General features: G+C 48.7%; 1 protein-coding gene across 1 annotated transcript; it reads left to right on the top strand.

Annotated features, from left to right (window-relative positions):
• Positions 1-24,673: 24,673 nt before the first annotated feature.
• Positions 24,674-47,349, top strand: LOC142302080 (lymphotoxin-alpha-like). Its single transcript, XM_075343159.1, has 4 exons — positions 24,674-24,895; positions 36,797-36,836; positions 44,345-44,386; positions 46,313-47,349. The coding sequence occupies exons 1-4, from the start codon at positions 24,674-24,676 to the stop codon at positions 46,741-46,743; spliced, it is 735 nt and encodes a 244-aa protein (XP_075199274.1). The 3' UTR covers positions 46,744-47,349.
• The last annotated feature ends 13,599 nt before the right edge of the window (positions 47,350-60,948 follow it).

The following is a 60,948-nucleotide window of genomic DNA, read 5'->3' as shown; positions in this document are numbered from 1 at the left end:
CAGAATTGCAAAATTTGGTCTGGTCATTAAGGTGAAAATTAGCTCCGTCACTAAAGGGTTAATCAAAGAGTTGTATTTAGTCCCAAATTGTACTGTTAGAAACAATTCCCGCCTAAAAAAATAATCAAAAACAACAAACACGGATATGGTCTAGTTTCAGTAAAATCTAAAAAGGTTGTGGGTTTCGGGAGAACATAAAAAAGTATGTAAATGTGTCGTCATCATAATTGTGTCCCTTTTACGTAATGGTGAAGGATGTGTAAAAAAATATATCCAGAATTGCAATTTTTTGATCCTTCTGTCTCCCAAAAAGTGTAATGAAGGATGAATAAAAAACACAAAAACAGCAGATTGCCTCCGTAAAGCTCGGTTATCGAGGATGGCGAAACACGGAAACAAGAGCCTTTTTTTTTGAGCTGTGTACACAGGCCTGTGCATCTTGTCTTGTTTTTCGTCTCTGGGTATCAGCGCCTCTCACTGACCGGAGGAACGTGCGGTTACCGTCTCTGCATGTCACGACACCGCATCATATTGTTTCCGCACTGTAAAGCAATGCAGGCAAACGCTCATAATGGAAGGGAAAGCAAAATTCGGGGCTGGAGAATCTCAGGGGAAAAGAGAGAGGTGTGGGAGGATGAAAAGAAAGACTCATATGGGAACTTATGAAGAAACCCGAGGTTCTAGAAGAAACGATGGCCTGACCTGTTTGTTTCTGGTTGTTTACGGAAAGTGAGGGGGTGTAAAAACCAAAAACACTCATCAAAAAAGCCTTTATTTAGAGTCTTGTATTTCCTGTCCTCTAACTCTCAGCCCGTCTGTTGTAACACGCTGAAAATGAGCAACCAGATCAATGTATGATGTGAGAAATGTGGAGCAGTGTCTAATCGATGGGGATCTGGCCACATGGACCACCATTCTGGAAACCGATGGCCTTTGGTTCCTTGATCCAAGCACAGTGGTAGATACACATGAAAGGTTACCGGAACGCTTTTTGCTGGGAGGAATGGGCCTCTTTTGCTTTGTTAGAGGTGTCCTACATATCCACATCTTTGGGAATAAAACAGCAGCCATGTTGAAAAGTTACTATTTCTCATAATATTATATCCAGTGAAACGAGTGGCATCCGAGGTACAGCAGATGATTCGGAAGGAAGTGGATGAAATCTATGGGAAGAAAACAGCAGCCATTTTTAAAAGTTACTTTTTCTCACAATGCTATATCCAGGGGAACGAGTGGCATCCAAGGTCAAGCGTATGATTCGGAAGAAAGTGGATGAAATATTAAAGTTGGGAGTGGTGGTCCCGTCATACAGTTCTTGGCCGGCCAGCGCACTTCTTGTTCCGAAAAAGGAAAATTCTGAGTGGACTACTGGATAGATAAATATGTCCATCAAGAGGAGATGGGTCTAGAACTATACCCCCTTTAAGAGCAAGATTGAAGCCATTGGGCATCAAGGGATCAAGCGCTACTAAGCAGCCAAGGATTTTGGGCTACTCTGCCAATTAGGATCATTAGTGAGTTGATACACACGGCACTTCTGGGGTGGTGCTTAAGTAAGGTCCAAAACCATCTCAAGTACTTGATTACGCCAGGTGCTACCCTTTCTGAATACCCCATGCACGCACACTGATGAAGATCTTTGACCGAAACGTCTGTACTTGTGCAGGTCCTATAAGTTCCTCTCAATAAAAGACCACTATTCACAGTTATCTTGAGTGCCAAGTTTCTACCTCTAATTAGGATCATTAGACGTTAAGCCACCGGGGATCATCAGACACAACACTATTAAAGTATGGACACAATACACTGCATGATGGCTCTGAGCGCCAGGGTCCTGGGTTCAAATCCCACCAAGGACAACATCTGCAAGGAGATTCTATGTTCTTCCCATGTTTATATGGGTTTCCTCTGGTTTTCTTCCACACTCCAGTGATGGGGAATTTAGAATTTGAACAGTATTTGTGGAATTGATGGTGCTATGTAAACAAACAAAAAAAAATGTAACATAATAATAACAATTTTATTCATTTATATAGCGCTATTAATTCCTCAGCGCTTTACATACATACACACAATACTTCATGAGCACAGTGCACACACTACTAATACCAAAAGGATATCTGTGCTGCCCCCACGTCAGCAGTCGGGCTGCTCAGATCCGGATCCGCAGTGGCTCGAGGGGTTTCCGGACCCCGGGGTCACGCGGACACTCGAATAAAAGGGAACGTATATGTACGGGGATTGCTGAGGATACTTCGTGATGCCACCCACGGTGTGTGGTAAGATGGAGTACCACCGCTGCTGTTGGGGAGCACCCGGGGGCGATGGAGTGGCAGCTAGATGTTAACCCCTCCATGGGTAGGGGTGGATGCCCCGGGGCTCAGTGTCCTGGATTGGGAGTGACGGGTGCAGTCCATGGCATGGACCAGGTGGTACAGGAGTACTCCCGATAATAACTGACACGAGTCCAGGAATTAACCAAATTGGTAACTGGTGCCCTCGGATGCTGTGAGGACGGGCCCCTCACCCAGGGGTGTAATACAGGTGCTCTTCTCCTGCATGATGTCTGTGTCTGTGTCTGCTCCATGCATGGGTCTGGACCGGGTCCCAACACCGGCGGGCCACTACCCTGTCCACTTCGGGTTCCCCGCAAGCGGCTGGCCTATTTCTAAGGCCCTTACTGCCCCTCTCCCCATGCTCCACACCGGAGCTCCTTCCAGACTCCACACCTTCTGCAGACTGACTGCTGCCTGCAAACTGGAAACTCCCAATATAGTTCCCTCCCAGACACTTCAGACCTCTCTGCTCCGCCCACTGTGTGTAACCTTGTTGGAAACTCCCCAAGGGAGAGTGAGATCTGCACCAAAAAGATGGATGCAGACCTCTGTGACACCCTGGTTTTGCCAGGGCGTCACATATCTGTGGCGCCCTGGCCTAGCCAGGTCGTCACAGATAACACACAAACACCCCGCCCCCATTAGACAGGGACACCAGCCAAACACAAAACCCTTGTTGCCTCCCTCCAGGGTCTGATGTCCACACCAGGTGGGGCGGAGCCAAGCGGTTGGCCCCACCCACCGAGGAGTTCACAGGCCTGGAGGCGGGAAAAGTGACAGTTGAGTGTTGAGCAGTGAAGTGAGAGGAGTAAACACTTGGGTGTCTGGGTTTGTGGCCCAGGCACTGACAGCAAGGTTGGCAGACGGTGGTGGCCGTCTGCAGGAGCGGTGAAGCAACGCGGAACCATAGGACCGGGGTCAGGCGTTGGCCCGCCGGTACCGACCGGGGAGTGAAGTGAAGCCAGCACACACAGGCAGGGCCATCGGACCCTGACCAGGTTTGGAGCCGCTGACAATAGTCAAATCCGAATGTGACCGGAACCCCAGGGGTTTCCTAACAGCAAAAGTCCTGATTGAAGGCAACCGCCCACACCGTGAGGGTATACAGCTACCACCTAAGGCTAGAGACCCAAGGGTCAGCGCCTGCGGGCAAACGGGCTCCTCTGGTACCCATACACCGGGGAGCGGACTACCGTTGGGGATCCATAGTAGTCAAACAAGAACATCAAGGTGCAGGGAAAGACAGCCGCCATCACCTGTCCGGGGAGAGACACAGCAGCCGGCTGCGGGACCCGTCCATCCAGCCGTTTGGTTTACCGAGGACTTTGTACATTTCTTACTGAGTGAGTACACCCGTGCCATCCGGCACCGCGCCGCGCTGTCCCTGCAACCCTGCACCTCACCAACCCTGCCTACCCATCACATCACCGGGCCCCGGGACCACCGACCCCTACCCACGGAGGGGGAAAACAACATCCCAGCTGCTCCCTACCATCGCTCCCGGGATCCCTGTCACCAGCAGCGGTGGTGCCCATCTTCACCACGACCCGTGAGTGGCAAACCAACCACCCCTTTCACTCACGGGCAAGGAGCGCCGCTCGAGTCCCCGGATCCGGCCCACCGCTCGAGCCACCGAGCAGCAGCGCCGGACCCGAGCGTTAGCGCGAGCGCAGCAGCGGCGGCGTCCTCCCCGCCCGCGACATATCCATACATACATACATGGCATCTATGGGGACACTATAGTCATACCACCATTCACATAATCGTCCTAACTGTCCCAGGTCCAGATGTCCTGGGAGGTCGGGGTCACGTCCTGACCTCAGTGGAGTTTGTGTCCTAAAGTCACAGATGCAGCAGAATATAACAGCTGGAACCAAAAGGTCCTTCCTCCACCATCCAAGGTCCTTCATCCACCGTCCAGGTCACACCAGCAGCCATACATGAACTAGGCGGTAATAATAATAATAATAATTTGTATATAGCGCTAACATATTCCACAGCGCTTTACAATTCAGAGGGAACATGTACAGACAATAAAGACATTACAGAATAATACAGTCATCAGATTCCAAGAGGAGTGAGGTTCTTGGTAAATGAAATGTGTAAAACTGTGGGTGTAGATACTGTACAGCACATAAGCAGCACCCATGTAACCAATGCAGTTCTCACACGGCCCTCTTAGAGCACCCACACATTACACGGTTTTATTTTGTGGTGCTAAATGAGAGTGAAATACAAGACTTGTCAGCTCCAATCTCAGTGATGGGAACATCTGTAATAACTAAAGACATGTTATTGTACCATGATCTCTCGCCAGTCCAAGTAGGACCCATGGACTGGCGAGAGGAGGAACAGTGAGGATTTCAGATTTCATTAAGAAGGGAGGGTTTCCAAAGTCCCCAAGTATGGCTCCCGTTGGGGTGACGGGGTTAAATTCCCATAACTGTAGACAAATGCAACACTTTACCAGGGAATGCCAGAAACATTCTAGCCCATATCATCCATGTCCCTAACCAGTGAACCAGTGACCACTGTGCTACAATGGGGCTGGAATGCTGAGGAAGAGATGATCCCACTACCCCGAACGGAAGAGGAAGAGGCATATATGTTACAATGACAAGTGTCCCAGACTAGGTGGGTCACCTCAGCGGCCATGAAGCAGCATCTGCAGCCGGTCTGTGTAGAAAGCATGGAGGCTGTGAGGCTCCCTGACTCCTGAGCCTCAGTCACATAGATCAAAGACCATCTATTACTGGACCAACATAGCATTTTTGCCAGAAATGTTAGTCAACGTCCCTGGAGGCGAATCTCTGAACATTCGGGAAGCCAAACTACATTTAGACTGGAGTCACAGTTATGGAATGGTGGATATAGCAATAGTGAGGCACCTACTTGTAGTCGTGTTGCTGGGAAACAACCTAACAGCAGGGTTGGTGTGCCACTGGGCCAATGTCGTGCCACTGGGCCAACTGCCCCAGCAGTTCACAGCAGTCCTCCCCAGTGAGACCTGATTTCTTCATCGGGTTCAGACAGACACACCAGGTGGGCGAAGTCAGGCAGATGGGTACGCCCACCGAGGAGTTTAGCTGGCCTGAGGCAGGAAACAAGTCCAGACAAGTCCAGGCAGAGGAAGAGAGAGGAGGTCTGCAAAGAGGCAGACGCAGACTGGGGCCTAGGTTGGAGCCTAGGTCCCTCGTGTAGCCAGTGAGGCAGACGGTAGTGGCCATCTGCAGGAGCCGGGAAGACAGTCATGGTGGAACCGTAGGTAGCCGGGACAGGGTAGTGGCCCGTCCGTTACCGAACCGGAGAGCCAGCTGGAAACCGGAGCACAGGAGGAGCATACACGAAGGTGAAAGAAAGGACTTACACTACCAACCAGGGGTCAGGGGAAAAACACCGCAGCCGCCTGTGGGACCCATCCATCCAGCCGTTTGTTTGACCAGAGACTCCGTGTAAATTACTGGCTAAGTGAGTACCACCGTGCCGTGCGGCACAGCGCTGCCCCCGCGACCCTGCACCTCACCAGGCCCCGTAACCCGCCTGCCATCCCTACCCCTCACCGGGCCCCGGTACAACCAAACCCCCTACCCACGGAGGGGAAAAACAACAACTAAGCTGCTCCCTGTCATCGCTCCCGGGATCCCTGTCCAGAGCAGCGGTGGTGTCACAGCCTCACCACAACCGTGGGTGGCGTCACAGACAATATCCCTAGACCAAACCACCCCCCTTTCACTCACGGGCGAGGAACGCCGCTCGAGTCCCCGGGATCCGGCCCATCGCTCAAGCCACTGAGCAGCAGCAGCCGGACCCGAGCAGCGGGTGAGCGCAGCGTCCCCTCCTCCGCCCCTGACAACTTGGCGTCAAGAACAGGATCTTACTGCTCTGCCGTCTGGTAGAGGTGCGCCTTGTGACCACCGGAGGTGTCCGGCCGAAAATTTGGAGAAGCCGCCATTTTGGGCACGAAAAATCCCCGCTCGAGCGTCTCCTCGAGCAGTGGAGGCGCGAAAGCCAAAACCGCGCCCCGGTAGAGGAGGAGCCGGAAAAAGACTAAGGGGGACGGATGGCGTCTAGCCGCATGTGAACCGCGGCTGTGGAAGCAGGGACGCCAGGACTCTGCCAGTATTTGGTTCCTGGAGCACCGCTGCACGAGATGTCCCGTCCGTCCGGCACCGCTGAAACCTCAGTGCCCGTGCCCACGGCCAACGTCCCGACCGACCCGTTACCCCTGTCACCGGTAGCGAAGCTCGCAGCGTCTGTGAGGGAGGGCCCAGACCTGGGGTCCCCAGGCCTTACCTTCGTCACCGCCCTGCCACCGGTCCCGGCTTCCATCCGGGCCGCACTGCTGATGACGACGGCCCCGGCAGTCTGCTCGGCCGCGACGGAGATGACGATGGCTCCGGCAGTCCGCCCGGCCGCAACGGCAGCGAAGTACCCATCCCGTTAACGAATCTGGGCAGCCTGGTTCTGGACTGGGGTCAAGGGGTGCTGCCCATTTCTTAGGGGCAGCATAAGGGCCAGGTTGTTTGGGTGGGTGACTGAAGGACCCGTTCCGTTGCCGTTATTAAAAGTGTTTTATTGCTGTTGCAATGGTTGAAGTGTTATGCCTCCCGTAAGGGAAGTTGTATGAAAAAAAAATAAAAATGCATGTGTGAGAATGTTTAAAAAATGTTTTATTCTTTTTCAGTTTGTGAAAAATAAAACCGGTGATGGACGGGCAGCCCGCGGACGGTCTGCATCTTACTAAGGGGGAATGTGGCGCCCTGGACAAGCCAGGGGCCACAGGTAACAACACACACCCCCCCCCACCCCCAGCAGTTCACAGCAGTCCTCCCCAGTGAGACCTGATTTCTTCCTCGGGTTCAGACAGACACACCAGGTGGGCGGAGTCAGGCAGATGGGCACGCCCACCGAGGAGTTTAGCTGGCCTGAGGCAGGAAACAAGTCCAGACAAGTCCAGGCAGAGGAAGAGAGAGGAGGTCTGCAGAGAGGCAGACGCAGACTGGGGCCTAGGTTGGAGCCTAGGTCCCTCGTGTAGCCAGTGAGGCAGACGGTAGTGGCCGTCTGCAGGAGCCGGGAAGACAGTCTTGGTGGAACCGTAGGTAGCCGGGACAGGGTAGTGGCCCGTCCGGTACCGAACCGGGGAGCCAGCTGGAAACCGGAGCACAGGAGGAGCATACACGAAGGTGAAGGAAAGGACTTACACTACCAACCAGGGGTCAGGGGAAAAACACTGCAGCCACCTGTGGGACCCGTCCATCCAGCCGTTTGTTTGACCAGAGACTCCGTGTGAATTACTGGCTGAGTGAGTACCACCATGCTGTGCGGCACAGCGCTGCCCCCGCGACCCTGCACCTCACCAGGCCCCGTAACCCGCATGCCATCCCTACCCCTCACCGGGCCCCGGGACAACCAACCCCCCTACCCACGGAGGGGAGAAAACAACATTCAAGCTGCTCCCTGTCATCGCTCCCGGGATCCCCGTCCAGAGCAGCGGTGGTGTCACAGCCTCACCACAACCGTGGGTGGCGTCACGGACAATATCCCTAGATCAAACCACCCCCCTTTCACTCACGGGCGAGGAACGCCGCTCGAGTCCCCGGGATTCGGCCCATCGCTCGAGCCACGGAGCAGCAGCAGCAGCAGCCGGACCCGAGCAGCGGGTGAGCGCAGCATCCCCTCCTCCGCCCGCGACATTACCAAGATGCAACATGACCTAGGGGAGGTAAATTACATCAGGGAGGGGCTACAGTAAAATACCTCCAGCAGTGCACAGTTAGCAATGGGGAGTGTTTCCTGGGGGCTGGGCTTGATTCAGAGTAGTGGCTTGGGGTATTTAACACACTAATGAGAAGATGGTGGGGTGTTGCCGGCTGGAGCTAGATACATGTGCTATGGTTGTGGTATCCGTCATCTGGAGTAGCATAGGGTGTGACCACAGACTATTCTGGATACAAAATCTGTGGGCCAACCAAGAGTTGGGAGACAATGAATATCGCCAGGTACGGGCGCAGTTGAAGTACCGATCCTGATTTGGATCTTGTGGACTGGGGACATCTCATTTTGGCCATCTCCTTGGAGCTGCTGGAAGATTATGGACGGAAAAAATAAAAATAATTTAATTTTTAACCTGCCTATGTGATTAATACAACTCACAACCTCAGATCTTCACAGCCCCCTCTCTTTCTGGAGTGGGTGAAGAATAGAGATGAGTGAACCTTTCAAAGTTTGGTTCGCCGATCTTCAGCAAACTTCCCAATGTTCACCGAACAATTTCGAACCCCATTGGATCCAATGGGAGGCTAAACCTAAGGCAGAGAAAATACGGAGGATTGAAGAGATTTCAAAACAGCTAAAAATACATTGTAGCCCCACTGTTTTGCATAGCCATTATCTTCGTAGACTATTGACATATGAAATACTCAGGTGGATGAGAGACAGGTGTAGGGTTTGTGCTCCCATACCATTGCCAGTACAGACAAGACACAACTTGGAGACCTATCTTGGAGTCTTGATAGTTAAAAACATTTCAGGCAGACAGCAGGACCGTGTCATCAATTCTTTGGTTGTTCTCCATAGTTGAGCCCAGACTAGAAACAAACATGGAAGATCATTTACACTAAAGGTCCCTAACCAGTATCGAATTTGGACATCTGGTGGACAGGAAACTGAGGCCAAGAAGGCCAAATACAAGATCGAGAATGACGCAGAGAAAAAGGAAACAGGAAGAAAGCTGAGTGATACAAGAGGCAGCCGAAAAAATCAGGTCAAGAGTATAATACAAGCAGTGACTGCTTAGACCACCAGATGTCTGGGGATGATGAAAGATATGGTGGAAGGAGACTTTATCAAACTCACACAATATCCATTTTTTGTTGGCAAGTTTTATAGCATTAAATCATATGGTGTTCAATAATCCAGACAAGATGAACATATTCTGGTTATCAAAAAGCAATGGAATTCCTGACATATGTAGGTGTAGGGTGGCCTAGGTGGTCGTGTTCCTGCTCCTGAAGACACCAATCTTGACAATGTCTTGTATTATAATATAATGTGTATGCATAGTAATAAGGTAATGTTGATAGGAATAATTTAAGATGTAAAGTGCTGATATAATTATAAGGTACATAATTGACAACAGGGCAAGTAATAGTTAAGTGTTGGGACTAGCCCAGAGGGGGAGGAGTTAGCTATTAGGTTAAAAGACTGGTTTCAGTTTAGAAAAAGATAGGGAAGAGCTTGTGACGGGTGCTGACGTGCAAGTCAGTTAGGTGCTAAAGGCCACATCTACAGGGTGACTAATGGCGACTGTAACAGCTGAGTCTGAGACAGCAAGATCAGAGGAAACGGATGGACTTATGAAAAGTGAACCCGATCCAGAGGGAGAGACAGCATCAAAACCTAGTTTTGGCCAAGAGGTCTGACGAAGAACATGTCGCGGGCGGGGAGGAGGGTGTCAGCACACCGCGCTCACCCCTTCTACTTGGGTCCGGCGGCTGCTCAGTGGTGGCTCGATCCGTGGGCCGGATCCCGGGGGTTTCTCTAGCGGCGCTCCTCGCCCGTGAGTGAAAGGGGGGTTTGGGGTGTTGGGATAATGTCCGTGACGCCACCCACGGTTGTGGTGATTGAGTGTACACCACCGCTGCTCTATGTGGAGGTCCCGGGGATGGTGAGGCGGAGCAGCCAGTTGTTGTGTTGTCCCTCCGTGGGTAGGGGTTGGTGATCCCGGGGCCCAGTGGGGTGCAGGGGCGCAGGGGCAGCGCTGTGCCTTGCGGCACGAAGGTACTCACTCAGCCAGTAAACACGACACAGTTCTCGGTAAACAAACGGCTGGTTGGACGGGTCCCTCGGACGGTTCACGGTGCTGCGGTTCCCTGCAGTTAGCGGTGATGGTCTCTTCCCTGCACCTTTGAAATGTTTGTTTGGTAGCGATGGATTCCCACCGGTTACCCGCTCCCCGACTGCAATCTGGGCCGGAGGAGCTCCACACTTTGCCCGCAGGCGCCGGCCCTGGGAAACTGGTGCCTTGGCGGTGGCGGTGTTTCCCCGTTGTGGTTGGACCTTTGCCGTCAATCAGGACTTGCTTGTTGGGAGATCTACGTCCCCTTCACTAACGGATTTAGCAATTTACAGCGACTCCAAGCCTTGCTGGGATCCGAAAAGCCCCTGCTCTGGTGCTGACTGCCCTTTGTATCTGCTCCAGACCACCGGGCACACAGCCAACGGGGTCCTTCCAGTAACCTCCAGACAGTCCCACTGCAGACCTTCACCGCCGTCTGCTGACCTTGCTGGCTCCGTCTGGGCACACAGCCACAGACCAACTTCAGGCTTTCTGTCACTTCACTGCTGTTTCACTTCACTCTAGCTCCCTCCTGAGCTACACTCTGTTGTTTTCTCCTTTCACTTGCCCTGCCTGGGCTAACCTCCTTTACACAAGCTCGCCCTGGGCTCATCTGCCTGACACTTCCTGCCTCCAGAGCTGTGACCTCTTAGGTGGGCGAACACCAACCGCCTGGCTCCACCCCCTGGTGTGGACACCAGCCCCTGGAGGAAGGCAACAAGGATTTGTAGGTTAGCTGGTGTACCTGCAGGGAATGTGGGGTGTGTGTGTGCTGTTGTGACCTGTGACCCCTGGCTTGCCCAGGGCGTCACATTCCCCCTTAGCAAAACGCAGACCGTCCTCGGGCTGCCCGTCCAACACCGGTTTTATTTTCCTTTTTTTTTTTTTTCTGTAAGGTAAAAGGTATAACATAATACGGTAGAATACATTTTTAATAATAACTCTTCCCAAAACGGGAGGCACATCACTTTAACGTTGCAACGGTGTACGGTTACGGTTTCTGCTCTCTCCCACCCAAGTAACCTGGCCCTGATGCTGCCCCTAAAACCCAGGCAGCACCCCTTGACCCACAGTCCAGCACACGGTTCCCGAGCGGGATCTGTCCTTCCCTCCAGAGGGTAGCCACCGGTCCTTTTGGTGGCTGGGCCCCAGCCTGCTCTGCTCAGGGCCCTCCCTCCAACCTGCCTCTCCGGAGGCGGCCTGCGGAAACGGTAACGGTACCCAACATATTTACAAGCCACTAACGTTTGTGGTTGCCCTGCAAGTTCACGGGCTTGTCCATAGATAGTTCCCATGCATTTTTAAACGGTCCCCACGGGGACAACGGTGCCGGCTCCAGCCGGTTGCTAATCACAATAAATCAGGTAACTTCTTCGGTAATTTCACTTATCATCTTTTCCAAACAAACAAACAACCATACGGTACTGGTCCCAACGGGGACGGTGCTGCGGGCATCCACTGCCCTACTCGATGTCCTCGTCCTCCTCACCTGGTTCGGGGTGGAAGGACACGGGCACCAGCCCCTCCAGTGCGTAGCAAGCACGGCGTGGAAGTGCCGCTCGATACCCATTGCCCCCGGCTCGGGGAACATAAGTGGCCTCCATGCCAGACAGGGCAACGACCCCCTCCTCTTCTTCTGACACAGGCTCGGTGTCAGGCCCGGAGTCGCTATCTTCTGCCCCCGCTGCAGTCACAGAGGGAGGCACACCCGACGGGCCAGGTGCGGTGCAGCGCGCGAGCGAGCAGGACGGAGGTAACACAGGAGCCAGGGGTAGACCGGGTCCCTCAGCCGCAGCGACCGGTCCCTCGGGGACACAGGGGCGTGGGTCATTCTCCAGCTCCTCCATCACGGCCTCCACTCCATACACTCGCGCCACAGCAACTAGGGCCTCTACCTCCGCGGCCCACTGCTCCAACAGCCCGCCGATCTGGCTCTGGTAGCGACGGCAGATCCCCGCCGCCCGGGCTCTCAACCATGCTGCGGTTCCAGACACCGGCTCGGTAGTCTCTGCTGAACTAGGTGGGGCGGACATCTCGGCAGTCGTGCTTTCCAGGAACCCAGTCGGTCTGCAGAGTCCTGGCGTCCCTGCTTCCATAGCCGCAGCTACATGCGGCCAGCCGCCATCGCGTCCCCCTTAGCTCTCTCCGGCCCCTCCTCTTTCGGGGCGGGGTCTTGGCCTTCGCGCCTCTACTGCTCGAGAAGACGCTCGAGCGGGAACTTTTCGCGCCAAAGATGGCGGCTTCTGCAATTTTTCTGCCGGATACCTCCGGCGGTAACAAGGCGCACCTCTACCAAACGGCAGAGCGGTAGGATCCTGTTCGTGACGCCAAGTTGTCGCGGGCGGGGAGGAGGGTGTCAGCACACCGCGCTCACCCCTTCTGCTCGGGTCCAGCGGCTGCTCAGTGGTGGCTCGAGCCGTGGGCCGGATCCCGGGGGTTTCTCTAGCGGCGCTCCTCGCCCGTGAGTGAAAGGGGGGTTTGGGGTGTTGGGATAATGTCCGTGACGCCACCCACGGTTGTGGTGATTGAGTGTACACCACCGCTGCTCTATGTGGAGGTCCCGGGGATGGTGAGGCGGAGCAGCCAGTTGTTGTGTTGTCCCTCTGTGGGTAGGGGTTGGTGATCCCGGGGCCCAGTGGGGTGCAGGGGCGCAGGGGCAGCGCTGTGCCTTGCGGCACGAAGGTACTCACTCAGCCAGTAAACACGACACAGTTCTCGGTAAACAAACGGCTGGTTGGACGGGTCCCTCGGACGGTTCACGGTGCTGCGGTTCCCTGCAGTTAGCGGTGACGGTCTCTTCCCTGCACCTTTGAAATGTTTGTTTGGTAGCGATGGATTCCCACCGGTTACCCGCTCCCCGACTGCAATCTGGGCCGGAGGAGCTCCACACTTTGCCCGCAGGCGCCGGCCCTGGGAAACTGGTGCCTTGGCGGTGGCGGTGTTTCCCCGTTGTGGTTGGACCTTTGCCGTCAATCAGGACTTGCTTGTTGGGAGATCTACGTCCCCTTCACTAACGGATTTAGCAATTTACAGCGACTCCAAGCCTTGCTGGGATCCGAAAAGCCCCTGCTCTGGTGCTGACTGCCCTTTGTATCTGCTCCAGACCACCGGGCACACAGCCAACGGGGTCCTTCCAGTAACCTCCAGACAGTCCCACTGCAGACCTTCACCGCCGTCTGCTGACCTTGCTGGCTCCGTCTGGGCACACAGCCACAGACCAACTTCAGGCTTTCTGTCACTTCACTGCTGTTTCACTTCACTCTAGCTCCCTCCTGAGCTACACTCTGTTGTTTTCTCCTTTCACTTGCCCTGCCTGGGCTAACCTCCTTTACACAAGCTCGCCCTGGGCTCATCTGCCTGACACTTCCTGCCTCCAGAGCTGTGACCTCTTAGGTGGGCGAACACCAACCGCCTGGCTCCACCCCCTGGTGTGGACACCAGCCCCTGGAGGAAGGCAACAAGGATTTGTAGGTTAGCTGGTGTACCTGCAGGGAATGTGGGGTGTGTGTGTGCTGTTGTGACCTGTGACCCCTGGCGTGCCCATGGCGTCACAAACACTTAACAGAAGGCCCAGTTTAGCTCATACCTCAATGGGAATGGACCTAACCGGAATCAAAAAGGAGTCCTGGGTGGAAAATGCAAAAGTGCAGTTTTGTCAGTGAGGAAAATCCCTGTTGTTGGGAAGAAGCAGAACCTCAGGTGGGCTGGAATGAATTTCACATATGGTGCGGTGATGCTCACCTGGGAGGGGATAGAAGGACTGCTACCTTCAGAGAAAATAATGATTGAGGAGATGGGTAAGGAAGTATGTCTGAATTCACTGTCTAGTTTGGAAACTGTGCTTAAATTATGTGCCCGATGTTTCTCATACAAGGTTGTGTTGGAAGAGCGGTGGAAGCTGTTCAATAAAGAAATGTTTAGGAAGAACTGTGAGCCTCTGTTTCTGTTTTCACTGAGGATTGATCTTGACTTGCCCGAAGCAACAGCAATTAGCGGTCTCCAAACAGGTATGAACTGTACCACGCAAGTCCACGCACCCAGCCAGGACCACAAATACCCTGTAGAATGCCTGGGTGAACGAGAAGTATGCCTTGCCTGCTACTGCCGCCCTCTGCTCCCTTACACGTAATGAATCATTCCCTTCTAACCATCCCAGAACCAGAAGCTCATTCCCTGATTTAGAAGGTCCCGCTGACTTGGAGTTATTGGGGATACTGTATGTCCTGATTTCAACTCTATCTGTGCATGTGTATGACAAGACATGTGTAATTTAAATAATTTTCTGGGAGAAATATTTCATTTTCTGGATCAGTTTCAAGGGTGCCAACACTTTCAGCCATGGCTGTATGAACTTAAATACAGAGGGTGAAATAAGTATTGAATACGTCACTAAAATATATTTCGAAATGGTGCTATGGACATGAATTTCTCACTAGATGTTGGTAACAACCTATCCAATCCACACAGGCAAAGAAATCAAACCATAAATGTCGATAAAATAAGTTATGTGTGTTACAACTCAGCGTCTGGCCACTTGTGTGGGAGTGAACTGCTCTTAATTAGGCCAGATGTATGGTTACCGTGTTTGTTAAACCAAGAGAAGTTAGCCATTGTCTCATGTGAGACTGATCGGAGCCCTATTGATTGTAAATGTGGATTGTTTTTCAAATGTGTATTGCCTCAGCCTTTTTGACTACACAGTTGAGAGACAAAGTATGCAGTCAAATTGAACTAGAGACAAATGAGAGAGTAGCCATCTCCACCAATCCTGTAAGAGAACTGAGTGGTATAAAAGGGCCTTGCTTCTATCACCTGGAAAAATATTCTACATGACCTCGGCTAAAAAGCTACAGTTCCAGCTGGATTATCACAAAACTGCTTCACTTCAGATATATTCAACATGACCTCAGCTTAGGAGCTACAGCTCCAGCTGGAGGACAGAACTGAGTCAAGTTTCATTCTACAGGATTTCAGCTTAGGATCCACAAAACTTCTTCACCGCTCAATGCTATCTCCTCTCGTGGGTGCCCAAACAAAAGCAGGGTGCTGCTGGCTGGGATAGTTGGCCCTGGAAGCCATGAAGTCAGGAAGATTCTAATCCCTGGCGGGCCAGCAGTAGGGTGAGACTCTGTACCATCTTGTGTTCTTGCTGGGAATGTACAATATGTTTCTGCTTACTGGTGAACCAATAAAGTCTTACCAATGTGTGGTTCCCTCACCCTGTGTGTCTGAGTACTGTTTTTCCCACAGGGAAGGAGTGCGAGTATTCAGTGGGATGAGTCCTGGTCCAGGCAGTCTTTCTGAAGACAGTCAGGCTAGCGGCCGAGAGCACCCACTGACCATTGTGTCTCCACAATGTGTATTAATGAGAAATGACACGGAAAAGTATTGAACACATGAAAAAGTTAAGAAACCAGCTGAGATCTTTCAGAAATTAGAAAGCAATCTGCAACTTAATGAAAAATAATATTAGCTGGTTCATCTGATGGGCTATAAAAAGGTGTCTCATTACCAAGGTGCCAAACAAGAAACATCTCATGATAGGTAAAACAAGTGAGCTTCGTCAAGGCGTTTGCAGTCATATTGTTGCAAACCATACTGATGGCATTGGTTTCAGAGAACTTTCTAAACTACTAAAGGTTCCAGTGAGCACTGTTGTGGCCATAGTCTGGAAGTGGAAATAAATAATTTCACCATAAACTTCACAACCAGGTGCTTTAAACAAGATTTCAAACAGATGAGTGAAATTAATTAGAAGAGTTGTCCAAGAGCCATGGACTACCCATGGAGAGTTACAGAAAGACTTGGAATCAGCAGGTGCAATTGTTTCAAAGAAACCAATAAGTAATGCACTCCTCCTCCATGGCCTGTGTGCACGCTCCCCAAGAGAGACTCCATTGCTGAACAAAAAGCATGTTAAAAGAGCGTTTTAAGTTTGCTCACAACATTTAGACAAGTCTGTGAAATACTGTCAGAATAGTTTGGTCAGAGAAGACCAAAAATAAACTCTTTGGATGCCATAATACACACCATGTTTGGAGGTCAAAAGGCAAATCACCCCAAAAAACACCAACAGTGGAGGTGGGAACATCATGGTCTGGGCCTGTTTTTCAGCATATGGCACTGGCAAGCTTCATATGATTAAAGGAAGGATGAATGGACAAATGTACCAAGATATTCTTGATTAAAGTCTGCTGCCATCAATCAGGATGATGAAGATGAAACGAGGGAGGACATTTCAGCGACACAATGACCCCAAACACACGGCCAAGGGCCAAGGAAACTCTCAACTTATTTCAGAGGAAGAAAATAAATCTGCTACAATGACTGAGCCGATCACCGGAGCTGACTCCAATAGAAAATGTATGGAAGGAACTAAGGGGTACTTTGCACGCTGCGACATCGCTAGCCGATGCTAGCGATGCCGAGCGCGATAGTACCTGCCCCCATCGCACATGCGATATCTTGTGATAGCTGCCGTAGCGAACATTATCGCTACGGCAGCTTCACACGCACTTACCTGCCCTGCGTCGTTGCTCTGGCCGGCGACCCGCCTCCTTCCTAAGGGGGCGGGTCGTGTGGTGTCACAGTGATGTCACACAACAGGCGGCCAATAGAAGCGGAGGGGCGGAGATGAGCGGGACGTAAACATCCGGCTCACCTCCTTCCTTCCGCATTGCCGGTGGAGGCAGGTAAGGAGATGTTCCTCACTCCTTCGGCTTCACACACAGCGATGTGTGCTGCTGCAGGAACGAGGAACAACATTGTATCACCTATCGGTCCGGCATTAAGGAAATGACCGATCGCCGATTTACAACGCTTTTGCGATCGCTTATCGGCGCATCTAGGCTTTACACGTTGCAACGTCGTTACCGGCGCCGGATGTGCGTCACTTTCAATTTGACCCCGACGATATCGCAGTAGCGATGTCGCAACGTGCAATGTACTCCTTAAGCTCAGAGATCATAGAAGGAGCCGGGACCTGCAGAAGGTGAGGAGTGTTTGTGTGGAAGTATTGACCAAAATGCAATGCACGCAACTACTTTCTCCGTAGAGGAGGCGTCTTGAAGCTTTATCGCAAGGTGTTAAATACATTTCATTAAGCGTGTTCAATACTCTTTCCCTGTGTAATTTCTCATTATTATCACAAAATGTATGGACATCTATGGTTGATTTCTCTACTTTCACCCACTGTATATGCATCGATCTGTGTAATTAGTTGTGTACTCGTATGTCTGTGTACTTCTGAAAGCCCTTCCGTTGATTTACTCTTGTTGCATTATATAGACTTGCTCGTTAGTGATCCCTCTGCCCCTGTGCTTTGCTACTTGTATTGCCCTCATTACATGTTGTAGCCCTTCATGCACTGATCCCCATTGTGTGGTATAAAGGTCACCGCAGTGTCTTATTTTCTAAAATAATAGTAGATATGTGGTGAGATGAAGCACATATAGATCGGAATATATAGAGTACATGTAGCTAGGCAGGAACCTCAAACACTCTCCTCCGTGCACCACTTCCTGATCCGATAATTCGTTATTACCTGCAATCTAGTCACAAATATTTGTCTTATTATATCTTATACTTGAATCGTATAGAAACATCCGAAGTTATACATATAGGGGCATAGCTAGTGGAACTAAAGTACTATGGCAATTTCTGGACTTGCGCCCCCACCACCACCTTGTTGTTTGAATGCCTACGGTCCAGTAATATTGCTATGGGCAATCAATAATTCAATGTACAAATAATACCGCCACTCATTAATCCTTATAACAGTGTCCATATTCAAAAACCCATGTCAAAGGTTCGACTAGTTGGCCGAGTGAAAAACAAACATGAGCTCCCTTTTCTTAAGGGGGCTTTACACGCAACGACATTGCTAATGAGATGTCGTTGGGGTCACGGAATTCGTGACTCACATCCGGCCTCGTTAGCGACGTCGTTGCGTGTGAAACGCACGAACGACCACTAACGATCAAAAATACTCACCTCATCGTTGATCTTTGACACGTCGTTCTAATCCCAAATATTGTTGCTCTTGCAGGACGCAGGTTGTTCGTCGTTCCTGTGACAGCACACATCGCTATGTGTGACACCGCAGGAACGAGAAAAAACATCGGACCTGCGGCCGCCGGCAATGAGGAAGGAAGGAGGTGGGCGGGATGTTCTGGCCGCTCATCTCCGCCCCTCCGCTTCAATTGGGCGGCCGCTTAGTGACTCCGCTGTGACGCCGAATGAACCTACCCCTTAAAGGAGAGATTGTTCAGCGGCCACAGCGACGTCGGTGAAGAGGTAATTGCGTGTGACGCTGCCGTAGCGATATTGTTCACTACGGCAGAGATCACCCCGTGACGCGCCATCGACTTGGGCGGATGCTATCGCTAGCGATGTCGCAGCGTGTAAAGCCCGCTTTAGACCCATCGCTAAGGCCTTTCGCCCATCCAAGTCTCTGACAATTAAGGGGGCTTTACACGCTACGATATCGTTAATGTTTGGTCGCCGGGGTCAAGTTGTTAGTGACGCACATCCGGCGTCATTAACGATATCGCAGCGTGTAATACTTACCAGCGACCTTAGGCGACCTCAAAAATGGTGAAAATCGTTCACCATGGAGAGGTCGTCCCAAAGTCAAAAATCGGTAAGGGTTGTTTAGCGTTGTGGTTCATCGCTCATGCGGCAGCACACATCGCTGTGTGTGACACCGCAGGAGCGAGGAACGTCTCCTTACCTGCCGCCGGCCACAATGCGGAAGGAAGGAGGTGGGCGGGATGTTACGTCCTGCTCATCTCCGCCCCTCTGCTTTGATTGGCCGGCCGCTGTGTGACGTTGCGGTGACGTCGCTGTTATGCCGAACGTCCCTCCCCCTTGAAGGAGGGATTGTTCGGCAGTCACAGCAACGCCGCCGACCAGGTAAGTATGTGTGACGCTGCGTAGCGATAATGTTCGCTACAGCAGCGATCACAAACAATTGCATGCGCGACGGGGGCGGGTACTTACACGCTCGCTATCGCTAGAAATTGCTAGCGATATCGCTAACGTGTAAAGCCCCCTTAAGTCAAGCATGGTGGAGTCTTCAAGAGTCATTGATGGGCTTTGTGGTGAACATACTGCCCGAGAGTCAAGGATCTTAGACAGTGGTGCAACTAGAGTCTGATGGGCCCCTGTGCAAGATTTGGGCTAGCCCCCCCTCATGTTAGTCAGATGTATGTGACTTTATAGATCCTGCAAAGACATATACAGTGGGTACGGGAAGTATTCAGACCCCTTTAAATTTTTAACTCTTTGTTTCATTGCAGCCATTTGCTAAATTCAAAAAAGTTATTTTTCTCATTAATGTGCACTTTGCCCCATCCCCCATCTTGACAGAAAAAAACAGAAATGTAGTACAAATTTATTAAACGAAAACTGAAATATCACATGGTCATAAGTATTCACACCCTTTGCTCAGTATTAAGTAGAAGCACCCTCCCTTTTGCATTTGTACAGCCATGAGTCTTTTCCCACCTGGATTTGGGAATCCTCTGCCATTCTTCCTTGCAGATCCTCTCCAGTTCCATCAGGTTGGATGGTGAACGTTGGTGGACGCCATTTTCAGGTCTCTCCAGATATGCTCAATTGGGTTTAGGTCAGGGCTCTGGCTGGGCTGGTCAAGAATGGTCACTGAGTTGTCCTGAAGCCACTCCTTTGTTATTTTAGCTGTGTGCTTAGGGCCATTGTCTTGTTGGAAGACCAAGTCTTCGACCAAGTCTGAGGTCCAGAGCATTCTGGAAGAGGTTTTCTTCCAGGATATCTCTGTAGTTGGTCGCATTCATCTTTCCTTCTATTACAACCAGTCGTCCTGTCCCTGCAGGTGAAAAACACCCCCATAGCTTGATGCTGCCACCACCATGTTTCACTGTTGGGATTGTATTGGGCAGGTGATGAGCAGTGCCTGGTTTTCTCCACAAATACCGCTTAGAATTATCACCAAAAAGTTCTATCTTCGTCTCATCAGACCAGAGAATCTCTTTTCTCATAGTCTCGGAGTCCTTCATGTGTTTTTTTTTTCAAACTCTATGTGGTCTTTCATATGTCTTGCACTGAGGAGAGGCTTCCGTTGGGCAACTCTGCCATAAAGGCCCGACTGGTGGAGGGCTGCAGTGATAGTTGACTTTGTGGACCTTTTCCCATTTCCCTACTGCATCTCTGGAGCTCAGCCACAGTGATCTTAGGGTTCTTCTTAACCTCTCTCAAAGGGTCTGAATACTTATGACCGTGTGATATTTCAGATTTTCTTGTTTAATGAATTTGCAAAAAATTCTACATTTCTGTTTTTTTCTGACAAGATGGGGGATGGGGGCAGAGTGTACATTAATGAGAAAAAAATAACTCTTTTGAATTTACCAAATGGCTGTAATGAAACAAAGAGTAAAAAATGTAAAGGGGTCTGAATACTTTCCGTATGCACTGTATTTTGTCCCCCTTCCCAGTATGTAGTAATACCCCATCTTGTACTAATGCACCCCCTCCTGGGTCTATCCTGGTATATATGCCCCCTATCCTTTTATATATATATATATATATATATATATATATATATATATATATATGACCCCCATTCTGGGCCCATCCTGATATATCCTCATGTGTAGCACTACAGATTTAACGGTGCTCTTAATATAATAATAATAATAATATGTCCCCATCCTGGTATATATGTCCCAAATCCTGGTATATATGGCCTCACCCTAGGCCCATCCTGGTATATATGGCCTCCATCTTGGTATATATGTCTCCATCCTGGTATATATGGCCCCCATCCTGGTATGTATGTCCCAATTCCCAGTATATAAGTCCTTCATCCTGGTACAGTTAGGTCCAGAAATATTTGGATATTGACACAATTTTGGCGAGTTGGGCTCTGCATGCCACCACATTGGATTTGAAATGAAACCTCTACAACAGAATTCAAGTGCAGATTGTAACATTTAATTTGAAGGTTTGAACAAAAATATCTGATAGAAATTGTAGGAATTGTACACATTTCTTTACAAACACTCCACATTTTAGGAGGTCAAAAGTAATTGGACAAATAAACCAAACCCAAACAAAATATTTTTATTTTCAATATTTTGTTGCGAATCCTTTAGAGGCAATCACTGCCTTAAGTCTGGAACCCATGGACATCACCAAACGCTGGGTTTCCTCCTTCTTAATGCTTTTCCAGGCGTTTACAGCCGCAGCCTTCAGGTCTTGCTTGTTTGTGGGTCTTTCCGTCTTAAGTCTGGATTTGAGCAAGTGAAATGCATGCTCAATTGGGTTAAGATCTGGTGATTGACTTGGCCATTGCAGAATGTTCCACTTTTTTGCACTCATGAACTCCTGGGTAGCTTTGGCTGTATGCTTGGGGTCATTGTCCATCTGTACTATGAAGCGCCGTCCGATCAACTTTGCGGCATTTGGCTGAATCTGGGCTGAAAGTATATCCCGGTACACTTCAGAATTCATCCGGCTACTCTTGTCTGCTGTTATGTCATCAATAAACACAAGTGACCCAGTGCCATTGAAAGCCATGCATGCCCATGCCATCACGTTGCCTCCACCATGTTTTACAGAGGATGTGGTGTGCCTTGGATCATGTGCCGTTCCCTTTCTTCTCCAAACTTTTTTCTTCCCATCATTCTGGTACAGGTTGATCTTGGTCTCATCTGTCCATAGAATACTTTTCCAGAACTGAGCTGGCTTCATGAGGTGTTTTTCAGCAAATTTAACTCTGGCCTGTCTATTTTTGGAATTGATGAATGGTTTGCATCTAGATGTGAACCCTTTGTATTTACTTTCATGGAGTCTTCTCTTTACTGTTGACTTAGAGACAGATACACCTACTTCACTGAGAGTGTTCTGGACTTTAGTTGATGTTGTGAACGGGTTCTTCTTCACCAAAGAAAGTATGCGGCGATCATCCACCACTGTTGTCATCCGTGGACGCCCAGGCCTTTTTGAGTTCCCAAGCTCACCAGTCAATTCCTTTTTTCTCAGAATGTACCCGACTGTTGATTTTGCTACTCCGAGCGTGTCTGCTATCTCTCTGATGGATTTTTTCTTTTTTTCAGCCTCAGGATGTTCTGCTTCACCTCAATTGAGAGTTCCTTAGACCGCATGTTGTCTGGTCACAGCAACAGCTTCCAAATGCAAAACCACACACCTGTAATCAACCCCAGACCTTTTAACTACTTCATTGATTACAGGTTAATGAGGGAGACGCCTTCAGAGTTAATTGCAGCCCTTAGAGTCCCTTGTCCAATTACTTTTGGTCCCTTGAAAAAGAGGAGGCTATGCATTACAGAGCTATGATTCCTAAACCCTTTCTCCGATTTGGATGGGAAAACTCTCATATTGCAGCTGGGAGTGTGCACTTTCAGCCCATATTATATATATAATTGTATTTCTGAACACGTTTTTGTAAACAGCTAAAATAACAAAACTTGTGTCACTGTCCAAATATTTCTGGACCTAACTGTATACATGGGCCATATCCTGGTATATATGTCCTCACCCTAATATATGTGTCCTCATCCTTGGCCCATCCTGGTAAATATGTCTCTTATCCTGGTATATATGTCCCAATCCTGGTATATGTGTCCCCATCCTGGGCCCATCCTGGTATAGCTCCCTGTATGTATCCAGGTAACCCTAAGGACCTCGGGCCCCCAAAACCTCTGGTCCTGGTCGTGATGATGACTTCTGCGACCGTGATTGTTCTACTCCTGACTTGCATGTAGACTTATACATTTGTAGACCGTTCTCCACATTCAATGGCCTTGATTTTAACCTTTTAGCGTCAAATTAATGCTAATTCCTTGTGTATGTGTGGAGCTGTTATGTCTTCTCCGAACAAAAGGATGGATAGAATAAACTGTGCCACCCCCGCGTCAGCAGCCGGGCTGCTCGGATCCGGATCCGCGGTGGCTCGACGGGAATCTGGACCCGGGGGTCGTGGGGCCACTCCAATTAAGGGGATATTTAAAGGGGATGGTATTTTTAAAGTTCGTGATGCCAACCGTGGTGTGTGGTAAGGTGGAGTACCATCGCTGCAGCTGGGAGAACTCGATGGTGATGGAGCGGGCAGCCAGGTGTTTAACCCCTCCACGGGTAGGGGGGATGCCACGGGACTCGGGGATGGTGACAGGGATGTGCCGTTGGGGAGGTAAGGGTCACTTGTGTACTCACTCAGTCTAATAATGCTGACACCGACAACTTAGTACACCAAAGTTCTGGACACCGCTGCCGCTGAGAGGGAGCACGTTTGGGTCCCATTTCTGCTGGTGTTGCCTGTTGATCTGTGACCTTTCCCTTGGCACCTTGTTCTCTTCTTAGTTGGTCCCTATAGCTTGAAACTAGTCGGGTCCCTCTCATCAGTGTGGCTAACTGAGGAAGCTTGCTCTCAGGGTTCACGCTTGGGATTCCCTGGACCATTTTAGTGGAAAGTCCTATCCCCCTCGTTGCGCTAGTACCCCGATTTTGGAGCGAGTATAGAGTAGATCTTGAAGGCTCCGTTCTCGTCGGGTTAATTGTCAGGTTGCCTGAAGCTACTCCCTGACCTAGGGTCCACTTACCCCGTCGTGCCCTGGTCTCAGCCCGGTGATGGTACAAAGCCGCTGGCTGTCCTCCACGACAATGCCGTGCCCCTTGTCACGATCCCCTGCGACCGGGGGTCCAGCTCCTACCAGGCCCAGACCAACATCTGCTACCTAGTAACTCCAAGGAGCCCTGCTCCTGACCTTCTCTCTCCTTCACTTCCAACACTACACTCGCCTACTCCTGGCACTCCTGACCTCCCCTTAACCAACCCCCCAAGTGGGCGACCCTATTCAACTCAGGCCGTCCACTGGTGTGTCTGGTGGGTGTGGTGCAGAGTCTTCCTTTTTTTGGGTAGCTGTTTTTGGCAACACCATAGGTTAAGGACCCGTAACCAAGGAGGAGGTGGATATTGCACAGAAGGGCAGATTGCACAGTACCCTGTGACGACCTGATAGGCCAGGGCGTCACAAAGCTTTACGTTGAAATGTATGAAGTTGGATAATATTTAATTGTTGATATATATTTAGTTCACTAAGTTGTGGCCTGAGCCCCATCGTCTTCTTTTTTTGTTACGGTCTACTCTCTATAGTTGGGTTGTGTCTTATTTTAGTTGTGTATGCTTTCTGTTCCTGTTTTTGGCTTATGCACTGACATTCACGAGATGTAGTATGTAGATATCTATATATGGATAGTCAAAGCATTTTGATAATCAACGTGGGTTCCTCAGATACATCTACAGTAGACATCTGAAGTTTTAGCTTTCTCTTAGGCTTAATATCACGGGTGACTGTGCAGTCCGTGTGTCGGATGTATCTGAATGAGTTTCCCTCTTTGTGGTCGTAGAGCTGAAACTCCCCCGTTATCCCCTCCCCCTCATATCGGAGATCTGTGTCACGTCTGTCTTTTTACTACAAAAGCCCCTGGTGCTCTGCTAGTGATGGACAGGTATGGAAGACTTCCAATGTCCGTCTTCACGGTGGAGGACCATATGCAGCCGCCGATCCCCTGTCCACCACTGGTGAAAAGGAGGACTGGAAGGGGCTTGCTGCTGATTCAGCTGGTCCTGCTCTTCTTCTCCGTGCTGGCGTTGTGTGGAGCCGCGACTATAATCTACTTATTGATGAAGGTGGAGTCCAGCTTTGGTGCAGCTTGGAATATGGTGAGTTCTTCTACTACATGGTGGGGTCCATGCAAGGGAATTGGATGTATTCCTGGCCTAGATGATGACCTGGCATCCTGACACTGTATCACACATGATGGGCTTAGATGCACTGGTGCACTGAGTAGTATCACACATTGATTAGTTAAAATGGCTCAGCTGAACAGTATCCCATGATGAGCTTAGATGCATTATCTATGCAGAGAGAAATACATATGATAGGATCAGATGCAGAGCAGATAGTATTGAACATAGCAAGATTGGATACCTTAACTCATGATGAGTTTAGATATACGACTCCTGATAGACTTAGGCGCTCAGGCTCAGCACATAATATCACTCGTGTTAGGCTTAGATACACCAACTCAGCAAACAACATCACAGAAAATGACTTAGATACTTTGGCTTGGCAGACAGGATCACACATTTCAGAATTAGATACAACAGCTTTGCAGACAGTATCTCACATGATACACTTAACACGATTAGATACTGCAATACATAGCAATACACGGGACGAGATTAGATACTGCAGCTAAGCAGATACTAAGCAGATTACATACTGCAGCTAAGAAGATACTTTAACACATACACTGTCTTAGCTGGCTGTATGATAGATTTAGATACAGTCCAGTTTCACACATAGGATTAGATACAGTGACTAATTTACCAGTAGGCCATTTTTACCACTTCAGGGGTTTACTGTTTTTTTTGGGGGGTTTCCGCACTTCTATTCTGTGACTTCTTACATTTTCATTATCTGCATCTTGTAAACTACAGTGATGTAACTAAAGGCAGTACGGAGGTCTCAGGTGCATCCGAGCCCTGGGTATTAGGAGGTCCTGAGGTCTTTATGTCCTCTAATACATCATCAGGGCAATAAATGTCATGTTGTAATATGGGATCCCCGTCATACATTTTGGATAATGAGGTGCAAGAGGTTAAATAATTTTCTTTAATTTAAATCTTGAATTTTCTTTCTTTAACTACACAAAGGAGCTGTGTGTTTAAGGTGTGCATTAAAATACACGGCTTCTTTGTGCAGCATCATGGAAAAGTCAAAAGAAATCAGCCAAGATCTCAGGAAGAGAATTGTGGACTTGCACAAGTCTGGTTCATCCTTGGGTGCAATTTCCAGATGCCTGAAGCTGCCTCGTTCATCTGTACAAACAATTATATGCAAGTACAAACAAGATGGGAATGTCCAGCCATCATACCACTCAGTAAGGAGACATGTTCTGTGTGCTAGAGATGAATGTGCTTTGGTCAGACATGTGCAGATCAACCCAAGAACAAAAGCAAAAAGACCTTGTGAAGATGCTGGTGGAAGCTGGTAACATTGTGTCATTATCCACAGTGAAACGAGACTGTATCAAAATGGGTTGAAAGGCCACTCTGCCAGGAAGAAGCCATTACTCCAAAAGAAACAGATAAAGGCCAGATTAATGTTTACAAATGCACACAGGAACAAAACCCTTAATTTTTATATTCATATCCTGTGGTCAGACAAATCTAAAATTGAACTGTTTGGCCATAATGATGTTATGTTTGGAGGAAAATGGGAGAAGCTTTGAAGCCTAAGAAACACCATCCCAACTGTGAATCACGGCGGTGGCGACACCTGTGGATGTATTGTAATGCACACCTAAAACACATTGCTTCTTAGTGTGGCATCATGGGAAAGTCAAAAGAATACTGAAATAACATCTCAAGACATCAGCCAGGAAAACGGGAAAGGTTTATTCTGATTTCATGTCAGATAGTGAAAAAAAACCTGCAGATGTGTCTGTATAGATAGCGGAGGGAAAAACCTGCAGATGTGTCTTTATAGATAGCGGAGGGAAAAACCTGCAGATGTGTCTTTATAGATAGCGGAGGGAAAAACCTGCAGATGTGTCTTTATAGATAGCGGAGGGAAAAACTGCAGATGTGTCTTTATAAAGAGAGGAGGGAAACTGAGCGTTTCAACTATATAATAAATAATAAAGGGTGGCGCATTGCTGGGGTCCTGGCTTCAAATCCCACCATGGACAACATCTGCAATGAATTGGTGTGTTCTGTGTCCTGAGGACCAAAAGAAACGTTAATTGGGCAAAAATGTAACATCAATGGTTGAATCTTCTCTATTGGTGGTAACTAGTGAGCGAGCACTACCATGCTCGGGTGCTCTGTACTCGTAACTAGTGATGAGTTAGCACTACCATGCTCGGGTGCTCTGTACTCGTAACTAGTGATGAGCGAGAACTACAATGCTCGGGTGCTCTGTGCTCGTAACTAGTGATGAGCGGGCACTACCATGATCAGGTGCTCGGTACTCGTAATTAGTGATGAGCGAGCACTATGGTGCTCGGGAGCTCAGTACTCGAAACTGGTTAGAAGCAGACAGTACCATGCTCGGGTGGTCGGTACTCATAACTAGTGATGAGTGAGCACCACCATGCTCGGTACTCATAACTAGTCATGAGCGGGCACTACCATGCTCGGCTACTCGCTACTAGTAACTAGTGATGAGCGGGCACTACCATTCTCAGGTGCTTGTGTGGCGCCCTGGACTATCCAGGTCGTCACAGGTAACACACACACACACCCACCACCCTAGGCAGTTACATTAGCAAAACACAAAATCCTTGTTGCCTCCCTCCAGGGTCTGATGTCCACACCAGGTGGGGCGGAGCCAGGCAGTTGGCCACGCCCACCGAGGAGTTCACAGGCCTGGAGGTGGGAAAAGCAGTCAGTTCAGTTGAGGAGGTGAAAGTGAGAGGAGTGAAGTGGTGAGTGTCTGGGTTTGTGGCCCAGGCACTGACAGCAAGGTTGGCAGATGGTGGTGGCCGTCTGCAGGAGTGGTGGATCAACGTGGAACCGTAGGACCGGTGGCCCACCGGTACCGACCGGGGAGCAAAGTGAAGCTAGCACACACAGGCAGGGCCATCGGACCCCGACTAGGCTTGGAGCCTCCGTTAACAGTCAAATCTGAGAGTGACAGGAACCTCAAGGGTTTCCTAACTACCCAAGTCCCGTCAGAAGGCAACCGTCCGCACCGTGAGGGTATACAACCACCGCCAAAGGCTAGAGACCCGAGGGCCAGCTACTGCGGGCAAAACGGGCTCCTCCGGTATCCATACACCGGGGAGCGGACTACCATTGGGAACCCATCATAGTCAAGACAGTACACAAGGGTGCAGGGAAAGACAGCCGCCATCACCTGTCCGAGGAGACACACTGCAGCCGGCTGCGGGACCCGTCCATCCAGCCGTTTGGTTTACCGGAGACTTTGTGACTTTCTGTCTGAGTGAGTACCACAGTGCCATCCGGCACCGCGCCGCGCTGTCCCTGCAACCCTGCACCTCACCGACCCTGCCTCCCCGTCACACCACCAGGCCCCGGGACCACCAACCCCTACCCACGGAGGGGGAAAACAACATCCCAGCTGCTCCCTAACATCGCTCCCGGGATCCCTGTCACCAGCAGCGGCGGTGCCCATCTTCACCACGACCCGTGGGTGGCGTCACAAACTAAATCCCCAACCAAACCACCCCCCTTTTCACTCACGGGCGAGGAGCGCTGCTCAGGTCCCCGGATCCAGCCCACCTCTCGAGCCAACGAGCAGCAGCAGCAGCGCCGGACCCGAGCATTAGCGAGCGCAGCGCCCCGCTGCCCGCGCCAACTTGGCGTCACGAACAGGATTGAACCCATCTACTTACCAGTAGAAGTGCGCCTTGTGGTCTCCGCCGGCGGCGTCCGGACGAAAAATTTGAAGCGCCGCCATCTTTGGCGCGAAGATTTCTTGCTCAAGCGTCTTCCCCGAGCAGGGAAGGCGCGAAAGCGAAGCCCCGCTCCCAACAAGCGGAAGTGTTAAAGAGAACCAAGGGGGGGCGGGTGAGAGCCTGTGTGATGTAGCCGAGGCCATAAAAGCAGGGACGCCAGGACTCTGCAAAGATACCCGGTTCATGGAAGCAGCTTGCAACATGTCCGCACCACCTAAGAGGCCTGAGTCTCCGGAGCCTGCCCCCGGGACGGCGGCGTGGCTGAAAACCCAAGTGATGCTGTTGTGCTGTCGTAACCGGGCCCAAGTGCGGGACCTGCTGGATCGCTGGACCGCTGAGATGGAGGAGCTGGCTGCGGTCGTGTGGGCGCATGAAATAGAGGCTATGCTAGAGGAGCTGGTGAGTGACCCACGCCCTTGTGTCCCTGAAGGATCGGCCGCTGCGGCTGAAGGACTCGGTCTACCCCTGGCCCCAGCCGGGCCCGACCCATCGCCTGTGCTGACCGCCCGTACAGCCCCGCTCAGGCCGCCGTCCCCGATGGAGGTGGCGGAGTCCATGTTGCCCCGCCAGAGCCTGGAGGCCTGAAAGGACGGCAGCCAACCAAAAGCTGGAGCAGCTGACGTAGAAGAACCGATGGCGGGCCACAGTACGCCGACCACTGATGGGTCACTTGCCACTGAAGAGCCACGAGTCGGGGCTCAGCTAGAAACCATTACTGTCCTGCCGGGTCCCACTGTTAGCCCCCTGGAGTCAGATGACAGCGGCTTGGGGGCTGACACAGAACCGGTCTCGGAGTCCGAGGAAGCGGGTGAAAGTCTTCCCAATGGCAGTGCGCCAGTAGCTTTCTATGTCCCGCGTGGCGGAGGGAACGGATACCGGGCGACCTTCTCCCACCAGGCCTGCCACCGTATGTTTGCTATGTTGGAGGCGGAGGGCGAGGCCACCTCAGAGGAAGAAGTGGAATAGTCAGCGGTCCTCCGTTGCATACAGTTGTCCCCATTGGGACCCCCAGCACCGTGTTCCAGTTGTGAATGAGTGAATGAATACAAATCAACCGAGTTTTCATCTGATTATCTACAGTGATTACCCCGGCCGTTGCCGGCAAGTTGTCCCCGGAGGGACCCTATGTGTTTTACCATCCGCATGAGGAACTGCTCATGGACATGGCCGAGAACTAGCAGGCCACCAACGAACTAGTGGGTTGTAAATAATGTTGTGGGATGGACACCGTTGCCGCCTCCGGAGAGGCTGATTTGGAGGATGGGCCTGGAGGAAAGGGATGGCCCAGGCCCGCCACTACTGTAACCGGTGGCGATCCTCCGTGAGTCAGGGGTCCCCCTTGGACGTGGGGTCCCTTGAAGTGACAGTCAGGTGCGAGTTACCGTACCCGTTCCCGCTCGGGCAGAATGAACCTGGACTGGGGTCAAGGGGTGCTGCCCATTTCTTAGGGGCAGCATCAGGGCTAGGTTGCTTGGGTGGGAGAGCGGAAGACATCCATCCGTCCGTCTGTGATTAAAAATGTTTATATGTGCAACGTTCAAGTGACCTGAAAAGTATGCTTATGTTTTATATGTTTACATGTTATTTATGTTTTTACAGTTCTGAACAAAATAAAACTGGTGATGGACGGGCAGCCCGCGGACGGTCTGCATTTCACCAAGGGGGAATAAGGCGTCCTGGACTATCCAGGTCGTCACAGGTAACACACACACACACCCACCACCCTAGGCAGTTACATTAGCCAAACACAAATTCTTTGTTGCCTCCCTCCAGGGTCTGATGTCCACACCAGGTGGGGCAGAGCCAGGTGGTTGGCCCCGCCCACCGATGAGTTCTCAGGCCTGGAGGCGGGAAAAGCAGTCAGTTCAGTTGAGGAGGTGAAAGTGAGAGGAGTGAAGTGGCGAGTGTCTGGGTTTGTGGCCCAGGCACTGACAGCAAGGTTGGCAGACGGTGGTGGCCGTCTGCAGGAGTGGTGGATCAACGCGGAACCGTAGGACCGGGGTCGGGCGTTGGCCCGCCGGTACCGACCGGGGAGCGAAGTGAAGCTAGCACAAACAGGCAGGGCCATTGGACCCCGACTAGGCTTGGAGCCGCTGTTAACAGTCAAATCCGAGCGTGACAGGAACCTCAGGGGTTTCCTAACTACCCAAGTCCCGTCAGAAGGCAACCGTCCGCACCGTGAGGGTATACAGCCACCGCCAAAGGCTAGAGACCCGAGGGTCAGCGCCTGCGGGCAAAACGGGCTCCTCCGGTATCCATACACCGGAGAGCGGACTACCATTGGGAACCCATCGTAGTCAAGACAGTACACAAGGGTGCAGGGAAGGACAGCCGCCATCACCTGTCCTGGGAGACACACTGCAGCCGGCTGCGGGACCCGTGCATCCAGCCGTTTGGTTTACCGGAGACTTTGAGACTTTCTGTCTGAGTGAGTACCACAGTGCCATCCGGCACCGCGCCGCGCTGTCCCTGCAACCCTGCACCTCACCGACCCTGCCTCCCCGTCACACCACCAGGCCCCGGGACCACCAACCCCTACCCACGGAGGGGGAAAACAACATCCCAGCTGCTCCCTAACATCGCTCCCGGATCCCCGTCACCAGCAGCGGTGGTGACCATCTTCACCACGACCCGTGGGTGGCATCATGGACAAAATCCCCAACTAAACCAGCCCCCTTTTCACTCACGGGCGAGGAGCGCCGCTCGGGTCCCCGGATCCGGCCCACCCCTCGAGCCACCGAGCAGCAGCAGCAGCGTCGGACCCGAGCATTAGCGAGCGCAGCGCCCCGCCGCCCGCGACACTCGCTACTGGTAACTAGTGATGAGTGAGCACTACTACAGTTAGGTCCAGAAATATTTGGACAGTGACACAATTTTCACGAGTTGGGCTCTGCATGCCACCACATTGGATTTGAAATGAAACCTCTACAACAGAATTCAAGTGCAGATTGTAACGTTTAATTTGAAGGTTTGAACAAAAATATCTGATAGAAATTGTAGGAATTGTCACATTTCTTAACAAACACTCCACATTTTAGGAGGTCAAAAGTAATTGGACAAATAAACCAAACCCAAACAAAATATTTTTATTTTCAATATTTTGTTGCGAATCGTTTGGAGGCAATCACTGCCTTAAGTCTGGAACCCATGGACATCACCAAACGCTGGGTTTCCTCCTTCTTAATGCTTTGCCAGGCCTTTACAGCCGCAGCCTTCAGGTCTTGCTTGTTTGTGGGTCTTTCCGTCTTAAGTCTGGATTTGAGCAACTGAAATGCATGCTCAATTGGGTTAAGATCTGGTGATTGACTTGGCCATTGCAGAATGTTCCACTTTTTTGCACTCATGAACTCCTGGGTAGCTTTGGCTGTATGCTTGGGGTCATTGTCCATCTGTACTATGAAGCGCCGTCCGATCAACTTTGCGGCATTTGGCTGAATCTGGGCTGAAAGTATATCCCGGTACACTTCAGAATTCATCCGGCTACTCTTGTCTGCTGTTATGTCATCAATAAACACAAGTGACCCAGTGCCATTGAAAGCCATGCATGCCCATGCCATCACGTTGCCTCCACCATGTTTTACAGAGGATGTGGTGTGCCTTGGATCATGTGCCGTTCCCTTTCTTCTCCAAACTTTTTTCTTCCCATCATTCTGGTACAGGTTGATCTTGGTCTCATCTGTCCGTAGAATACTTTTCCAGAACTGAGCTGGCTTCATGAGGTGTTTTTCAACAAATTTAACTCTGGCCTGTCTATTTTTGGAATTGATGAATGGTTTGCATCTAGATGTGAACCCTTTGTATTTACTTTCATGGAGTCTTCTCTTTACTGTTGACTTAGAGACAGATACACCTACTTCACTGAGAGTGTTCTGGACTTCAGTTGATGTTGTGAACGGGTTCTTCTTCACCAAAGAAAGTATGCGGCGATCATCCACCACTGTTGTCATCCGTGGACGCCCAAGCCTTTTTGAGTTCCCAAGCTCACCAGTCAATTCCTTTTTTCTCAGAATGTACCCGACTGTTGATTTTGCTACTCCAAGCATGTCTGCTATCTCTCTGATGGATTTTTTCTTTTTTTTCAGCCTCAGAATGTTCTGCTTCACCTCAATTGAGAGTTCCTTAGACCGCATGTTGTCTGGTCACAGCAACAGCTTCCAAATGCAAAACCACACACCTGTAATCAACCCCAGACCTTTTAACTACTTCATTGATTACAGGTTAACGAGGGAGACGCCTTCAGAGTTAATTGCAGCCCTTAGAGTCACTTGTCCAATTACTTTTGGTCCCTTGAAAAAGAGGAGGCTATGCATTACAGAGCTATGATTCCTAAACCCTTTCTCCGATTTGGATGTGAAAACTCTCATATTGCAGCTGGGAGTGTGCACTTTCAGCCCATATTATATATATAATTGTATTTCTGAACATGTTTTTGTAAACAGCTAAAATAAAACTTGTGTCACTGTCCAAATATTTCTGGACCTAACTGTATGCTTGGGTGCTGGGTACTCGTAACTAGTGATGAGCGGGCACTACCATACTCGGGTGCTCAGTACTCGTAACTAGTGATGAGCGGGCACTACCATGGTCAGGTGTTCAGTACTCGTAACTAGTGATGAGCGGGCACTTCCATGCTCAGGTGCTTGGTACTCGTAACTAGCGATGAGAGAGCACTACCATGCTCGGGTCCTCAGTACTCATAACTAGTGATGAGCGGGCACTATGTGGCGCCCTGGACTAGCCAGGTCGTCACAGGTACTGCAACACCCACCCCCACCCCGAGACAGGCACATCAGCCAGACACAAAATCCTTGTTGCCTCCCTCCAGGGGCTGATGTCCACACCAGGTGGGGTGGAGCCAGGCGGTTGGCCCCACCCACTGAGGAGTTCACAGTCCTGGAGGCGGGAAAAGGAAGGCAGAGTAGAGAACAGTTAGGGAAGTGAAGGAGAGAGGAGTGAAGTAGTAGTTGAGGAGCAAACTGACCGTGTCCGGGTGTGTGGCCCGGGCACTAAGAGCAAGGTTGGCAGACGGTGGTGGCCGTCTGCAGGAGAGGCAGATCAACGCGGAACCGTAGGACCGGGGTCGGGCGGTGGCCCGCCGGTACCGAACCGGGGAGCGAAGTGAAGCCAGCACAAACAGGCAGGGCCTGCGGACCCCGACCAGGCTTGGAGCTGCCATTAGAGGTCAAATCTGTCAGTGACCAGAACCCCAGGGGTTACCTAACAGCCAAGACCCGATAGAAGGCAACCGTCCAACCAGCAGAAGGAAACACAGCTACCGCCACAGCTAGAATTCCAAGGGCCAGAGCCTGCGGGCAAAAGGGCTCCTCCGGCATATATATACGCCGGGGAGCGGGTTACCGGTGGGAACCCATCGGGACCGAACATACACACAGGTGCAGGGAAAGGCAGCCACCACCAACCGTCCGGGAGAAAATACAGCAGCCGGCTGCGGGACCCGTCCATCCAACCGTTTGGTTTACCAGAGACTCTGCGTACATTAGTGGCTGAGTGAGTACTACCGTGCCATCCGGCACTGCGCTGCGCAGTCTAGGCACCCCTGCACCTTCCCGACCCTGCCTCCACGTCACCTCATCGGTCCCCGGGACAACCAACCCCTACCCACGGAGGGGGAAACAACATCCCAGCTGCTCTCTGCCATCGCTCCCGGGATCCCCGTCACCAGCAGCGGTGGTGCCCCAACCTCACCACGAACCGTGGGTGGCGTCACGGACCAAATCCCCAAACCAAACCGCCCCTTTCACTCACGGGCTAGGAGCGCCGCTCGAGTCCCCGGATCCGGCCCACCGCTCGAGCCACCGAGCAGCCATCGCAGCAGCGCCGGACCCGAGCGTTAGCGAGCGCAGCGGCGGCGCCCTCCCCGCCCGCGACAACTACCATACTTGGGTGCTTGTGTGACGCTCTGGCCAGACCAGGTAGTCACAGATAGGGCCTCGCACTACACCGTTCCCTAACAGGTGACAGCAGCCAAACATATAAAACCCTAGTCACCCTCCTCAGAGCTTGATGGACACACCAGGGGGTGGAACCAGGCGGTTGGAAGATGCCCACCGAAGAGTCTTAGACAGCCTGGGGTGGGAAAGTTTTAGTTGTATTCTCGAGTTCAAGTCTAGAGGTCAAGTGGAGAGGTGTATGGGCTGGAGCTGTGTGCAGCTCCAGCAGAGGAAAAACCCAAACTGAACCGGTGCCAGGGTAGGAGCCCTGGTACTGCTGGCTAGGAGGCAGACGGTGGTCTCCGTCTGCAGGAGCCGGGAAGACGGCTCGGTGGAACTGTGGTGGACTGGGACAGGGTAGTGGCCCGCTGGTAACGACCCAGGTAACCGACTCGGAAACCAGAGCACAAAGGGGGGTACTCAGACCCTGAAGCTAGGTCCAGAAGCGACTGGGGGCTAGCTAATTCACTGATTGCGGCCAGGACTAGAGGTCCTGTCCCACCCAAAGTCCCGACTGAAGGCAACAGCCCAACGAGGGGGATAGAAAGCCACCGCCACGGCTCATAGATACCACGGGCCAGCGTCTGCCGGCAAAGGGCTCCTCAGGCAACCAAAAGCCGGGAGCGGACTCCTGAAGTTGCAAGCGCAGGTAGTCCACCATCACAAACAGGTGCAGGAGAAAGGCACAGACCACCAACCGGGTGGGGGACCAGACTGCAGCCGGCTGCGGGCACAGACCACCATCACCTTGGTTTACCAGAGACTCGTGTGTTTACTAATAGTGAGTACATCAGTGCCCTCCGGCCGCCCATCTCCCTGCACCGCCAAACACCCCCAACGGGTCCCGGGGCCACCATCCCTGCCCATGGAGGGGTTAACAACTTACTGCGCAACAACTCCCCCGGGTGCCCCGTAACTGCAGCGGGGGCGTCCACCTTCACCACATCCAGTGGGTGGCATCACGAACTTAAACACGGCTCCGACCGTACACCTACGTCCCCAAACCGCAAACCCCTTTTTGATTGACGTGACCGCAGGACCCCCGGGTCCGGAGACCCTTGAGCCACCCACTGAAGGTCCGGATCCGAGCGGCTCGGCTGCCGAGCACGGGGCGGTACACTTGGTACTTGTATCGAGCAATTTGACACTCAGACAGGCTTGACTCGTTTACCAAGTATAATGGTAGTCAATGTGAGATTCAAGCACTGTCAGAAAAATGTCCTTATTCCCCATTGACTTCCATTATACTTAGCTACTCTAGTTGAGCCCGTCAAAGCATCAAACTGCTCGTTACAAGTATCCAGCACCCAAGCATGGCAGTACTCAATGATCACTAGTGGTAACACTTAGGCTGAAGTTACTCGATGACTTTGGCGTCAATACGCGACATGGGTCTAAAAAATAAATAATGGAATAAAATATGACCAAGCTACAACCTGCAAGCTACCACACAACCAGCGGTCATGTGGCGCCCACGCTAGACATTGATGCCAGGAGTCCGGTAGCGGACACTGTATGGATGGTAGAGGAGCAGTGCCATCCAGGAGGTGACATACACTTGTTATTTTAGTTTTCTTACACTATCCAGTAAAAACAATTTGTATAGTATTGGGAAAGCCCCTTAAAGAGGATATTTCACTGGATTTTTCATTTAACTGAGTAGCTTCTCCAATTGCCGCTTCCCCTGGAACAGATTTTTTTCCCCATAATCCTCTGTTCCAAAGATGTGTCCTCTGGGAATAAGAGGTACACATTTTTCCTTGACCATTTGGGAAAATACCACAGAACTTCTCGGTGGGCTTTTTCTTTTTGTCGTGTGACAATGGGCAATCCATTACACTTCCACGCAAGAAGTTCTACGGCATCCGTCCAGTTTGTTGATGGGAAAATTTGCACCTTAATTTTTGGAACATATAACTTTGGAACGGAGAGGAACAGAAAAAAAAAAGAAAAACTGTTCCAGAATCAGTGGAGAAGCTTTGATTGGAGGAGGAACTCAGCTTAAATAAAAAAAATCCAGTGAAATGTTCTCTCTTTAAACAGTGGGATCACAGGCCACAACCCATCTGGACCACATAGACATGGTGTGGTTTCCTACCCTCACATGTATTTTCTTGGAATAACTGAGGTCTACATGACGAGTCTCTTGTATGTATGTCTAACACTTTGGATTTAATCTCTTCCAGACTCAACAAAGGGAAGCCCAGAAAATGATCTCCAGATCAGGTAAAAGTCATGAGAAAATTTCCCAACTAGAATGTGCGGGTTTAATTGAATTCTACTCATATTTTGAAAAAAATCCATATTATGAAGAATGAGGATTTTTTTGGCATTTGCTCCAAGTGAATTTGGCAAAATAGCAGACATGTTTTTGAGCCATAGAGAGCTAGAAAATGGTTAAAAAACAACTAATAGATCAATGCTCATCTCTCCGTCCACTTACGCTGTTTGCGCTACCCTATATTGTTCTCAGCACCTCTTGGTACCATCATTACACACTGAAACCCTGAGCATCTTGACTCTAGGCCAGGACTTACAGCCATGGCTAACCCATGTGTTGTGAATACGTTTTCCATTTTGGGGCTCCCTCTTGTGGTCAGTGCTGGTGATGCAGTTGATTTGTGGAATGAAAGCCACACACCTGTGGAGGACTGGCAATCAGGCATTTCTGATTGGACTATATAACTGAGCAGTTTCCTCCTGTTACACTTGCCGGTGCTCAATGGATATCCTGTGTGTTGAGGACATTCTGAAACCAGCCCTGCTCACTACCAGAACTCCTCTCAGATAAGTTGGTCTTGTACCTCTGCTTATTGTTTCCACTTTCTTGTTGTTTTTTCTGCTTTGATCCTATGCTTGATTCCTATTTTGCCTGTGTAGAGTTCCTTGTGGAATGGGATCATTCCCTGCTGGGAGTGTCTGTATACTTAGCTCCATGATTCTACAATGTGTTTTGTCATGCTTGGTATTAATTCAGTCCCTCATATAGTGTTTTTGGATCCCAGTAACATCTGAGTACTGATCTAGTGGGGGAGAGGCCGTTTGGCCTCAGGGTTTTTCCATATCTGTTGTGTTGGTATTTACTAGGGTTTTTACGGCTGCAGACAGTACTCCTTTCTATCCTTTCCTATAAAGATAGTTTGGGCCTCACATTTGCTGAATCTATTTTTTCTAGCTTTGTATTGTGTTTTCCTATATCACCATAGTCTTTACATGTGGGGGGCTATCTATATCTTTGGGGATTGCTCCGAGGCAGATTAGCTTTCTTATATTTCTATCTGTAAGAATATTTAGTTCTCCGGCTGTGTTGAGACGACTAGGTCATCATGGGCTCGTCCCACGGCTACTTCTAGTTGTGTGTCAGGATTAGGTCTGCAGTCCGTTAAGGTTCCAGCCACTCTGTTACCTTTTGGGTTTCCACATTTTTTGGTCCTCCTACGTTCCTGAATCCTAACAGCCATGGTTGGAAGAGAAGAAGTGTCTGAGGCCTAGTTGAGTCCGGCAGTCCTGATCTGGAGTGCATGCTGTAAAGTTGACTCCCCAGGCATGTGCCGGGGCATCCCTAACTTAGTTGCAAATCTATCGTGAAGTTGCCCGGAGTTTCAGTGCGCAACGATGGAAAGAAAAAGGTATAAAGGACCATACCGGGAACAGTGAACAGCAAGGTTAACGGTGTGTAAATCATATCATGGAGAATAAAATTGTAAATTTGCTGTGAGTCAGATTTCCGGGTAAAATCCGAGTGGTTTGGTGACTTTGAATCCCTCCCGATGTGCTTATCCCTAGTCCCATTGTACAGCAGAGGGCACAAACAAGGTACAAAATGACAGCTATTATTACATCCATCCTGGAGATGCTACTGTTCATGCTATGGTGTTATAATATTGTGAGGTAGCGTGGTCGGCTGCGCAGCAGAAGACACGGGATCCAGGCATTAAGTTTCACAGCACACGGTTTTAATGTCCAAACAAAAGTCCACACCAATATACATGTGCCTCTCCAGCAGAGAACTCAGGGAGTTGTGTTCACTCCCTCACACCCGGCACACCTGCCCTTGTTCCTGTTTCCATTTAACCCTTCCTTCAGCCTGTAGGGAAACAGCATTAACCCTAGAGTGGATTTACTTTCTATCATGGAGTGAGCACAACCGGGGCGAGACATACCGGCCGTCATAGATAACCCCGGTCACAGTCTCACATACCCGCCCCCTCAGTTCAAGCGTGCGGGGTTGAACTCCCGCCATCAAACACGGGCCGCGGGACAAGGCATCGGCGTTGCCCTGCAACCCACCGGCCCGGTGTTCAACCGTAAACCGGAAGTTCTGCAGAGAAAGGAACCACCGGGTAACCCGGGCATTCCGTTCCTTGGCGGACCTCATCCAGACCAGTGGAGAGTGATCCGTCACCAAGCAAAACTGCCGTCCCAGCAGGTAATAGCGTAGGGACTCCAAGGCCCACTTGATCGCCAGGCACTCCTTCTCCACTACGCTATAATTCCGCTCGGGAGGGGTGAGCTTCCTACTTAAGAAGGTGACGGGGTGTTCCTCCCCCTGAACCACCTGAGACAACACTGCCCCCAGGCCGACCTCTGAGGCGTCAGTCTGTACTATGAACTCCTTCCGGAAATCAGGGTGTACGAGAACGGGCTGTCCGCACAGGACCCCCTTCAGGGCCCGGAAGGAGTCCTCGGCCTGCGGAGTCCAGCGCACCATGACGGACTTCTTGCCTTTGAGAAGGTCCGTCAAGGGGGCTGATAGTCCCGCAAAATCCTTTACAAACCTCCTGTAGTACCCCACGATACCCAGGAAGGCCCTAACCTGCTTCGTGGTCAGGGGTCTAGGCCACTTCTGGATCGCCTCAACCTTGTTAATTTGGGGCTTAATCACTCCTTGGCCTATCACGTAGCCCAAGTAGCGGGCTTCCGTGAGTCCCAACGCACATTTCTTGGGATTGGCTGTCAATCCGGCTGTTCGAAGCGCGTCCACCACCGCTTGTACCTGTTCCAAGTGGGTCTGCCAATCGGAGCTGTAAATAATGATGTCATCAAGGTACGCTGATGCATACGCCTGGTGGGGTTCCAGCACTAAGTCCATCAACCTCTGGAACGTGGCCGGAGCGCCATGTAACCCAAAAGGCAAGACAACATAGTGGAAGAGACCCTCCGGCGTAACAAAAGCGGTTTTCTCCTTGGCGGACTCCGTCAGTGGCACCTGCCAGTACCCCTTGGTCAGGTCGAGCGTGGTAAAATACCGCGCCTGTCCCAGCCTATCAATCAGCTCATCCACCCTGGGCATGGGGTAGAGATCGAACTTGGATATTTCGTTCAATCTCCTAAAGTCATTGCAGAACCTTAAGGAGCCATCGGGTTTTGGTATTAGGACAATCGGACTAGCCCATTCACTCCGGGATTTTTCGATGACCCCCAGGCGTAACATTGTCTTTACTTCCTCCGATATGGCTTGTCGTCGAGCCTCCGGTACCCGGTATGACTTCAGGCGTACCTTCAGGTGGGGCTCGGTGACAATATCATGTCGTATCAGACTGGTCCTACCGGGCAGCTCGGAGAAGACCTCGGGGTTCTGCTGAACCAACCGTCTGGCCTCTCGCCTCTGAGTCTTGGTGAGGGCTTCTCCAATCCTTACTTCCGGTTCGTCCTCTCCGGAGGTCGCTGGAGCCGGAGGTGAACGACCCGAAGAGGAGGGAGATGGGGAAAAAACAGCCATCAGGCTTTCCCGTTCCTGCCAAGGTTTTAATAGGTTGACATGGTATATTTGTTCAGGTTTCCGCCTACCGGGCTGCAATACTTTATAGTTAACCACCCCGACTCTTTCCTTTATCTCATAGGGGCCTTGCCACTGAGCCAGGAATTTACTCTCTGCCGTGGGGATTAATACCAACACCCGATCCCCGGGTTTAAAGGTCCGCACGGTGGCTTGTCTATTGTAGCGGCCGCTTTGCGCGGCCTGAGCCTCCTGTAAATGCTCCTTCACAATTGGCATGACCATGCTTATGCGGTTCTGCATTCCTAAAATGTGTTCAATCACACTTTTATGGGGGGTGGGCTCTTGCTCCCATGTTTCCTTTGCCAGGTCCAACAATCCCCGGGGATGTCGCCCGTATAACAATTCAAAAGGCGAAAACCCCGTGGATGCCTGTGGCACCTCACGGATGGCAAACATCAAATAGGGAAGCATCATATCCCAGTCTTTCCCGTCTTTTGAAATTACCCTTTTGAGCATGGTTTTCAGGGTTTTATTGAAACGCTCGACTAAACCGTCCGTTTGAGGATGATACACAGACGTACGCAACTGCTTGATCTGGAGTAGCCGGCATAGCTCTTTGGTCACTTTAGACATGAATGGGGTCCCCTGATCCGTAAGGATCTCCTTGGGCAACCCCACCCGGCAGAACACAGCAAACAACTCCCGAGCTATAAGCTTTGCTGCAGTATGTCTGAGAGGTATCGCCTCGGGATACCGGGTGGCATAGTCAACGATCACTAGGATGTGTTGGTGCCCTCGAGCGGACTTTACGAGGGGCCCCACCAGATCCATCCCTATCCGTTCAAAAGGGACTTCTATAATGGGTAACGGTACCAACGGACTGCGAAAATGGGTCAGGGGTGCGGTAAGCTGACACTCCGGGCAGGTTTCGCAGAACCGTTTTACCTCCCCAAAGACTCCGGGCCAATAGAACCTTTGCAATATTCGCTCCTGCGTTTTCTTGACCCCTAGGTGGCCACTCATCAGGTGTTTATGAGCCAAGTCGAGGACCCGCCGACAATGCGGCTGGGGCACCACCAACTGCTCTACCCCCACGCCCCGTATTTCATCTACCCGGTAGAGTAAATCCTGCATAAGAGCGAAATGGGAATACCTTACCTGGGCACCGGGCAGCTGTGCCACCCCGTCAATTACTGTCACCCGACTCCGGGCATGTATTAATGTAGGGTCCTGGAGTTGGGCAGTCCCAAACGTATCCGGGGACGCCTCCAACTCCGGGATGGGTTTGACCGTCTCAGCCTCTCCTGCCAATACCTCTAGGGGCGACCTATCGGGTTCACATTCTGTCCCTATCATGGGGACCCCTACGGCAGGTGTCCCGGATTCAGGATTGTAGGGCTCAGGTCCCGGACTGACCAATATCTGAGGAGACTTAGGGGGTCCCCTCCATAAAGTCCAAAAATAGGGCAGATCCCTTCCTAGGATCACGTCATAGGGAAGAGTGTTAAGAAGTCCCACCTCATGTTGCACCTGACCGCAAGGTGCTGTGATGGTGACAATCCCTGTGGGATAGTCTCGGCGGTCCCCATGTATGCAAACCACCCCCACGGTACGTCCTGTGGCCTTTACTTTAGCCCTCAAGGTGGATCGCACAAGGGTCACCAAGCTTCCGGAATCCAACAATCCTGTAACCGGACATCCATTCACCTGTATTTGGCACAAGTGGGGCTCCGTCTCTGGGGAGACCAGGTCAGCGGTACACACCACCTGAGCATACATTGAACCCCGCTGGGTAACCCCACAATCCATGGGCTCCGTGGTGAGTGGACACTGGGCTTCCATATGTCCCACCCGCTGGCACCGCCAACATCTAATGGGGACGGAAACCCCCTTGACGGGTTGTCGTTTAGGGTACAGAACCTTCCGGACCTCAGGATTGGCGGCCGCGGCCTCAGACGGGACGGTAGGGGACTCCTGCACCGTTGTCAGCGGTGGGTCCTTGGCCCTAGGCTTGGAGGGGCCGGACCGACGGGCGGTACGCAAAGTCTCAGTGTCCCGTATCAAGTCCTGCGTAGCCACATGCCGCTCTACCAGGGACACTAATTGGTCCAGGGTACTCGGGTCACCCTGTCCTACCCACCGTTGAACGGTGACGGGTAAAGTGCGCACAAAACGATCCACTACTACCCTTTCCACCATCTGCGCCGGGCTCAGAGTGTCAGGCTGCAACCACTTTTTTCCAAGATGCAACAAGTCATAGGCCTGGGAGCGTACGGGTTTGGCTTCCTCATAGAACCACTGATTTACCCGTTGAGCCCGTACATAGGTATTCACCCCCAACCGTGCCAGTATTTCGGCTTTTAGGGTCACATAGTCAATGGCGTCCTCGGTACAGAGGTCCAGGTACGCTTTTTGGGGTTCCCCCGTCAGATAGGGCGACAATAGCTCAGCCCACTGGGGGGTCGGCAGCTTTTCCCGCTCGGCCACCCGCTCAAACACCGCCAGGAACGCTTCCACATCATCCCCCAGGGTCATCTTTTGCAACGCTTGTCTCACCGCTTTCCGGACGCTGCCGTCATCACCCGGTCCCGGGGTTGTTGCTGCCGGTCCAGCACGGATCGACTTGGCCAGGAGAACCATCTGTTCTTGATGTATTTGTTCCTGCAATTGCAAGGCTTGCTGCTGACGTGCATTGGCCTGAACCAGCTGTTCTTGGTGTCTTTGGTCCTGCGATTTCAAGGATTGGAGCAGGTGTGCATTGGTCTGTTGCTGCTGTGCATTAGCCTGAGCCAAATGCTTTAGTATGTCCTCCATGGCGTCGCTGGGTTTGGGCCGTAGTATAGCCGCTTGAATCCAGGACATGTGCTACCGGGTCACCAGAAAAGGAAGCTACACCTCACCAGCTGGGATGCCCGCATTCTCCACCATATGTGAGGTAGCGTGGTCGGCTGCGCAGCAGAAGACATGGGATCCAGGCATTAAGTTTCACAGCACACGGTTTTAATGTCCAAACAAAAGTCCACACCAATATACATGTGCCTCTCCAGCAGAGAACTCAGGGAGTTGTGTTCACTCCCTCACACCCGGCACACCTGCCCTTGTTCCTGTTTCCATTTAACCCTTCCTTCAGCCTGTAGGGAAACAGCATTAACCCTAGAGTGGATTTACTTTCTATCATGGAGTGAGCACAACCGGGGCGAGACATACCGGCCGTCATAGATAACCCCGGTCACAGTCTCACAATATGTTGACTTGTCTGTACATTCTCTGGTAAAAGTTATTCTGAATCATTATTCTCTAGGCGCTATCAAAGTTAAAATGCCACTGTAATCGTTCTTTATTATACCTTTGCATTTTTTGAGCAAAAAGTTGTATGTTTCAAAAAACTTGGCAAAATTGTTTTACTAAAACTTTCTGGTGTAAATGAAATAATTTTTGGGAAGGAGAGACTGAAGAAGGTGCAACTTTTTAAAAAGTGTTGTTGAAGTAATTCTTACTCCAATTAAAAGTTTCTGGGATTCATTCTATGGCGTCAGTTAGAATTAAAGAAATATACAATCATGTGATTTCTAAAGCTCTCCAAATGATGTTAATGAAAATCCGATCTTTTATAGTCCTCAGAAATATGGGCGTACATGAATAATAGCAAATAGTAGAACACATAACGGCATAATAAGTAAAGACACTCCCAGTATCCACCCATCCAATGAACAAGTCTTTGTTCCAAAACTGAAATCCCACACTCTTAACAACTTTTTGGCAGGCCTGAAGACATTAACTCTTTCCTTATTTTAACAGTCTAAAATATCTAGAAAAGCCACAGTGATGTAACAAAGATCAGGAAAACTAAATAACAAAATAGAAGTTTAAAAAGGAAAAATTCCTGTAATGATTTGTTCAAAAGTTAGAAATGTAGAGGTCTTCAGGCCAAGAAGTGGTGAATATGCAATGATGACTTGGGTCTATTTTAGCTGGATTGTCTTGTGACTTTCTGATATGCTTTTATCTTCAGGTTTTCGAAATGGGCAGCCTATTCCCTCCGCTCATGTCACAGGTACGTATGGTGGATAGATAGCATTACTGCTCCAATACGTCAGATTAATGAAACCAAATTCCACGGAAAGCATTTCTTCCCTCTTGGAAGAACAATATTGAACCCAGATCCTATTTTATGGGACATGAAATTGGACAATTGTTCAGAACCCATGAAAGAATTCAGAGCGAAAACTGAAATCACTAAGTTTCATTCAGTTGAACTTTTTCTGAAATTTTTTAGGTTTTAATTGAGATTTTAGTTGATACTTTTTTACTTTTTTGGTAATGTTGATGGGAGAATTATTTGTTTATTACATGAACACTATACAGCAGTATTATTTAGAATTGTTTACTGTAGTATGATCTTGACGTTGTAGGATGGTATTTTACTGGCTAAAATTTAGGCAAAAATTTGTTTTAATTCGCAAATTTGTGGTCCCTTGTATGAAGATGGCCTTATCTGTTCATATAAATTTCACTATGGTGACCATATTTCTCTAGTTGTAAACACTATAGTACCCGTCCAGATCTTTCTCAAGGGTTGAAGTATCCCTGTGGAGGAACACTATAGTACCCGTCCAGATCTTTCTCAAGGGTTCAAGTATCTCCGTAGAGTAACACTATAGTACCCATCTAGATCTTTCTCAAGGGTTCAAGTATCTCCATGAAGGAACACTATAGTACCCATCTAGATCTTTCTCAAGGGTTCAAGTATCTCCATGGAGGAACACTAGATTACACATCTAGATCTTTCTCAAGGGTTCAAGTATCCCAGTGGAGGAACACTATAGTGCCCGTCCAGATCTTTCTCAAGAGTTCAAGTATCCCTGTGGAGGAACACTACAGTACCCGTCCAGATCTTTCTCAAAGGTTAAAGTATCTCCATGGAGGAACGCTATAGTACCCATCCAGATCTTTCTTAAGGGTTCAAATATCCCAGTGGAGGAACACTATAGTGCCCATCCAGTTCTTTCTCAAGGGTTCAAGTATCCCTGTGGAGGAAAACTATAGTACCAATCCAGATCTTTCTCAAGGGTTCAGGTATCTCCATGGCGGAACACTATAGTACCCATCAAGATCTTTTTCAAGGGTCCAGGTATCTCAATGGAGGAAAACTAGTGTCACTGCAGAAGCCATCATTCAGGATTACCAAATTTGTGCTTGATCTTTCTCAAGGGTTCAAGTATCCCTGTGGAGGAACACTATAGTACCCGTCCAGATCTTTCTCAAAGGTTAAAGTATCTCCATGGAGGAACACTATAGTATCCATCTAGATCTTTCTCAAGGGTTCAAGTATCTCCATGGAGGAACACTATAGTACCCGTCCAGATCTTTCTCAAGGGTTCAAATATCCCAGTGGAGGAACACTATAGTGCCCGTCCAGTTCTTTCTCAAGGGTTCAAGTATCCCTGTGGAGGAAAACTATAGTACCAATCCAGATCTTTCTCATGGGTTCAGGTATCTCCATGGAGGAACACTATAGTACCCATCTAGATCTATTTCAAGGGTCCAGGTATCTCAATGGAGGAAAACTAGTGTCACTGCAGAAGCCATCATTCAGGATTACCAAATTTGTGCTTGATCTTTCTCAAGGGTTCAAGTATCCCCGTGAAGGAACACTAGATTACCAGTCTAGATCTTTCTCAAGGGTTCAAGTATCCCCATAGAGGAACACTATAGTACCCGTTTAGATCTTTCTCAAGGGTTCAAGTATCCCCGTGGAGGAACACTATAGTACCCATCCAGATCTTTCTCAAGGGTTCAAGTATGCCAATGGAGGAACACTATAGTACCCGTATAGATCTTTCTCAAGGGTTCAAGTATCTCCATGGAGGAAAACTAGTGTCACTGCAGAAACCATCATTGAGGATTACCAAATTTGTGCCGTACTACCAATAAATACAGGAGTAAACAAAGGTATTGACCCAAACATCTTTTTTTTCAGGTCTTGTCCAAGACAATTCTGCTAAAGCTTCTCTTCGGTGGGAGCATAGCAGAGGTCTAGCCTTCCTTCACGAGGTCAAGTATAACAATGGATCATTTTTGTGCCCGAAGAGCGGACTATATTTCATATACTCCAAGCTTCAATTGGGATTATCCAAATGTCCCCAAAAGACAGAAAATCTACTCTTCACCCATCGCGTATTGAGGAGAAGCTCAGCTGTAGACATACCTATGATAGAGGATGTTCAGAGATTCTGCGACACTCAAGGATCCTCGGCATGGAGGGGAAGCAGCTTTCTAGGGGGCACCTTTATGGTAACGAAGGGCGATGAAGTATTTGTGAACATGTCACATAAAAACCTTATCCGCGTTCAGGAGGACACAATGACTTTCTTCGGAATGTTCATGTTATCGGAAGGCCAAGACAAATGACTTGAAACCTAAATAAGCTCAGGAGGACCAAATTCTGGAACTTTTTTCTTGATATTGATTATTTATCCCTAATTTAAGTAAGAACGCTCAAAGTTTGGACCCCTTTATATTGGGCTCTGTTCAAATGTCCGGTACTTACCTCCCTTTTTGGATTTGCTTTGGGATTATAAAAAAATGTTGTCCGATAAAAAGACGTTATATGACTTATCCACAAGGTAGGTGACAACTTACTGATCAGTGGGGAACCCGCACTGATTGACAGAACAGGAGACAACGTTTTTACAAAATAGTAAAGAAAGGTCATATGCTGGACCACCACTCCATTCATTTTCTACGGAATTGCTGGAAAAAGCCGAGCACAGCACTTGGCAGCCCCAATAAAAATGAATGGAGTGGAAGTCAAGCATGTGCAATCCCCCCCATTCTAACAAGAACAAACATTCCAAGTCCTGAAGATTAGGACGGGACCCGCAGTCTGACCCCACCAATCAGTAAGACCCATGTATAGGCGATAACTTGATATCACTGGACAACACCTTTCAGGACCCTATCCGAAGGCCACAACTAGAGACAATATGCTGAGGCGGAAATTTGTATAATATGGAAAAAGTGCAATTAAAGATTTATATTCTATGAAGTTTTCAGGCTTGAAACATCAGCGATGCTTTCACTTAATATCTATAAAGATCAAATGTATTGTTTTATATTGTATATATTCTTGTACATAGGGGCAGTATTATAGTACTTGTATTCTTGTACATAGGGGGCAGTATTATAGTAGTTATATTCTTGTATATAGGGGGCAGTATTATAGAAGTTTTATTCTTGTATATAGGGGGCAGTATTATAGTAGTTATATTCTTGTACATAGGAGACAGTATTATAGTAGTTATATTCTTGTACATAGGGGGCAGTATTATAGTAGTTATATTCTTGTACATAGGAGACAGTATTATAGTAGTTATATTCTTGTACATAGGGGCAGTATTATAGTAGTTATATTCTTGTATATAGGGGGCAGTATTATAGTAGTTATATTCTTGTACATAGGAGACAGTATTATAGTAGTTATATTCTTGTACATAGGGGCAGTATTATAGTAGTTATATTCTTGTACATAGGTGGCAGTATTATAGTAGTTATATTCTTGTATATAGGGAGCAGTATTATAGTAGTTATATTCTTGTACATAGGGGGCAGTATTATAGTAGTTATATTCTTGTACATAGGGGGCAGTATTATAGTAGTTATATTCTTGTATATAGGGACCAGTATTATAGTAGTTATATTCTTGTACATAGGAGCAGTATTATAGTAGTTATATTCTTGTACATAGGGGCAGTATTATAGTAGTTATATTCTTGTACATAGGGGGCAGTATTATAGTAGTTATATTCTTGTACATAAGGGGCAGTATTATAGTAGTTATATTCTTGTACATAGGGGGCAGTATTATAGTAGTTATATTCTTGTATATAGGGACCAGTATTATAGTAGTTATATTCTTGTACATAGGAGCAGTATTATAGTAGTTATATTCTTGTACATAGGGGCAGTATTATAGTAGTTATATTCTTGTACATAGGGGGCAGTATTATAGTAGTTATATTCTTGTACATAGGGGGCAGTATTATAGTAGTTATATTTTTGTACATAGGGGGCAGTATTATAGTAGTTATATTCTTGTACATAGGGGGCAGTATTATAGTAGTTATATTCTTGTACATAGGGGGCAGTATTATAGTAGTTATATTATTGTATATAGGGAGCAGTATTATAGTAGTTATATTCTTGTACATAGGGGCAGTATTATAGTAGTTATATTCTTGTACATAGGGGCAGTATTATAGTAGTTATATTCTTGTACATAGGGGCAGTATTATAGTAGTTATATTCTTGTACATAGGAGCAGTATTATAGTAGTTATATTCTTGTTCATAGGGGCAGTATTATAGTAGTTATATTCTTGTACATAGGGGCAGTATTATAGTAGTTATATTCTTGTACATAGGGGCAGTATTATAGTAGTTACATTCTTGTACATAGGAGCAGTATTATAGTGGTTATATTCTTGTACATAGGGAGCAGTATTATATTCTTGTACATAGGGGGCAGTATTATAGTAGTTATATTGTTGTACATAGGGGCAGTATTATAGTAGTTATATTCTTGTACATAGGAGCAGTATTATAGTAGTTATATTCTTGTACATAGGAGCAGTATTATAGTAGTTATTTTCTTGTACATAGGATCAGTATTATAGTAGTAATATTCTTGTACATAGGGGGCAGTATTATAGTAGTTATATTCTTGTACATAGGGGACAGTATTATAGTAGTTATATTGTTGTAGATAGGGGCAGTATTATAGTAGTTATATTCTTGTACATAGGAGCAGTATTATAGTAGTTATATTCTTGTACATAGGGAGCAGTATTATAGTAGTTATATTCTTGTACATAGGGGGCAGTATTATAGTAGTTATATTGTTGTACATAGGGGCAGTATTATAGTAGTTATATTCTTGTACATAGGAGCAGTATTATAGTAGTTATATTCTTGTACATAGGAGCAGTATTATAGTAGTTATATTCTTGTACATAGGAGCAGTATTATAGTAGTTATATTGTTGTACATAGGGGCAGTATTATAGTAGTTATATTCTTTTACATAGGGGCAGTATTATAGTAGTTATATTCTTGTACATAGGGGCAGTATTATAGTAGTTATATTCTTGTATATAGGGGGCAGTATTATAGTAGTTATATTCTGGTATATAGGGGTCAGTATTATAGTAGTTATATTCTTGTACATAGGGGCAGTTGTTGTGAATGTTAGTTATGTTTTGGCTGCTGGGAGGCTCCCTCTGGTGGCCAGGAAGGGTTTGGACAGAGACCAGGTGTGTTGTGCAGTGGGTGTTTCCTTTCCTAACTCTCTGCTTATTTAAATCCTGGTCGGATTGCAGGCTGTTGCCGGATGTCAGTTGTTCTTTGTATCTCCAGCATGCTTCATCCTGCTCTACACCACATCTTCCCCAGATAAGTGCTTGCTCTTTATTTATTGTCTGGTTCTTTTGTTTATCTGGGTTTGTCATTTGCTGCGGTTGGTTTCAGTTTATTTCCTTCCAGGGATTTTCCCCCTCAGTGGATTGTTGAGGAACTCCCTGCAGTTCTGTGTGGAGTATAGCTCCTTTGGGTCCATGTGTTTGTGGCTTGTTGACTTTGTTATGATTCTTGTTTTCTGTTCATTGGTATGACAAGGGCACCTGGTATAGGACGGAGTTCAGATCGTGCGATCTGAGGGCGTTTTTGTACTATCAGGAAGTTGGTATTTTGCAGGGTTTTTCTCTGGCCACCATCAGTCCCTTTCCTGTCCTTTCCTATTTTAGTCAGCGGGGGTCTCACCTTTTGCTAATCCTGTCATCTACCTGTGTATTGTGTTTTTCCTATATCACCGCAGTCTTTGAATGTGGGGGGCTTGCTATTCTTGTCTATTTTCTGAGGCAGAGAGTTATTCATCTTTCCGTCCTTTAGGATAGTTAGTTCTCCGGCTGGGTTCGCGGTGCACAGGATATTAGTGCACCCCTCGGCTACTTCTAGTTGTGTTGGCTAGTAAGGGGATGGCAGCCAGATTAGTTGCCAAGGCTCTTGTCACCTTTTGGCAATGATTTGTGGTGGTTTTCCTTGGTTCCGGATCATAACAGGCAGTATTATAGTAGTTATATTCTTAGTTGAGCAATTACTCCTAAGAGCACAACGTATAAATATGTGGGGACAAAATAGTAAAAGCCCCCACAAATAGCACAAACTCAATAACATATTATATATGCACGAGAACCACGAGTTTTTTTGTGCAAAATTGAACGAATTTTATTAATACAAAAGGGTGAGCAATCATAAAATCACATAAAATCAATGGTTCATGAGACCAGAAACTGGGGTACACATAGTATCAGGGCTCAATTACAGACAAAAAGTGGTATAATGCAATATACTGATGCACCCATTCTAGTGCATGAGTGAAATACACTTGGCCCCAGTGTCAGCATGTCAGAATCAAACAGCCCTCAGAATCCCATCATGTAGAGACAACTGCCATATTCACCTAGGTATATCTACCGGTCAGTGGTGGGATAGTGGGATGGTAAGCCCAGGCCTGGTCACAGTAAGAACCTCACAGAACCGACGTACGTTTCGAAAAGACGATGTTTTAAAATCTTCTTCAGGGTGGAGGTATTCTGACCGTCCATCCCAGAGCTCCAGTTTTTAAATGTGCGCATTATCGCGCCAGCCGGAAGTTCGCATACGGCGCATGCGCCGGCCCGCAGGCAAGCCCCGCGAGACCGCCGCCGTCACGTCACGATCGCGCATGCGCGGGAGCACGGACGCGTCTCCATGACTCCCGCGCAGGCGCGAGACGGCCAGACGGCGGCGATCCAGCAAGGACGAGCGTGTGAGCCAGCGCACGCGCACAGGAACTCCCGGATCTCACTAAGAACGTAATAGAGTACACATAATATCATGATACAGGCATACCAGACTCGCAGGTGTAACACCATAACAGACATAATGACATTATTTATATAATTTTTCACACAAAAAGAGTCATTTCATATCTTTAGTAGTCCGTATGGGCAATCTGTCACACTTCCACCGATGGGGATTTATGGGTATTGTCCTGCAATCACAAAAGATGTGGAATAAGAGCTCCGGAAAGGATGGGCAGAATGGATAAAAAGGTTAAAAGAATAAAAAAGTGATACAAACATAGGTGGTTAGGAAAAAGCAGTGGTACCACAACAATCAAGTGAGACAAAAGAAGACATCCACTAATTATCCGTCCCCATGGAGATTATCCAGAGGGCTGTATACATTTCCCACATATCTAGACCTCTATATTATAGAAAGGGGGAATAACTCACGGCCTCATTTAGGCTATTGGGGACCAGGGTGTCAAGGGTCACAATCCACTTTGTCTCGCACTGTGCGAGACGTTTCTTGATGTTACCACCTCTGATTCCTCCCATTATGGCATCAATGCCTTTAACTTTAAGTTTGGAAGGGTCACAGGCATGGTGAGACCTAAAGTGTCGCGGTAGTGTTTTTAGGACACTTGGATCAACCTCTGATTTTGCCGCAGCAATATCTCTAACGTGTTCCCTAACCCTAATGCGGAGCTCACGGGACGTGAGCCCCACATAGGTCAGGGGGCACGTGCAGGTAGCATAATACACTACGTGAGTAGTGCCACAAGTGATGTATTGTTTAATTTGAAAATTCCTTAGTCTATCTGATGAATGGAAGGAAGAACTGCGGAGAATATTGCTGCAGGCCACGCAATGCCCACAGGGAAAACATCCCCATGTGGGCACACTCAGGCCAAATGGGTTCATCCTAGGTGGAATGTAGTGGCTGCGTACCAGAAGGTCCTTCAAATTTCTGGCCCTCCTAGAGGTCATCATTGGGTTTTTAGTCAGTACCTCTGCAAGTGCGGGATCGGTGAGAAGTACCGGCCAATGTTTCCTCATAATTTTACGCATAGTCTCCCACTCTTGGTTATAAGTCCCAATAAATCTCACTGTACCATCCTGTTCTTTTGTTTTTTTCTTCGGGGTATTAATCAGCAACTGTGCTCTAGGAGTATTTTTCGCACGATTGTAACCAGATTTTATACTCCTCATGCTGTACCCCCTATCACGAAAACGGTCCCTGAGGTCCACAGATTGTGCCTCAAACATAACATCAGATGAGCAAATCCGTCGCATCCTCAGATATTGCCCGGTCGGAATGGCGCGAATTACAGCTGGATTATGAGCAGAGGACGCATGTAGCAGTGCATTTACGGACGTCTCCTTGCGGAAAACGTCCGTTTGGATCGATCTCCTGTCATCAACAGTGATTAATATATCCAGGAAATCGATCCTGCATCTGCTACTTTTGTAAGTCAACTTGATGTTGAATTTATTGATGTTCAATTGTCCCATGAACCGATTGAGCTGATCCGCACCGCCCTGCCACACAAAAAGGATGTCATCTATGTATCGCAGCCAACACTGCACATGGGCGCAAAGCTCAGGGCCTCCGTCACCGAAAACCAGCCTCTCCCAGTACCCCAGGAAGAGGCCGGCGTACGAAGGCGCACAAGCCGCGCCCATGGCAGTGCCCCGCTGCTGTAAGTAAAAGACATCCTTAAAGACAAAGAAATTGTGTGACAGGGCGAAGCGGAGGAGCTCAATGATCAGTTCGCCCATATCGTCATTGCGACCTGACATACTGAGGAAAAAACGGACCGCTCTGAGACCATCCTCGTGAGAAATACAAGTATAGAGACTCTCGATATCGGCAGTCACCAGAATCATGTCATCTTCCAAAAAGACACCGTCAATGCGACTCAGGACGTCCGTAGTGTCACGCACATAAGAGGGGAGTGCTTCCACCAAAGGTTTCAGATGGTAATCTATGAATTTACAGATGGGGTCGCACAAGCCCTCTATGCCGGACACTATCGGGCGTCCCGGTGGGTCGACGGCGTCTTTATGGATTTTAGGTAGGATATAGAATGTAGGTATCCTCGGATGTTTATTACAAAGTCCATCAAACATTTTTCTGGTGATCAACCCTTTATCGAGAGCCTCGTTCAAGATGGCAGTGAGCTCATTGGAAAATGAAACCAACGGGCTTGAGGGGAGTTTCTTGTATGTCTCCCTATTGCGTAACTGTCTCAATACCTCCCTTTCATACTTCTCTATTGGTAACACCACAACATTCCCCCCTTTATCAGCTGCTTTGATTATTATGTCCCTGTACCCTTGCAGTTCAACCAGTGCCGATCTTTGTGCCCGTGTCAGATTGTCACGTCTGCACCTGGTTGATATTTGTCTAAATTCATCACCCACCATCTTGGTGTAACGCCTGCCTGGATCCACAGACTCAGATGGGCTGTAATGGGGAGGCTAGAGGGAAGCCACTCACCAAGCAGGACCCCCAGAACCCTGAAACCCTTTAACCGCTCTACAGGGATTTGGAATTACACAGGGAACTGGAGATCACTACCTGTGGAAGGCTGCAGTCCGATGAGAGTAGTAGTCAGGCAGGGTCAAACCAGGAATTGCGGAACAGGGACAGAATCGGCAGGCAATGACGTAGTCAGCAAATGTAGCAGAGGTCAAATCCGGATGGTACAGAAACAGTAGGCAGGAGGGTAGTCAGAAAACATGCAGAAGTCAACACACAGGAATCACCAAACAGAATAGGATGTAACAGGAGCCAGGAAAATCAGAACTATCTCTGGCAGTGGTCATGTGACAGGAGGGGGAATAAGAAGGGTGTGGTGTCTTCCCATTGGCTGTAGCTGAACGCTGGCAACTTCAGCTGGAAGACACATGCCACCCACAGTCAGCCAGCGGGACTGCAGATCCCAAGCTAACCCAGCCCAGTGGATGATCGGAGCCTGCGCCCACCGCTGGCATCGACTCCTCTCCCATCACCAGCACCAGCACGTAGGGGCAGTATTATAATGGTTATATTCTTGTACATAGGGGGCAGTATTATAGTAGTTTTATTATTGTATAAGGGGAGCAATATTATAGTAGTTATATTCTTATACATAAGGGCAGTATTATAGCAGTTATATTCTTGTACATAGGAGCAGTATTATAGTAGTTATATTCTTATACATAAGGGCAGTATTATAGCAGTTATATTCTTGTACATAGGGGCAGTATTATAGTAGGTATATTCTTGTACATAGGGGGCAGTATTATAGTAGTTATATTCTTGTACATAGGGAGCAGTATTATAGTAGTTATATTCTTGTACATAGGGAGCAGTATTATAGTAGTTATATTCTTGTACATAGGGGCAGTATTATAGTAGTTATATTCTTGTACATAGGAGCAGTATTATAGTAGTTATATTCTTGTACATAGAGGGCAGTATTATAGTAGCTATATTCTTGTACATAGGAGCAGTATTATAGTAGTTATATTCTTGTACATAGGGGCAGTATTATAGTAGTTATATTCTTGTACATAGGGGCAGTATTATAGTAGTTATATTCTTGTACATAGGGGCAGTATTATAGTAGTTGTATTATTGTACATAGGGGCAGTATTATAGTAGTTATACTCTTCGACATAGGGGGCAGTATTATAGTAGTTATATTCTTGTACATAGGGGCAGTATTATAGTAGTTATATTCTTGTACATAGGAGCAGTATTATAGTAGTTATATTCTTGTACATAGGGGCAGTATTATAGTAGTTATACTCTTGTACAAAGGGGGCAGTATTATAGTAGCTATATGCTTGTATACAAGGGCATTATTATTTATTTATTTTACTTGGTTATATTACACCATTCATTTCCACAGGATTTTACATACATCATGCTCATTGTCCCCATTGGAGCTCACAATCTTAAATCCCTATCTGTATATATTTGTAGTATGAGAGGAAAACCAGGGAAATGCAGAGAAAACATACAAACTCCTTGAATTTATTATTTTAAAAAATTCTTGCAGCTCCAACATAGTTCATCATGTGTCCACTGTTTCTGTAGCACAAGTATGGAGTATTATTTTGAGAACGACACTTCATAGGTCACACCCGGTTAGGGTGCTCTTTGCGATACCCGGCCACTGAGAAGAACGGTAGTGACATCAATAATGTTACCGCTCATCACTGCTCTCGCGGAGTCACACAGAGAGCAGCGCAAGACCTGGAATGTCTCACGAGAGGTGATGTCAATGACTCAGTGATGTCATCACTCGCCATACATTGCGTGCTTTTTTTCTAATAAATTGGTAAATCAGAGCAATAGTAGAAGTATATTTTTAAATAATATATTTTTGTGTTTGTCTTTTTTTTATTTTACACTAACTGGGTTAGTAATGGCTGTGTCAGATAAATGCCTCTCCATTACTAACCCCTGGGCTTGATGGCAGCAGACATTACACAGCTGACATCAACCCCATAAACTATTACTCAGATTGGATTCACAACTGGGCAATCAAGAAGAGCCGGGGCAACGCGCCAAAATTTTTTCATCTAATGTGATGCACCACTTCTGGGGCAGCTGTGGGCTGCTATTTTTAGGCTGGGAAGGGCCCAAGAACCATGGAGCTTCCCAGCCTGATAATACCAGCCCCCAACTGTCTGTTATACCTTGGTTGGTTATCAAAAATAGGGGGGAACCCCCATTGTTTTTTTTTTAATTATTTATTTATTAGGTTAAAAACACCGTATAGAGTGATATGAAAAGCACGAAAAGGTGCAAGTGTATAATATGTAGGGGTGCAGGACATTGCATTGCTTTGGTCATCTTCCTGTTTGTTCTGCTTCTTGTCTTTCAACCAACTTTATTGAGGTAAAAACGCATGCGTCAAAAAGGAGGCAATAACACATGCGAGAAAAAAATGACAGTAAAAATGCAAGAGAGCAGTAGTGCGGGATTCATGCGAAAATTCAGCTGCACTAAAGCCTGAACAATCATTGATTGTGTGCACATAATGTAAGGCAATAACCCTGCCTATATGCCTCTAATCCTAAACTTTCCCTTCTCCAGCAGCTATCCCTACACTGAATGCAGGTATCAGTGGTTTTACTAGAGAAAGGACATTTTGTAATCCTGAAAAGAACTTTTGCTTTAATGGTGCAGCAATTGTATACAATTACTGTAATGGCAACAAAACCCTGCCTATATGCCTGCTCTAATCTAGGCTTTCCATCCTAGGTCAATTCTCCATGATCTACTTCCAGGGGAGAGTGTGCCGAGCAATAGCAAAAATGGGTCACTTTTGATGTATTTCCCCTTTAAACATGCTTTGTAATCTGACACATAACCTTACTCAGACATTTTGGGCACTGATGAGTGATAACCGAATCTCGTCAGTCAGGTCTGCTGCCTTTCACGTAGGGCAAGTCATTTATCGATCTGTCACCTCCTCCCTCTTTACCACAAAGCAAAGTAAAAGTTATCTATAGAACTTAAGAAACCACAGGTTTTGTGATCTATACTCCAGTCGTGGTTTCCCCATACTGTGAGATATGTAAAAACTGTGCAAAAAGCAAAAGACATAAAACTCAAACAGGAAGCTGACTAAAGCAGAAATATATATATATATATATATATACATATATATATATATATATATATAAAAAATATATAAAGCTCAGTGTATGTATGTATGTATGTGTGTATGTGTGTAGGTCCGCTAAAGGAATTCGCACCGTCGCATTTAAAATCAGAAAATTTTGCACAGACACCCCATGTGACTCAGGGAACGTCATAGACTATGTTTTGAGGGGAAAATTTAACCCCGCGCTTTACAGTTACTCTACAAAATCCTGCCTCCATTAAACTGAATACAGGCTACAAGCTATTAATAGCAACTGTCAGTGGTTGCTATAGGAACAAAATAAACTGTTAGTATAAGAAGTTTATGTGTAAGGTAATAAGATGTCGGTGGGGAAACAGATAAAGAGAGACAGAAAGATAGAGACAGACAGAGACAGATGTGGAAACAGACAGACAGAGACAGATGGGAAAAGAGACAGACGGGCAAAGAGACAGACCTGGAAAGAGACAGACCTCGAAAGAGACAGACGGGCAAAAAGACAGCCCTGGAAAGAGACAGCCCTGGAAAGAGACAGCCCTGGGAAGAGACAGACGGGCAAAGAGACAGACGGGCAAAGAGACAGACCAGGAAAGAGACGGACGGGCAAAGAGACAGACCTGTTAAGAGACAGACCTGTAAAGAGACAAACCTGGAAAGAGACAGAAGGGCAAAGAGACAGACCTGGAAAGAGACAGCCCTGGAAATAGACAGACGGGTAAAGAGACAGACCTGGAAAGAGACAGACCTGGAAAGAGACAGACCTGGAAAGAGACAGACCTGGAAAGAGACAGACCGCGAAAGAGTCAAACCGGAAAAGAGACAGACCGGGAAAGAGACAGACGGGGAAAGAGACAGATGGGGAAAGAGACAGACGGGGAAAGAGACAGACCGGGAAAGAGACAAACCTGGAAAGAGACAGACCTGAAAAGAGACAGACCTGGAAAGAGACAGACGGGCAAAGAGACATGCGGGCAAAGAGACAGACCTGGAAAGAGACAGACCGGGAAAGAGACATATCAGGAAAGAGACAGACCGGGAAAGAGACAGACGAGGTAAGAGACAGACGAGGTAATAGACAGACGGGGAAAGAGACAGACGGGGAAAGAGACAGATGGGGAAAGAGACAGATGGGGAAAGAGACAGCCCTGGAAAGAGACAGCCCTGGAAAGAGACAGACGAGGAAAGAGACAGATGAGGAAAGAGACAGACGAGGAAAGAGACAGACGAGGAAGAGACAGACGGGGAAAGAGACAGACGGGGAAAGAGACAGACCTGGAAAGAGACAGCCCTGTAAAGAGACAGCCCTGGGAAGAGACAGACGAGCAAAGAGACAGACGGTCAAAGAGACAGACCGTCAAAGAGACAGACGGGCAAAGAGACAGACCTGGAAAGAGACAGATGGGCAAAGAGACAGACCTGTAAAGAGACAGACCTGTAAAGAGACAGACGGGCAAAGAGACAGACCTGGAAAGAGACAGCCCTGGAAAGAGACAGACGGGTTAAGAGACAGATGGGCAAAGAGACAGATGGGCAAAGAGACAGACCTGGAAAGAGACAGATGGGGAAAGAGACAGACGGGGAAAGAGACAGACCGGGAAAGAGTCAGACCGGAAAAGAGACAGACGGGGAAAGAGACAGATGGGGAAAGAGACAGACAGGGAAAGAGATAGACCGGGAAAGAGACAGACCTGAAAAGAGACAGACCTGGAAAGAGACAGACGGGCAAAGAGACATGCGGGCAAAGAGACAGACCTGGAAAGAGACAGACCGGGAAAGAGACATATCAGGAAAGAGACAGACTGGGAAAGAGACAGACGAGGTAAGAGACAGACGAGGTAATAGACAGACGGGGAAAGAGACAGACGGGGAAAGAGACAGATGGGGAAAGAGACAGATGGGGAAAGAGACAGCCCTGGAAAGAGACAGCCCTGGAAAGAGACAGCCCTGGAAAGAGACAGACGAGGAAAGAGACAGCCCTGGAAAGAGACAGCCCTGGAAAGAGACAGACGAGGAAAGAGACAGATGAGGAAAGAGACAGACGAGGAAAGAGACAGACGAGGAAGAGACAGACGGGGAAAGAGACAGACGGGGAAAGAGACAGACCTGTAAAGAGACAGCCCTGTAAAGAGACAGCCCTGGGAAGAGACAGACGAGCAAAGAGACAGACGGTCAAAGAGACAGACCGTCAAAGAGACAGACGGGCAAAGAGACAGACCTGGAAAGAGACAGATGGGCAAAGAGACAGACCTGTAAAGAGACAGACCTGTAAAGAGACAGACGGGCAAAGAGACAAACCTGGAAAGAGACAGCCCTGGAAAGAGACAGACGGGTTAAGAGACAGATGGGCAAAGAGACAGATGGGCAAAGAGACAGACCTGGAAAGAGACAGACCTGGAAAGAGACAAACCTGGAAAGAGACAGACCGGGAAAGAGTCAGACCGGAAAAGAGACAGACGGGGAAAGAGACAGACGGGGAAAGAGACAGACGGGGAAAGAGACAGACAGGGAAAGAGATAGACCGGGAAAGAGACAAACCTGGAAAGAGACAGACCTGAAAAGAGACAGACCTGGAAAGAGACAGACGGGCAAAGAGACAGGCGGGCAAAGAGACAGACCTGAAAAGAGACAGACCGGGAAAGAGACATATCAGGAAAGAGACAGACGAGGTAAGGGACAGACGGGGAAAGAGACAGCCCGGGAACGAGACAGCCCTGGAAAGAGACAGCCCTGGAAAGAGACAGACGAGGAAAGAGATAGACGAGGAAGAGACAGACGAGGAAAGAAACAGACGGGGAAAGAGACAGATGGGGAAAGAGACAGACGGGGGAAGAGACAGACCTGAAAAGAGACAGACCTGGTAAGAGACAGAAGGGCAAAGAGACAGGCGGGCAAAGAGACAGACCTGAAAAGAGACAGACCGGGAAAGAGACATATCAGGAAAGAGACAGACGAGGTAAGAGACAGACGGGGAAAGAGACAGACGGGGAAAGAGACAGCCCTGGAAAGAGACAGCCCTGGAAAGAGACAGCCCTGGAAAGAGACAGACGAGAAAAGAGATAGACGAGGAAGAGACAGACGAGGAAAGAAACAGACGGGGAAAGAGACAGACGGGGGAAGAGACAGACCTGGAAAGAGACAGCCCTGTAAAGAGACAGCCGGGCAAAGAGACAGATGCCCAAAGAGACAGACGCCCAAAGAGACACACGGGCAAAGAGACAGACCTGGAAAGAGACAGACCTGGAAAGAGACAGACGGGCAAAGAGACAGATGCCCAAAGAGACAGACGCCCAAAGAGACACACGGGCAAAGAGACAGACCTGGAAAGAGACTGACCTGGAAAGAGACAGATGGGCAAAGAGACAGACCTGGAAAGAGATAGACGGGCAAAAAGACAGACAGGCAAAGAGACAGACGGGCAAAGAGACAGACCTGGAAAGAGACAGACCTGGAAAGAGACAGACGGGCAAAAAGACAGACAGGCAAAGAGACAGACGGGCAAAGAGAAAGACGGGGAAAGAGACAGCCCTGGAAAGAGACAAACCTGCAAAGAGACAGACCTGGAAAGAGACAGACCTGGAAAGAGACAGCCCTGGAAAGAGACAGCCCTGGAAAGAGACAGCCCTGGAAAGAGACAGATGAGGAAAGAGACAGACGAGGAAAGAAACAGACGGGGAAAGAGACAGGCGGGCAAAGAGAGAGGCCTGGAAAGAGACAGACCGGGAAAGAGACATATCAGGAAAGAGACAGATCGGGAAAGAGACAGACAAGGTAAAAGACAGACGGGGAAAGAGACAGACGGGGAAAGAGACAGACGGGGAAAGAGACAGCCCTGGAAAGAGACAGCCCTGGAAAGAGACAGACGAGGAAAGTGACAGACGAGGAAAGAAACAGACGGGGAAAGAGACAGGCGGGCAAAGAGACAGACCTGGAAAGAGACAGACCGGGAAAGAGACATATCAGGAAAGAGACAGATCGGGAAAGAGACAGATGAGGTAAGAGACAGACGAGGAAAGAGACAGACGAGGAAGAGACAGACGAGGAAAGAAACAGACGGGGAAAGAGACAGACGGGGGAAGAGACAGACCTTGAA

The sequence above is a fragment of the Anomaloglossus baeobatrachus genome, chromosome 4 (genome assembly GCF_048569485.1).
Source record: "Anomaloglossus baeobatrachus isolate aAnoBae1 chromosome 4, aAnoBae1.hap1, whole genome shotgun sequence".
NCBI lineage: Eukaryota > Metazoa > Chordata > Amphibia > Anura > Aromobatidae > Anomaloglossus > Anomaloglossus baeobatrachus.
This window is presented reverse-complemented; position numbering and strand designations above follow the sequence as displayed.

What these genes read in the sequence shown, in the direction of transcription:
- LOC142302080 (XM_075343159.1), top strand. Translation starts at nt 24,674, where the DNA reads ATGGACAGGTATGGAAGACTTCCAATGTCCGTCTTCACGGTGGAGGAC. An exon ending in GAAAATGATCTCCAGATCAG is followed by an intron (nt 36,837 to 44,344) that starts GTAAAAGTCATG and finishes TTTTATCTTCAG; the next exon opens with GTTTTCGAAATGGGCAGCCT. An exon ending in TCCCTCCGCTCATGTCACAG is followed by an intron (nt 44,387 to 46,312) that starts GTACGTATGGTG and finishes CTTTTTTTTCAG; the next exon opens with GTCTTGTCCAAGACAATTCT.